At 33.5% G+C, this 71,591-nt stretch overlaps 2 protein-coding genes across 2 annotated transcripts; one reads left to right on the plus strand and one right to left on the minus strand.

Annotated features, from left to right (window-relative positions):
• Nucleotides 1–17,395: 17,395 nt before the first annotated feature.
• On the plus strand, nt 17,396–39,004 carry LOC124353469 (filaggrin-2-like). Its single transcript, XM_046803312.1, has 4 exons — nt 17,396–17,521; nt 25,914–25,988; nt 34,112–34,456; nt 37,366–39,004. The coding sequence occupies exons 2-4, from the start codon at nt 25,914–25,916 to the stop codon at nt 38,815–38,817; spliced, it is 1,872 nt and encodes a 623-aa protein (XP_046659268.1). The 5' UTR covers nt 17,396–17,521; the 3' UTR covers nt 38,818–39,004.
• Nucleotides 39,005–49,702: 10,698 nt separating this feature from the next.
• Nucleotides 49,703–57,289, minus strand: LOC124353470 (uro-adherence factor A-like). The gene is made up of 3 exons (XM_046803313.1): nt 57,109–57,289; nt 54,724–54,897; nt 49,703–53,270 (listed from the first exon to the last, which is right to left on the minus strand). The coding sequence occupies exons 2-3, from the start codon at nt 54,895–54,897 to the stop codon at nt 49,755–49,757; spliced, it is 3,690 nt and encodes a 1,229-aa protein (XP_046659269.1). The 5' UTR covers nt 57,109–57,289; the 3' UTR covers nt 49,703–49,754.
• Between the last annotated feature and the right edge of the window lie 14,302 nt (nt 57,290–71,591).

The following is a 71,591-nucleotide window of genomic DNA, read 5'->3' on the forward strand; positions in this document are numbered from 1 at the left end:
AATGCCACTTATACAAATTTGCACCTAACTATTACAATATAATATGTATACTAAATTGATAAATAGAAAAAACACAAGACAACTATTTATTTATTCTAATAGAAACTGAATTTCCGTTTAGAATATTTCTTGATAAAAGAGAGGAAATATTCCAACAAAATAAGCAGTTGATATAGATGAAATACATGTTGTGTCAACAAAACTGTCTCTACTCTCTCCGAAAATAGCCTCGGCTGTAAGAACGAGTTTAGTGATATCATGAATTAATATACATGTATAATTAAGAATTAAAAAAAACTTAAAAAATATATAATATCACTATTTCTTCAATACATTATTATGATATTGTATATTTTATTAATTACTTATAATGCAACGCAAAGTTATATTTACCACACAATGTTTTTTTTTAACAGAAAATAGGTTTCTTGATTCGGGAAACTTTAAACACTTTCTACTCTGCTCAAGTGTTTATGTATCAAAGTTTGATTTCAGTATTTTTTATCAACTTTTACTAAGGAAATCCTTTTTTATGACATTTTTGAAAGTAGGTATTGTCCATAGTAGTTGCTGATAGCGGAAATGGTACCGGAAGTAGTATTTTCGCGATGTAGCATCTACTACGCGATGTAGCAAAAAAGATTGAGAGAACAGATGAAGATTTTCCCCATACTGTTAGTAGATATACATTCTCGCTAGCAGCATATTACATATTAATTATTAGTGATGTGTAATGTGCTTGAAATACATATTAACTTAGTATACATATACATTAGCAGAAATGTAAAAATTATTATTGGCATTGTTTTCTAACAAATATTTCTTGTAACGAAATAATGACAAAATTCTAATGATCACTGGAATTATACAATTTTAAGTAAAATTAACAACTTACTCTTAACTACTTATAGAAAAATCATAATATACGAAGGCGAAAACAATTAGGTCTTGATTATTAAAACTGGGGGTCTACGTGAAGAGTTAATAAGGTTCTTATGGGAAGCGGTGGTGGCAACGTGATGTATGTAGCCCTTGCATTCAGTTTCAGTGAAGTCTGTTACGGAACGTAGTGTACCGTATAGTACTTCTACCTTTTTTAATGAAGCAGTATAATCTGTCATAAGGGACATATCATGACTTAGTTGGCTTGACTAAACTTTATTATTACTACATTACGCTACACATTACGTAACTATGGTGGGAAGGGTTGATTGAATAGCCGGTTAGTGCTATTGCTGCTAATCAAGTACTGCTATTTCTACAATACTTTCAGTCACAGATGTTTATTGTATGTTACTCTGAGCTATAAAAATGATATCCAATGAAAACATATTTATTAATGTTCAGCTAAATCCCATAAAGTGACATACACCATCATCTAACTCAGTATTCCTAACATAGAAATGAAGCTTCATGCACAATTCCATGTTTATCGGTAATTTCGTTTTCAAGATGTCGTGCGGGCAGACAGACAGAAATTAAATTCTTCCATCTCCACGAATGATATGCTTTACCAGTTATGATTTACAATGTGATGGCACTCGATCGATTTCATATGCAGATAATAAGGTAAGTAAATATTGTGAAAAGTATCCGAATGCTTGCCTTCGTTATTAGGCTCAAGCTAGGTGGCTTCAGAGGCTGCGTTCATTTTAAAGGCGTATATTTTAATAACATACATATCAGTCCCCTCAACTCCTAAATATTTCGGGGGTTTGCTTCCTTCAACCCTTTTTACCACTCTCTTACCAACTTTGCGACTTCATAATAAAAGTAAAAGGTTTCACTACTGTAGTCCGTTACCTAACCAAGTGAGGCTTTTCTCTGTTAAGTAGGGCAAAATGTTGACTTGAAATGCTAATTTAACTGAATTTATACTGTCTTATTTTTTATGATTAAAATTTAGAAAAAATAAACGAGGAATAATGGAGAATGATGAAGAATGATACATATAAAAATAAAAGTATGAATTGTTTTTTATTTATGATACAAAATACATTAATCACTTAATTCTATTTTTACACTTATTTTTAAATATATCTAACTTTATTTCAATACTGGATTTTAATATAATGCACAATACCCCTAAATATAAGTAAATAAAAATCTGTGAACTTGCTTTAAATACATTGTTATTGTACATCATATAAAGACAACCGAAGTTAAATATTGTAATTGGATTTTTTGCATTAACTATATTATTCTCCAGTAATAATATTAACTTAATCGTATTTTGTAAACAAAGTTAAGGGAGTAAAAATCATACGGTTCAGTTGAGTACGAATTGAAGTCAGACAAGTTTTGTGGTGTCAAGCTGAATCAATCAATCACCCACCATCCCGGACCGAAACTGCAACACGATTGCCAACTGCTTGTTGTGCTTTGTTCCAAATAAATTTTTCCCATATGCCGTATTCTAAATCAATATTTATCATTATTTCCAGACAAACCAGATTAATTTTTACGTTGCAAAGTTTTTACGTCAACATTCATACTCCATTAATATTTATTGTAACTCCCAAAGTGCTTTTAGCTTCAACAACCTCTATAACTGATTGGGTTTGCAGTAGGATGTAGTTGAGTAAGTATTTGCATTAATAAGGTAAACAAAACAAAGCCTACAGTCTTAATAACATCACATTGCAAACAAGCTATGTACATATCAGGAAGGACATATTAATTTTATTACGAAGTGTACGAATACAAATGCATGATGGATTTAAAAATACTTCTATTATTGTAGCTATGGTGGGAGAGGTTTATACTGTTTTTCTTCGTCTTAATGTCGGGGGTTCGGTAGGCCCTATCCTTACAATGCTATATTCCTATATTTTATGTACCTTTTTCTCAGGAACAACTGGTTCGATTACAGTAAAATTTTTATGTGTTATTTTTTAGGTCCTTATCATAAAAAAGAGCGCAAAACATTTTGGTTTTTAAGAAAATTTCATTAAAAAATAATTTTTTTTTAAATACATGTTTTTTTTTGAAAAAATTTTGTTATTTATTTTTTTGCGTAATTATTAAAGATTTTTTTACAATTTTACGCGCTTAAAATGCGTATATTGGTGGCATGTACAAGTGGTTTTTTTTTTCATAATGATCCATCTAATACTTCCTGAGATAAAGGTACATAAGTAAGAAAAAAATTAAATTCCGGGAAATCAACGTTAAAGTTAAAATATACATTTGGTCTTACTTGGTAATATGTAACTGAAGACTTAATGGCATCCTGCTCCATAACTGGGATCATCAGGATCCTCCAAATCTTCCCATTCATTTCCAACTTCCTTTTAGCACTTTCACGGGATTGTCTGCTTCTTTTTGCAACTTCCGAGATCATGCGCTGAGCCTTTTTTAGCCGGGATATATCTTTATTTTTCATAATTTCAGTTTCTACTGTCTTCTTACAAAATACTCGTTTCCTTTTCTTGAAAACACTAGTACTCCTAGGCATTTTGAATAATATATTCTTCTAAAACACTAGACACAACACTTTAGAAAAATAATTGTAATGTGTATTTACTTTTGAGTTTTCACAATAAAGAATAAACTCATGAATGTAAACAAACAATGTTTTCTTACTTCTCTTGTCTGCTGTTTATTGGCACAATACTTCAGGTTAGCCAACCATTGAAAGAAAAACAACTGTTTCTGGATGCTAGTTATTATAACAAATAAATAATAGTACTGTCGTTACCATAGATACAATTCTGGTAAAAACTGCAGCTGTGCAGACAATATGTTGTATATATATTTTTTTTAATACTTCCCATTGTCAGAATTAAATAATTTTTATGTCAAAATGTTCAGAAAACAACACAGAAAAATAAATTGAAATAAAAAAAAAATGTATAATTTTTTAATTTTTAACCTACCCCCTTGGGGTGCACAATTCTGTCCAACACGTTGTATTAGATACAGCATCTAAGCACAGTGGAGCAGCCGAGGTTTGCACACATAACAATATTATATTAGGAAGTGTGGTTTTAATGTGATTGATGATTTAGCTCCAGTACACCTTTCTCTTCGACGCTGATGTCGAAATGATGTATAATTAATTCCTTCTTTTTCGCCAACCTTTTTTATCTCTTCAGACGAGCACGACTCCAAATTCCAGGAGTCAAATCTGTGACAGCATTAGGTCCCAGACGATGCTCTAAGAGGAAGGTAAATTGGAGCTAAAATTAACATTTACACTATTACTGTCCTACTCCCATCATAGAGTATATGGAATTTATGACATAGATGGATCTCGTGCTTTGATACAACAGCGCTAGTTCAAATATTGTTGACTCAAAACTTTTGCTAAGTTGCCTCAGTGGTACAAATTACCAGTTAGATATGCGTCAGGATAAAATAGTCTACTCGTTTTGTATACTGCAGAAGCCTTTTCCTATAATTCACTATTCCTCGATAAATTTTCTTTGTAACAATTATATACTTCGAATATTATAGTAAACTTTTACAAATACGTTTGTTAGTTTTTATCTTCATCCTCTGCAGTTACAAGCTGACCAGCACCACCTGGACTTAGGGGGGAAATGAACAAAATTGTGTCTAATGGGGTGAGAATTCAAATATCAAGAATTATGAGTTAATTTAATTCAATCGTTATGAAATAAACAATTTTATATTATGAAATATTTCATTATTTTAATATTAGAAGTTTGATAATGAAAAGTAATGTTTAAAAAATCAAATTTATCACTTATTCAATACAGGCCGTTTAGTAAGAGAATTTAGTTGCGGTTATACTACTTTACACGGATATATAAAGTATTTAGCTAAAAAAATTACACTTTTCATATTATAGTAGGCCTATATAAAACATTATTTTATGTAGAATACTATTTCGAGAACATTGGTTGTAAAACATATTTCTATCGTCAAATTAATTTTAATTGTACTAAAACATATTGGTATAAGCAAGGAGAACTCTTTTCCACGAACATGCTATTACATCTGTCAGGATACAGGAACAGGACGAGCTACGCGTTTGTGTCAGGATGGATTAAGCTTTTGTCAGAAACGGACAACAAAACCATTCTATTTAAACATCTCTCTTTTATTATAGTGACGCTAATTAAAACTATTATATTCTGTTAATATGTATATAAAAATAAATTTCTTTCATTTTTTAACTGTTATAGCTTATTTAAATATACTACAATGCAGCGAATTCCATACTGAATAATTGGAATTTTCCGAAATTAGTGGTATAAGGATACTTAGAGTAAATCCCTAAAGGTATAAATGGTTGCTACGGTGTACATCTATATCCACAGTTTTTCATTAGCATTTACCTAAGTAATCTCCTCGCTAAAGACACGCTGAGCGATAATATGCGAAATTATTTCATGTAAATGAGTTTGTAAGGTTTTAAGGAGAGTAGGCAGTAAAATATATTCATAGTTCAGTCCAATTAGTATGTTAATATAACGTTGCGATTCTGAACATGGTTATATGGTTTATGTACTTGTTAAGTTATTTGGTAGGCCTGGTTCTATTTGATTACAATTGAAAATCATGGTGCTCCGAATTAATTATAAAAATTGACAAGTGTTCTTTTAATAATCAAGCTATAAAGTTACTGCGGAAAATGACGGTTTCCATTTGCCGGAACCGGAACCTCGGCTGCAGGTGATTGAGTTGTGTTAATTACAACGATAAGTTTTAAAGACTGACCTTTCTATAAACCATGTTATCGTACCCGTCATGATAACAGCAAGTACAGGCCATTTTCGACTGAAGTTTGAGTTCGCGCCTGAGCACTGGTTACCCAGGTTTGCAGTATCAGGGGCAAGGTCACGCACAAAAGTTTCTCGTGCAAAATTATCTGCTGGCCAAATATTGAAGCTCCTTCACTTATGAGTACGCTACCTGCTTACAGTTTCGTAATAACATTGCATGTCGAATATTGTGAAGTATTGAAGCTCCTTCACTTATGAGTACGCTACCTGCTTACAGTTTCGTAATAACATTGCATGACGAATATTGTGAAGTATTGAAGCTCCTTCACTTATGAGTACGCTACCTGCTTACAGTTTCGTAATAACATTGCATGTCGAATATTGTGAAGTATTGAAGCTCCTTCACTTATGAGTACGCTACCTGCTTACAGTTTCGTAATAACATTGCATGACGAATATTGTGAAGTATTGAAGCTCCTTCACTTATGAGTACGCTACCTGCTTACAGTTTCGTAATAACATTGCATGACGAATATTGTGAAGGATAACCATAGACACTTTCTTGATACAGAACGGGAGTACGGGACTACGAAAACTATATAACTCGGCGAATACGCAATAATCCCAAGAAAACGACTGAGAATAATCTGAAGGTTATACCAGAGGACTTGGCGCACGATGAAGTGTATGAATCGGCAGTAAACGCTTTATAAATATTTCAACGTTATTTCGAATAAATATACCTCAGACTCTACTATAGATATAATACCAGAAATCGTAGAGCTGCTAAATAGATTGGATGTTACTCTTAAATTGAAGGAAGACGTGACACAACAACTGAAGGATACCAGACAGGAAAATATATGGATAAAAAATTCACTACAAAAAGAAAAGTGCTCTAGACAGGATATTATGGACTTGTCCCTAAACCGTGAACAATACATATCACGTGAGAAGTCTTCTCTCGAAAAAGAGTTGATGTCTATTAAAGCGTTCAACAAAAGGTTGCTAGAAGAAGTGAAAGGTAAAGAGGAAATTCTTTGTTTGAAGTTTATTTTTGTCGATGGAAGATTGTGAAGGAAACATGATTTCTCCGGACATCTGCCATTGTTCAATGAAACAAAATGGCCTTGAAACAAAAAATCAGTAACGTTACGTTTCGAAATCTTCAATCTGATCTCTTTTTCAGGTAAACAACTAACCTAACACATAATTACAAATTAGGCAAAAATAAGGTCAGAATGTTATCTTTTTTTATTTTAAATCCAAATTATATTTTTTTATCTGCATTCGCCGATCAACCACCTACGACTGATGCAATCAGTTCAACATCCAGTTTCCTTCAAAAAGGAAATAATAAGGCTTTTATCGGTAGGAAGGGACGAGCTGACTCTTAAATTAATAAGAAAAGAAGTCAATTTCTCTTCAATAATTTTAGCTATAGAAGAAGCATTTCAGCTTCCGAAGTGTCCCAATAAAAAGTCTGAAAGTCCTTTTAGAGTCCGAATCAAAACTGGAAACCAGCAATAAGCATTCTGCATTACTAAATGATGATGCGATATATCTACCAGGCACTACAGTAACAGTGCAAGCTCTCGTTTATGAAGCTGAGAATAAATCGCAGAAGGAATCATATAAGACAACTGCAGCAAACTGTTTCAGGAGGAAATAAAAGTGAGAAATAAACCAATTAGTCCATCTCAGACAGCCTTGGAAGAGAATTGAGTCGTCAACTTTTAAAAGCCGTGGACGATTTCAGTGTCACGGTCTAAACCGAAACACATCAATAGAGAAGGCGATTATCTCGCAAATCTCCGTTCAAATGACTTTGTTATTATAATGGAGGACACAAATAACACGTAAAGTGTTGAGCCTGGTCAGTTTACTATCCAGCGATGACGGACCTGTTCTCTTGGAACATCGACGCAAATATAATGATCAAAACACTCCTAAACGGTACGATGAACCGTTTCTCCACAGTGATATTTCATATTTAAACGGTAAAAATAAAAAACCTTCCATAGAGACTATACGGGAAATTAGCAAATCTGTAAGGGTGACGTGACGGAATATGAAGTTATTACACGAAGTATGGACTTCATTTCAACAAGGCAGGAAAACACCTAGTCAGCGAGGAGATGGCTCGTCTAATGAAACATACGAATCCTTCTGCACCTCCTAATTTGAAGTCTCAACTAGGACCCTGACACAGCCATGTACAGACTGCTCACCCACCACCATCTGACATTGATAATAATCAGACTGTGTTTGGCACGATGTGTTCGCCGACTCTGAGTCACCAGCAGCAGCCTAATGACATTTCTATCATCGTCAGAGACAGTACCAGTGTGGAGCTGTGCAATATCTCACAGCATGAGTTCCCACCACTGCCTCCGAGCCCAAGAGAACCGACCTGCAACTATCACGTTGGATCTAGGGAAGAACCGATTGTGCTGCCTTTTTTGGGAGAGAAGAGAAACTGCTCGGTGATAGAGTGGGGAGTGTCTGTCTACCGACCTCCAAATAATAATAAAGTTCATATTGAAACTTTCCTTAACAGCTTGGACAGTATCCTGCGTGGGATTATCTTAAAGGTTAAAAATCCTTTACTTCTTATTACTAGTGACTTTAATATTAATATGTTTAAAAGCAATAGTATTAAGAAAGATTTTATTACCGGACTGAGGTTGTATGAATTTATATCAAACGTAAATGAAGCAACCCGTATAGCAGCTGTAAATCTTGTATTGACAATGTATTCACTAACTTTTCTCCAGAGTATGTCAGTATTTCTGAATCAGGCCTCTCAGACTGTCTGTCTCATACTGTAATATTTACTCGTTAAAGCCAACAAAATCACCTGCAAAATGGATGGATCATATAAGAAAATGGAATTTTCAGATGAGTCGATTTCAATGTTTCAATGTGATGTAATAAATAGACACTGGTCAGAGGTCTTCCATGTTGTAAAAATAATAGTAATGTAAATAGTGTGTGCAAAAGTTTTCTTGAAAACGTTAAGCTAGCCTTTTGTAAAGCATTCCCTCGCAAAGCAATAAAAATATCAAACTACAAATATCAAATAACAAACATTTAATTTTGCACAAAACGTAGACATTTTGGGAAGATGCAAATCAATGTAAATATTTGAGATGATCACCAATATTAACCCTCCTCTTAGCCCGCCTTTTCAATCTGAAACTGTCACAGACAATTGCTGCAATCTAATCTCTGCGTTCGTTTTCACAGGTCCAAACGTTTCGGTAACGAAAACGTTCAAAACAACTCTGAATCTCTTCGATATCTAAGACACATGGGTTACAAAGGAACGCAGTCTGATTTCCCAGAATTCATCCAGAAGACGATGACGAGTTATTCTCACTGCCTCAGAAGGTGCACAATTGAGTGCACTACGATGTTAAAGACACGATCCTACAGACCGACGAAACTACTTGTTGTGGGTTTTGTGATACCTAATCTAACTGGGTTTAGTTATTGGTTGTTGATGTTCTAAGCTCTTGTTTGGTGAAGTCCTTATTCCTAACCTTAAAATTATTTTCTTATATTTCAATTGCTTCTTAATTTTTTTTGTTTTCCAAAAAACAAACTATGTTCAGGAATAAATTTTACTGTCACACTTGAAAAATTTCAAGTTAAGTTTGACGTTACAATTTGAGACAGTGGTTTTTTTTCTTCGATTTCTTTTTATTCACTCATATAGTATAAACAAAAACTAAATTAGTTATTAAAACTTACATTTACAAGGATTTATATAAATAGGACCACTTGGTTCTAAAGTACAAAGCTAAAAATAATATAAAACAGAATAGTATTTTGGTGAATCATCAGTAAGGACTGGTTTTGTTTTACCAAACTAGCTCCGGAAGCGTAATTTGCGAAAATAAACTGTTTTGAGCCCTTATATCTTATCTTTATAACTAATAATGGTGGGCTTGAAGGCCCACAGTTGCTTTATAATAACTAGTAATAGTGGGCTTGAAGCCTACAGCTGCTTTATAATAACTAGTCATAGTGGGCTTGAAGGCCTACAGTTGCTTTATAATAACTAGTCATAGTGGGCTTGAAGGCCTACAGCTGCTTTATAATAACTAGTAATGGTGGGCTTGAAGGCCTACAGCTGCTTTATAATAACTAGTAATAGTGGGCTTGAAGGCCTACAGCTGCTTTATAATAACTAGTAATGGTGGGTTTGAAGGCCTACAGCTGCTTTATAATAACTAGTAATGGTGGGTTTGAAGGCCTACAGCTGCTTTATAATTATTAATAATGGTGGGCTTGAAGGCGTACAGCTGCTTTATAATAAACGCCACATCGAAGGAAAGCCACACGCTGAATATACAGGGCTGTTTACAGTTGAATCAGTCATTTGAGAAACACCTCATGTCCATTTTTTAATGTTAGTAAAGTTAAAATCAAAAAGCTCATCAGTGTATTTTGTTACATTAACCTAAGTTGCAAACTCTAGCCATCTTTGAACGGTTGTCATTTTTTGACTCGATTATCCGTTTGAGGTCGGGTTTGCGGCTCTGTACTCTACTAATAAAGACCTTTTATTTGATATGCATATCAACCTATGCTTACATTTAAGATTTTCTTCTGACTCCTAGCGGGCCAGCCCCTGAGGAAGTAGCGGATCGCTGAATATGTGATAAAATAGATTTTTATGTCCAGTACCTTTTTGTAGGGTTTTGCAGCTCTATTTTTAATATTTTGAAAAATATTTAACCGACCCGGGACTTTTTGGACACCCTGTATATAATATATGTCAATATATATATATATATATATATATATATATATATATATATCCATATATCCATATATTTTGACACTTATTCACTGTTACATTCATTGGCTGAGTGTTAGGAAAGCCAATCACTTGAAGGGCTGGACTAAAGTTATTTGTGTCTGGCTGTCGGTGTGTAAACGACATGTAAAGGAAGAGTGTTTGATACACTTAGATTTGTCCATTAAATTTATTTCTATATAGGCAACATCGTGTTCAATGTTGGTGGAGTTCAATATAATATGCAATATATATATATATATATATATATATATATATATATATATATAAAACATGTGAAATAGTAACATATTAAGAGTAAATATCCAAGAAAAGTCTCAAGAAATGTGTTCAATTCCGCATAACTGCGTGTCTGTCAATCTGTACGCAGGACATCTCGATAATGAAATGAGCTATATATTTGAAGTTTTATTTGCAAGCTCATCGAAGCAGTCGAAGAAGAATGTAAATGTCTCGGTAAAGTCTGCTACTTAACACATGTTGTGGCTAAGCACGATTGAAGAATGTAAATATCTCGGCAAAGTCTGCTACTTAACACATTGTGTGGCTAAGCACGATTGAAGAAAGTAAATATCTCGGTAATGTCTGCTACTTAACACATTGTGTGGCTAAGGACGATTGAAGAAAGTAAATGTCTCGGTAATGTCTGCTACTTAACACATGGTGTGGCTAAGCACGATTGAAGAAAGTAAATGTCTCGGTAATGTCTGCTACTTAACACATGGTGTGGCTAAGCACGATTGAAGAAAGTAAATGTCTCGGTAATGTCTGCTACTTAACACATGGTGTGGCTAAGGACGATTGAAGAAAGTAAATGTCTCGGTAATGTCTGCTACTTAACACATGGTGTGGCTAAGCACGATTGAAGAAAGTAAATGTCTCGGTAATGTCTGCTACTTAACACATGGTGTGGCTAAGCACGATTGAAGAAAGTAAATGTCTCGGTAATGTCTGCTACTTAACACATGGTGTGGCTAAGCACGATTGAAGAAAGTAAATGTCTCGGTAATGTCTGCTACTTAACACATTGTGTGGCTAAGGACGATTAAAGAAAGTAAATGTCTCGGTAATGTCTGCTACTTAACACATGGTGTGGCTAAGTACGATTGAAGAATGTAAATGTCTCGGTAATGTCTGCTACTTAACACATTGTGTGGCTAAGGACGATTGAAGAAAGTAAATGTCTCGGTAATGTCTGCTACTTAACACATTGTGTGGCTAAGGACGATTGAAGAAAGTAAATGTCTCGGTAATGTCTGCTACTTAGCACATGGTGTGGCTAAGCACGATTGAAGAATGTAAATGTCTCTGTAATGTCTGCTACTTAACACATTGTGTGGCTAAGCACGATTGAAGAAAGTAAATATCTCGGTAATGTCTGCTACTTAACACATTGTGTGGCTAAGGACGATTGAAGAAAGTAAATGTCTCGGTAATGTCTGCTACTTAACACATTGTGTGGCTAAGGACGATTGAAGAAAGTAAATATCTCGGTAATGTCTGCTACTTAACACATTGTGTGGCTAAGGGCGATTGAAGAATGTAAATGTCATGGTAAATTCTGCTAATTAACACATTTTGTGGCTAAGCACGATTGAAGAAAGTAAATATCTCGGTAAATTCTGCTAATTAACACATTGTGTGGCTAAGCATGATCGTTGAATGTTAATATCTCAGTAAAGTCTTCTACTTAAACATGGTGTGGTTAAGCACGATTTAAGTATGTTAATATCTCGGTATAGTCTGGTACTTAACACAGTGTGTGTGTAAGCACGATTAAAGAATGTAAATATCTCGGTAGAGTCTGCAACTTAACACATTGTGTGGCTAAGCACGATTGAATAATGTATATACTCGTATCTCTTTAAAGCATGCTACGTAACACATGGTGTGGCAAAGCACGATTGAAGATAGTAAATATCTCGGTAAATTCTGCTAATTAACACATTGTGTAGCTAAGCATGATCGTTGAATGTTAATATCTCAGTAAAGTCTTCTACTTAAACATGATGTGGTTAAGCACGATTTAAGAATGTTAATATCTCGGTATAGTCTCGTACTTAACACAGTGTGTGTCTAAGCACGATTGAAGAATGTAAATATCTCGGTAGAGTTTGCAACTTAACACATTGTGTGGCTAAGGACGATTGAATAATGTATATATCTCGGTAAAACATGCTACGTAACACATTGTGTGGCTAAGCACGATTGAAGATAGTAGGCTAAATATCTCGTTAAAGTCTGTTACACATTACTTGGTTTGATATAAACAATCAAAGAAAATATAATCCAACTGTACAGATAACATTTCTTCATACATTATAACTACAACAAGATGTGTTAGTTATAATCAAACCTTATAATTTTAATTCATAAATACTTGTAATCGTATATATATATATATATATATATATATATATATATATGTATAATGTTATATATATATATATGTATATTATTCTATATATATAATGTTATATATATATATATATATATATATGTTCTATAAAATTTAGGTATTCAAATACTTACATAAAATAATAAGTAATTCCCGTATATAATATTTTAAAGGTAAAATCGAACGTTAATCGGAAAGTTACATAAGAGAAGAGTACATAAGACAATTATGAAGACTGTAGGACTCCTTTATCTGATGACTGCTTAAAAGAAAAGTGATTTCTGTGATAAACTCAAGTGTTTATCTTAAAAGTTAAGCTCCCAAACTACTCTGAATATTATTTATTTTGGTTTTGGTATCGTTAAAATTAAAAGGTAATAAGATCCGATAAATACAAGCTTTATCTCGTTTGTATATTGCTTTGTATATCTATCTATCTGTGTATTGCTTCAAAATACAAACTTGTATTTGTTAAAAGCAAATAATTTATATACGTTCAGATACGTGCGATAAGTTCCTATATGCAGATTAATATTTTTAATGAATGCTTTGAGATTTATTCCTTCATTAATGACTTTAATATTGTGTGTTTAATGATCGGCTGATCGGAATATTACAGTTTGACTATATTCTATAACAGAGGGAAACCAAAGAGCCCTTTGTCTAGGTTCCCAAACACCCTTTGATCCTCTGATAACTGACCCATTTCCTCCTCATAGGCTAATTAATATTGAACCAAATTGACTACTATGAACGTTTATTTGAAACAAGTGTGACAATATTGTGTTGTATCGTTGTGTTGTTAATGAAGGGTTCAAAATATCGTGTATAGTTCTTTTGGAGTACCATGTCATAAGGCACGATCTTCAAACATTAACACCACCTAATACTTACTTATGAGCTAGGTTAGTTCTAAAGGTAGAATAGATTGGATCCAAAAATCTTCAAGGCATTTTTTTATAATTCATGAATTAGTACTGTATATCAAATCCTTATAAATCGTAAAGCATATTCTTAACCTGAGACCGTCCGATTAAAACTGTCAGGGGCAAATCTGTTTACCGGTATAGCATGAATATCAAGTATCATGGAATGTATATTATTGGGTATTAAGTGTGTTGTAGTGTTGTAAAACGTTTGTCCTAAGCAAGTTCAGGGGATTGAGATATCCCTGAGATAATTTAACTGTATGGTATGTTTTTCTAGTGACAGTCCATTGCAGCACGTTGTTGGTTTCAATTTGAATTCTCCAAATGTAGTGTTATATATTTTGTAACAAATAATGACAGAACTTAAAATTTCAGTACACAAAACTACAGTCTATAATGATATTTTAAACACTATATTTTTAATAATAAACTTTATATCACATTACTTTTGGCTCTGAATATAGCACTACTTATAGCAACATCTACAATAATGTTTTATTGACTTTAAAACTGTAAATATAAAACACGTTCAAGGAAAAGTTGGCGCCTATATTTTAGAAGCGCGTTATAAAATTAAGAGACATTGTAGACAATTAACAGCCCTCCTAACAGTTTTAAATGATAGAAAAATAAAGAATTATTACGGGGCTCAGGATAAAACATTGATTCAAAATTTCCTACAATTTATGGGGATACCATTAAACATGATTATCCATTGTGTGTGAAGAAGGCATCCTCACAGATTTCATTAAACCAGATTATCCATTGTGTGTAGACAAGACATCCTCATGGATTTCATTAAACCAGATTATCCATTGTGTGTGAAGAAGTAGACAAGACATCCTCATGGATTTCATTAAACCAGATTATCCATTGTGTGTAGACAAGACATCCTCATGGATTTCATTAAACCAGATTATCCATTGTGTGTAGACAAGATATCCTCATGGATTTCATTAAACCAGATTATCCATTGTGTGTAGACAAGACATCCTCATGGATTTCATTAAACCAGATTATCCATTGTGTGTAGACAAGACATCCTCATGGATTTCATTAAACCAGATTATCCATTGTGTGTAGACAAGACATCCTCATGGATTTCATTAAACCAGATTATCCATTGTGTGTAGACAAGACATCCTCATGGATTTCATTAAACCAGATTATCCATTGTGTGTAGACAAGATATCCTCATGGATTTCATTAAACCAGATTATCCATTGTGTGTAGACAAGACATCCTCATGGATTTCATTAAACCAGATTATCCATTGTGTGTAGACAAGACATCCTCATGGATTTCATTAAACTAGATTATCCATTGCGTGTAGACAAGACATCCTCATGGATTTCAATAAACCAATTATCCTTTATTTGTAGACAAGATATCCTCATGGGTTTCATTAAATCATAGTATCGATTGTGTGTAGACAAGACATCCTCATGGAATGTAACAAACCAGATTATCCATTGTGTGTGGATAAGACATCCTCATGGATTTTAATAAACCAATTATCCATTGTGTGTAGGCAAAGACATCCTCATGGATTTCATCAAACTAGATTATCCATTGCGTGTAGACAAGACATCCTCATGGATTTCAATAAACCAATTATCCTTTATTTGTAGACAAGATATCCTCATGGATTTCATTAAATCATAGTATCGATTGTGTGTAGACAAGACATCCTCATGGATTTCATTAAATCATAGTATCGATTGTGTGTAGACAAGATATCCTCATGGATTTCATTAAACCAGATTATCCATTGTGTGTAGACAAGACATCCTCATGGATTTCAATAAACCAATTATCCTTTATTTGTAGACAAGATATCCTCATGGATTTCATTAAATCATAGTATCGATTGTGTGTAGACAAGACATCCTCATGGATTTCAATAAACCAATTATCCTTTATTTGTAGACAAGATATCCTCATGGATTTCATTAAATCATAGTATCGATTGTGTGTAGACAAGACATCCTCATGGATTTCAATAAACCAATTATCCTTTATTTGTAGACAAGATATCCTCATGGATTTCATTAAATCATAGTATCGATTGTGTGTAGACAAGACATCCTCATGGATTTCAATAAACCAATTATCCTTTATTTGTAGACAAGATATCCTCATGGATTTCATTAAATCATAGTATCGATTGTGTGTAGACAAGACATCCTCATGGATTTCAATAAACCAATTATCCTTTATTTGTAGACAAGATATCCTCATGGATTTCATTAAATCATAGTATCGATTGTGTGTAGACAAGACATCCTCATGGATTTCAATAAACCAATTATCCTTTATTTGTAGACAAGATATCCTCATGGATTTCATTAAATCATAGTATCGATTGTGTGTAGACAAGACATCCTCATGGATTTCAATAAACCAATTATCCTTTATTTGTAGACAAGATATCCTCATGGATTTCATTAAATCATAGTATCGATTGTGTGTAGACAAGATATCCTCATGGATTTCATTAAATCATAGTATCGATTGTGTGTAGACAAGATATCCTCATGGATTTCATTAAATCATAGTATCGATTGTGTGTAGACAAGATATCCTCATGGATTTCATTAAATCATAGTATCGATTGTGTGTAGACAAGACATCCTCATGGATTTCATGGGTCCGTCATTCGGTAGTTATAGAGTTGAAAACATTCTATTTCAACAGGAAAGGCAAAATCTTCTATCATCTGACGTGGTGATCAAATAAGCCACAGGTTATTAATACTATGAGCCGGAAAACCCCGTTCTACGATTTTGACGTCTCACAGGATGTGTCAAAAACTTTATGACTCTAGACTCCGAGAATCTATAGTAACTCCGTCTAGTTCCATAATGCTAGTACTTGTGAGACATAGGATTGCCCGTAACTGGGCAGATCTACGGGAATCCTATTCATATACTCATCTTATATGTATTGAGCATTCATGCGTGTTAACTATAACTCTAGATGCTAAGAACCTATAGTATCTGGACTAGTTCCAGAATGCCTGTTCCAGACATAGGATTTGAACTAGACCAAAAATTGCTTATGGAGTTCTAGGGAATGACCTTGTTGTTTGAATTAATAAATGGGACATCTTATTTTCGTTACCTTCATCCTTAGTTCTTTTGCGAGGGTTAGGTCCAGTTGCGGGAATCGTTAGTACATAAAAAAGGAAAACTAGTTTCTTAAGAACGCGTGCTCCATTTTGATAAAAATTCATATGTCTTAAACGATATAATTTATAGCATTTTAAAGGTTTTTTTATGTTATATTTAAGATAGTTATTTCCATTTTAATATTAAGACGTTTGATGGTTTGTTACCTAAGTGGAAATATTTTATGAAGTTTAATTTATGCTCTTTCAATGGAAGTATAATAACGTCATATGTAATTAAGTTAAACAGTTTGTACGTACTCAGAGGTGTGGGATATGAATTTGTGATTTCAAAATTTTATAGTCCATCATTGCCATTCACTACAAAACTAAGACACGTAACAGTTTATGTCTTCCATATGTGGTTATTATCAGAAAGTCATAAAACTGGTTATACAGTGGGAGCAAACAATTGTCATTGAAAACCTGAAATAACACCTAGTTGAAATTAGCGATAAGAAACAAACTGTCATTTAGTCATTTATCTCAGGCACCAACACTACGGTAACGTATTTACATCTATTATAGTGTTATTACATTAATTGTGTTCTACATTATTGGTCTTAAACTAAAGTTAATTTCAGCCAATCTTTTGGAAATATATAATCAGTGATAAGCCAATAATATAAATTAAATTATGTCAGAAATGATTGAATTTTTAAAACATAATCAATGATATGCTGTATATCATGGTACTCTGTACAGCTTTTAAGATGCTTAATAATCGTAAATCATATATAATTGTATATATGTAAGATTTTGAACTGTGAAATAGTATCTATTTGGCTGTTGCAAATTTTTTTAATAATTTTTAATTACCTTATTTCACTCTGTAAATGCCCTCCAATCAGAGAGACAGACAGACATCAGCCAGAAAATATATTGTAAAACCAAACGCAAACAAACAAGTATGTGTCAGTCTACTAAGTGAAGGGCTTTAATGACGTTCAGCCAATCTCCAAGGTCGGACATTAACCACAACATACAGTAGCTCATTCTTGTCTATGTAGAAATGGAGTTTCATGCAAACCCATATATCTAACCATATATAGTTCTAAACCTATGTATATCTTTATCGAGATGTTTTGACGCATGACATTTACACATTTTTGTTTATTGAGCTTCATTGTAGGGTTTAAGTGACCGCCTTTTATAATTGACTCTCACTTAATAGTTTTTTTTTCACTATGTAAATATAGTACTATGCTAGTATATCACACATTAAAATCTCATAAAACGGTGGTTAGCTTGTTCAAAATATGTTTATTCTACAATTTTCTCGTTACCACCATCGTTACCCATAAGACCGAAGTGAAAATATTTGTAACGCTCAGCCAAATCCCATGTATATGAAGGTTCATGCAAAATTTAAAAAATCTGTAGCTCAGTTAATTTAAGAGATATTGTGTGGACACGCAGATACAGATTAGCTTACGCTCAGCCAATAATTATAAGTGAAATTGGCTTCACGGATATTTACTGATGTCAATACTAAAGAAATGTAAGTTAAACAGAGGTTCAGTGAGTTCAGCAGCTGTTTTAGCTCCTGTCATGAGAGCCTGTCAGGTTAAACCTGTTACAACTTTACTGATGTCGATACTAAACAAATGTAAGCTAAACAGAGGTTCAGTGAGTTCAGCAGCTGTTTTAGCCCCTGTCACGAGAGCCTGTCAGGTTAAACCTGTTACAACTTTACTGGTGTCAATACTAAACAAATGTAAGTTAAACAGAGGTTCAGTGAGTTCAGCAGCTGTTTTAGCCCCTGTCACGAGAGCCTGTCAGGTTAAACCTGTTACAACTTTACTGATGTCGATACTAAACAAATGTAAGTTAAACAGAGGTTCAGTGAGTTCAGCAGCTGTTTTAGCCCCTGTCACGAGAGCTTGTCAGGTTAAACCTGTTACAACTTTACTGATGTCGATACTAAACAAATGTAAGCTAAACAGAGGTTCAGTGAGTTCAGCAGCTGTTTTAGCCCCTGTCACGAGAGCCTGTCAGGTTAAACCTGTTACAACTTTACTGATGTCGATACTAAACAAATGTAAGCTAAACAGAGGTTCAGTGAGTTCAGCAGCTGTTTTAGCCCCTGTCACGAGAGCCTGTCAGGTTAAACCTGTTACAACTTTACTGATGTCGATACTAAACAAATGTAAGCTAAACAGAGGTTCAGTGAGTTCAGCAGCTGTTTTAGCCCCTGTCACGAGAGCCTGTCAGGTTAAACCTGTTACAACTTTACTGATGTCAATACTAAACAAATGTAAGATAAACAGAGGTTCAGTGAGTTCAGCAGCTGTTTTAGCTCCTGTCACGAGAGCCTGTCAGGTTAAACCTGTTACAACTTTACTGGTGTCAATACTAAACAAATGTAAGTTAAACAGAGGTTCAGTGAGTTCAGCAGCTGTTTTAGCCCCTGTCACGAGAGCCTGTCAGGTTAAACCTGTTACAACTTTACTGATGTCGATACTAAACAAATGTAAGCTAAACAGAGGTTCAGTGAGTTCAGCAGCTGTTTTAGCCCCTGTCACGAGAGCCTGTCAGGTTAAACCTGTTACAACTTTACTGATGTCGATACTAAACAAATGTAAGCTAAACAGAGGTTCAGTGAGTTCAGCAGCTGTTTTAGCCCCTGTCACGAGAGCCTGTCAGGTTAAACCTGTTACAACTTTACTGATGTCGATACTAAACAAATGTAAGCTAAACAGAGGTTCAGTGAGTTCAGCAGCTGTTTTAGCCCCTGTCACGAGAGCCTGTCAGGTTAAACCTGTTACAACTTTACTGATGTCGATACTAAACAAATGTAAGCTAAACAGAGGTTCAGTGAGTTCAGCAGCTGTTTTAGCCCCTGTCACGAGAGCCTGTCAGGTTAAACCTGTTACAACTTTACTGATGTCGATACTAAACAAATGTAAGCTAAACAGAGGTTCAGTGAGTTCAGCAGCTGTTTTAGCCCCTGTCACGAGAGCCTGTCAGGTTAAACCTGTTACAACTTTACTGATGTCGATACTAAACAAATGTAAGCTAAACAGAGGTTCAGTGAGTTCAGCAGCTGTTTTAGCCCCTGTCACGAGAGCCTGTCAGGTTAAACCTGTTACAACTTTACTGATGTCGATACTAAACAAATGTAAGTTAAACAGAGGTTCAGTGAGTTCAGCAGCTGTTTTAGCCCCTGTCACGAGAGCCTGTCAGGTTAAACCTGTTACAACTTTACTGATGTCGATACTAAACAAATGTAAGCTAAACAGAGGTTCAGTGAGTTCAGCAGCTGTTTTAGCCCCTGTCACGAGAGCCTGTCAGGTTAAACCTGTTACAACTTTACTGATGTCAATACTAAACAAATGTAAGTTAAACAGAGGTTCAGTGAGTTCAGCAGCTGTTTTAGCCCCTGTCACGAGAGCCTGTCAGGTTAAACCTGTTACAACTTTACTGATGTCAATACTAAAGAAATGTAAGTTAAACAGAGGTTCAGTGAGTTCAGCAGCTGTTTTAGCCCATGTCACGAGAGCCTGTCAGGTTAAACCTGTTACAACTTTACTGGTGTCAATAGTAAAGAAATGTAAGTTAAACAGAGGTTCAGTGAGTTCAGCAGCTGTTTTAGCTCCTGTCACGAGAGCCTGTCAGGTTAAACCTGTTACAACTTTACTGATGTCAATACTAAACAAATGTAAGCTAAACAGAGGTTCAGTGAGTTCAGCAGCTGTTTTAGCCCTGTCACGAGAGCCTGTCAGGTTAAACCTGTTACAACTTTACTGATGTCAATACTAAACAAATGTAAGTTAAACAGAGGTTCAGTGAGTTCAGCAGCTGTTTTAGCCCCTGTCACGAGAGCCTGTCAGGTTAAACCTGTTACAACTTTACTGATGTCGATACTAAACAAATGTAAGTTAAACAGAGGTTCAGTGAGTTCAGCAGCTGTTTTAGCCCCTGTCACGAGAGCCTGTCAGGTTAAACCTGTTACAACTTTACTGATGTCGATACTAAACAAATGTAAGTTAAACAGAGGTTCAGTGAGTTCAGCAGCTGTTTTAGCCCCTGTCACGAGAGCCTGTCAGGTTAAACCTGTTACAACTTTACTGATGTCGATACTAAACAAATGTAAGTTAAACAGAGGTTCAGTGAGTTCAGCAGCTGTTTTAGCCCCTGTCACGAGAGCCTGTCAGGTTAAACCTGTTACAACTTTACTGATGTCGATACTAAACAAATGTAAGCTAAACAGAGGTTCAGTGAGTTCAGCAGCTGTTTTAGCCCCTGTCACGAGAGCCTGTCAGGTTAAACCTGTTACAACTTTACTGATGTCGATACTAAACAAATGTAAGTTAAACAGAGGTTCAGTGAGTTCAGCAGCTGTTTTAGCCCCTGTCACGAGAGCCTGTCAGGTTAAACCTGTTACAACTTTACTGATGTCAATACTAAACAAATGTAAGTTAAACAGAGGTTCAGTGAGTTCAGCAGCTGTTTTAGCCCTGTCACGAGAGCCTGTCAGGTTAAACCTGTTACAACTTTACTGATGTCAATACTAAACAAATGTAAGTTAAACAGAGGTTCAGTGAGTTCAGCAGCTGTTTTAGCCCCTGTCACGAGAGCCTGTCAGGTTAAACCTGTTACAACTTTACTGATGTCAATACTAAACAAATGTAAGTTAAACAGAGGTTCAGTGAGTTCAGCAGCTGTTTTAGCCCCTGTCACGAGAGCCTGTCAGGTTAAACCTGTTACAACTTTACTGATGTCAATACTAAACAAATGTAAGTTAAACAGAGGTTCAGTGAGTTCAGCAGCTGTTTTAGCCCCTGTCACGAGAGCCTGTCAGGTTAAACCTGTTACAACTTTACTGATGTCAATACTAAACAAATGTAAGTTAAACAGAGGTTCAGTGAGTTCAGCAGCTGTTTTAGCCCCTGTCACGAGAGCCTGTCAGGTTAAACCTGTTACAACTTTACTGATGTCAATACTAAAGAAATGTAAGTTAAACAGAGGTTCAGTGAGTTCAGCAGCTGTTTTAGCCCCTGTCACGAGAGCCTGTCAGGTTAAACCTGTTACAACTTTCGAGCACTACTTAACTCTGAGTTTCTGAGCCTATTACATGGCAGTTACAAAACAGCCCTGGACAATGATACTCGACAGTGCATTATAATAAGGGGATTTCTAACCTTTCCTAATATTACGTACAGATAAAATTCGTAATTTAAGACTGGAATATTTGGATGAATATAAAATGTAATATATTTTTCTAGATTAGGGACGAAATAAATAATAATCTTAACTGCCCAGAAAGTAATCACATTTAAGTAGCAATTGGTTTGATAAATTGACATCGGTTGCTTATATATTTTGAAGACATAAATCTGAATAATAACTTTCGCTTAAAGCTCAAATTCTTTTCAATTAATTTGTTTGTTATTTATTTATTTTATCGCTGAAAAGGGTGTTGAGTTCATATCATATAATAGTAGTAATTCCTTTTAAGGAAATTTTATATGTAAATAAACTATTTATTAATGGACTAAGTAAGTTGAAGCTGTAATAAAGAACTGAAAAGCTGGGTGGTCACAGCAGCATTTCCACCCACTAAAGACTAAACATGTGTAGAGTAGAGGTAATCAGCAGGTTAGAAGCGCCTCATAGCGATCGGAAAGTAGTGAAGAAGATCAAAGTAATATCGCGCAGGAGAGTTAACCAGTGACGTTGCGAGGATTTCTTGATGGGAGAAGGGTTAAGGGAAGTTTTTACATGTGTTATTTCATAGATTTAGTAGTCTACTTTGTGCAGTAGATTAAATCTTACGACAGAGTTGTAACAGCTACAAAGCCTCCTTGGGTGCGTTACTGCATTATTACACAGTTATTGTAACCAAAGAAGTTTTCACGTGATTTTTAGTTTAAAGTAATCAAGCGCGTTCATACAAGTAGATGGCAGTATATTAGGTACTTTTCTATTGTACGGAGGCCTCTCTCCTTATCTATTGTCTTTTATTATGTGATATTATTAGGTTATATTACGTTACCATAAATATGTAACTAGTAGTACCAAAGTCAACGTTAAAATTTACGAGAGCTCACGTTATCTGAGCTTAAATTAGGGTATTATCTCTGGGGACGTTTTTATTTTAATAGCCAGATGCAAGGGGTGGCGTTTAAGGCCCTACGAAGGGCTAGGGGAACGGGATGGCGCCGACGGCCCTATGGAAGCTCCTACTGATGGCTAGGGGCACGGGGTGGTGCAGAAGGCCCTACGGAAGCTCCTACTGATGGCTAGGGGCACGGGGTGGTGCAGAAGGCCCTACGGAAGCTCCTACTAATGGCTAGGGGTAAAGGTGATGCCGACGGCCCTACGGAAGCTCCTACTGATGGCTAGGGGCACGGGGTGGCGGAGAAGGCCCTACGGAAGCTCCTACTAATGGCTAGGGGTAAAGGTGATGCCGACGGCCCTACGGAAGCTCCTACTGATGGCTAGGGGCACGAGGTGGTGCAGAAGGCCCTACGGAAGCTCCTACTAATGGCTAGGGGTAAAGGTGATGCCGACGGCCCTACGGAAGCTCCTACTGATGGCTAGGGGCACGGGATGGCGCCGACGGCCCTATGGAAGCTCCTACTGATGGCTAGGGGCACGGGGTGGTGCAGAAGGCCCTACGGAAGCTCCTACTAATGGCTAGGAGTAAAGTTGATCCCGACGGCCCTACAGAAGCTCCTACTGATGGCTAGGGGCACGGGGTGGTGCAGAAGGCCCTACGGAAGCTCCTACTAATGGCTAGGGGTAAAGGTGATCCCGACGGCCCTACAGAAGCTCCTACTGATGGCTAGGGGCACGGGGTGGTGCAGAAGGCCCTACGGAAGCTCCTACTAATGGCTAGGGGTAAAGGTGATGCCGACGGCCCTACAGAAGCTCCTACTGATGGCTAGGGGCACGGGGTGGTGCAGAAGGCCCTACGGAAGCTCCTACTAATGGCTAGGGGTAAAGGTGATGCCGACGGCCCTACAGAAGCTCCTACTGATGGCTAGGGGCACGGGGTGGTGCAGAAGGCCCTACGGAAGCTCCTACTAATGGCTAGGGGTAAAGGTGATGCCGACGGCCCTACAGAAGCTCCTACTGATGGCTAGGGCACGGGGTGGCGCAGAAGGCCCATACAGAAGCTCCTACCGATGGCTAGGGACATGGGAATTGCAGCTCAGTACTTTCCCGACCTCAAATCACGTACCAGACTTTCCTACGCGATCTGAGGTCGGAAGAGTAGCGATCGAGAATGCATCTGACCATGAGAGCTGACTTCTGTGGCGCCACCCCGCACTACTAGCGATAAAAAGAAATACATGCCCTGTTTCAAACTTTAAGCTCAAAAAACTTTAACTTTGGTACTAGTTACATATTTAAACATCCCTCGAGATAACACCTAAATTAAAACCCAGTTCACGTAGGCGCTCGTAAAGGTTATCTTTATTCTGCAGAGGAGGGCTCTTGTGATCGTCTGGGGCCTTGGCAGGGGGGGCAGTTGCGGGGAGCGTTATGTCGTATCAATGTTGCCCTCACCACTTATTTATCACACCCTCATATTTGTCTTTCAGCACCAACATCTTTTTCTTACTATAAAACATAATTACGATACTCGAATAGATCCGAGCTTACTAGCTCGGACAATTTATATTATTTTTGTTTAAACAGTCACTATATTTCTTTGGTCCAAAATATTTGACTCTATGCCCGAAGAAACCATACAGTTTTGACGACGCTGCCCCCATCATCGTATGAAATATCTGTAAAGTTAATTTGGTTTAGACTAGAAATATAGTAATTACCTGGCGCGATGTTTTAATGTTATTGTGACGTTTACACAAAACTGTACTGTTATAATTGTGCCAATAGATGATTTGATTTGAATTGGCTGAAACGTGGTAATCGCGTAGGTATCGACCGATACAAATAGTAAAACAGATTTTGCTTTCATCGTGCCGTAAGTTGGTTGAAGGAATTCTCTTCTAATAAACAAAGGATACTCTGCAACAACGTACCACCTTACAAGGCGACTTATTAAAGTAAAGCCGCACGCAAAGTTGTAGCCCTATAAAATACGTAGTTTATTCACTGCCTTTCGTAAGGCTAGGATAGTTAATTGTATAACTTGTAAATATCGAGTGATTGAATAAATGCACCTAATACCGTTAATACCAGTGTATGTGGTCCTAGCATACATATGACAATTTCAGTTATTAGTTTTAATATTTAATACAATATTTTATAATTTATTGTTGTTTAATTATAATTTTATATGCTTATTAATGTCGTAGAAAAGTAACTGAAGTTGAGTGGGAAATCTTCTGTCGTAGTATAAAAACGTATTCTTATGACAAATATTCGTATTTAGCATAACTGTAAACCATGAAAAATACGTAATCATATCCATTAATAATTTTAAAATGTTTAATATCGGTTTTTACTGTTATTTATTTCACGGCGGTTTTTTTATAATTTCTGTATTCCTATTAAGAGGTCAGTAACATAAACAACTGTAAGGCACTACACAACATCGAAGTATGTTTAGAGAAATAAAAAAGTAACATAGTTATAGAATTTTTGCAATATTAAAAATAACGGAATCAATAGGATGATAAAAGGAGATGAAGCATGGCTGGGAAAATCCGATCAGCCATGAGATCAGAATCCTGATATATTGGCAACTAACGTCGTAGCTCAGCCTTCTGCTTCAGATTAATATCTGTTGTACGATAATTTAAAATATTTGGACTGAATCAACATACTTACTAGCCTAACTTCATCAAGATAAAGTATATTCTTAGGGATAACTGAACCATACCCGGGTCAGCGTGAATAAACATCTCTTTATACTGTCTCATAACAAAATGTTAGCACCTGAATACTTGAATAATAAACATTCTTTATTTTCTTACAGATGGTGCAGACGATCAGTGTCCGTGTGGTTTTTCTATTTTTAAGTCTTAACTTGATTGTATCGTCTACAAATCTGGTACGTACACAATTCTAAAAATCACGCATTTTAAAATAAATTAAATGTTTTTTTTAAGTGAAGAGTATAAGTTACCACATCATTTTGGTAAATTTAAACATATACTTTATAGATTGTACGAGTTCTTTCAGGAAGATAAGAACTACTAGTCTTGCTCCATAATAACTTTTTTCTGTATGTAATTTGTGCCCCTGATATGCAGGGAAACATATAATACGTTCTAACCAATTTCAAATAAAGGTTGAGAATCAAGCATAGTGAAATAATGATTCCACTATAAAGTCATATTTTTATATAAATTGCATCAATTTCAAGAAATAAATATAACCCATAATATAACTTATAATATAACATAAACTAAATCCCTTCTTGCACGATGAGGCAAGCCAAAACAGAAAAACTTGACAAAAATAAAATATTTTTAAATAAAGGTTTATGGTAAGTCAAAAATCAACAAATAACACTAAAATACACAAAAACGTTAATATTTTCTTTTAGCAAGTCAAAAAATCTTCCTGACCTTAAACTATAACTTCAACAAGGCATCCTTAAAATATTAATTAACTCTAATAATTGAAAATTATTTTAATGTAAGAAACTAGGAATAGAAATACTTTTTAAATAATTTATATTCAAATTTAAATTTGTTGAAAAGGATTAATAACAAACTATAGGTCAACCGCTATTAAAGAAACCTGCGCAGAAGAAAATTTCTGAGCAGTACCGCGCAGGAGGGGCCCCCCTCCGGCGGGGAGTTGGGGTGGGGAGTGGGACCAGCACCTTCTTGTATCTGTTTATCAGCTGTGTGGATCGTGTCTCGTTCTTACAGTTTTGTTTACACTTCAGCTACTTTACCTGTTCTATAACTATATATTTTTGTGTGTAGGCATATACAAGCTTAAAATATTAATTAAACAGATTAATGTAGCCATAGATGTATCCAGGAAGCATTGTTGTTTTGAGGTTAGCCGTGAAGTGGCAGTGGCCATTAGAGATGTGTCGTTCAATTCGAACGGGTCAGTTAGGTGAACGAGTGATCCGGATCAGAGTGTTTCAAAAGACCGTTCACTTTAAGAATTTGGTTCAATTTTGCCTGACAACTGAATAAATTTGATGCTTTTTTCCAAATCAAGTATATGAAAGGAAATAAAAATGGCTTATTTTCCCAAAAATAGTACAATAAAACACATATACGAGAACATATACACGTAGTGCAACAAACGTATGCATATACATACAATGTCTGAAACCATGTATCAGAGTGTAACAATACGGAACTTATACGTAGTTTGTTATTTCTTAATATATAAACCTTGTAGTAATTATATTTAATTCAATTGAAATTTGAAAAAAAAGAATTGTATTACCTGGGAAGAGCCTACATAGGCCTAGGGCCTGTGCTTGGCTCTGATCGTGAATATTGGAACTCAAAACTAAGAATAGAACAAATGATATTATAAGTAAAAAATATATATATATATATATATATATATATATATATATATATATATATTTGTAATTTTGATATTATTAAATGGTTATAGAATGTATTTTTACTCCGGCTGGATGGCAATGACAACAGTGACCACGCAGGTAATTGATAAGTCACATTGATAATGATACGTAACCCAGTATAAATCTAGTTTTGCTGCACTGTCGTATGAAGTATTAGTTATGGTAATTATAGTGAAGGACAAACCGAATAACAATAAATAGTGAGGAAGGGTTAGAAGTTCAGCGATAATAAGGGACAACAAGTCTATACGAGTATAATTCTTCGCCATCTAACGATAGTAACCAATCCTTCACGCGTTTTTTAAACCAGTAAAGATTAGGTAATTGAAACACATAAGCGAATTTGTAACTCAAACACACGTTACGGCACAAAACATGAGAAATATAATACAAATCTGTTACGCTGAATGTTTTTTAATCTATCTTCATTTAATCTAATATATTAATTAATTGTTACATATCTATCCATTTACTGTAAGATGTGTTGTTTCTTCCTATATTCGAACACTTTTTTGCAAGCGGATCCTTTCGTTCACTTGGTCATTCCGTTCAGTCGTTCATTTTGTTGAACACGATGACCGGTAAAACACGCTCTAGCGGAAAGGCTTAGTAACTCTGTACTGACCGGTTCAACTGAACGGGTCGCAGCAGTGAACGATACCGACCGAGCCGGATTAGTCAGCTGATCAAATAGAGGGGCGGCGGAGGGGTATTTACCCCACCCTGCGTGAACTCAACAAGGTTTTATTGCTAGCGGTTTACCTATAATACATAAGCGCGTCTTTTCCCGCAACTACTATGCAACATGCCGTGTATTTGTTTGGGCAGCTCCCGCGATTTCAGTAACACACTAACTATTTTATATCAATGTAGAGAAAATTCGAAGTGGAAGTTAAGAGCATTCTTAGTGAATTCACCTGTGATGTACTTTGATAGGGTCCTGTGATATTTTTTAAATGAAATTAGCCAAATACCATCCATCAGGTACCCATTACTCAGTGTTGATGATTAAGAGGCCCAGAAGTTAAGCAAAATTGTGAGTAATTCTTATTTCCGGTTTTGCACTCCTAGTTCAAGTTATTTATATTTCCAACGCAAAATTCGAGTAAGTATTTTGCCCCGAGAAACAATATTAATAGATATTTTTGTAATGAGACCCAGTTCAATGCAGTGCAGTTCTATAAATTGTATGGATGTAGGTATTGTTATTGAAAATTGAAACTAAAACCAACTTCAGGAATACTTTCACATTCCAATACTTACATTATGGCAGTCATTCATATGTAAAGGTGATACATGATACAGTAAAGTACATGTTCTTGCTTCTCAATATCATACTATTTCCTCGGTCCAGGGTAGGAATTATATCAGTATTTGTGTATCTAATCAGTATGGTACACCTCATCAGTGAGAAATGGATGCAAAGTTACCTCGACGATTTTCTTTCGTAAAAATTGAATTTAAAACTCAATTATTGCTTTGTGATTCTACTTTATAAACGGATTCACTGCTCCAGATTGTTTCCTTGCATTTTAGTCTTGAGCGAATAGCTTGTTGTATCAAGTTAATGCCCAGTCCCTCTGTTTTTGGTCCTTCAGCTATTGTAAATAGGCCGTCCCATGTTGTCCAGGGTCACAAAATTGAACACTTTACATGAACACATTACAAATTCTGTTCAGTAAATAATACCCAGAATAAATCAATAGGTATGCCTTGTACCCACGATGTTCAAATAAGAAGTGATGTTATTGTCTTATGTTTTTACTCTATAAGTATATACAAACTGAAAATATTGATTGAATTAATTAAACGTATGACATGCTGTCATACTTTCACTATGAATTGTTGCACGTTGATGAGGTTATAAACATAGTTTCATTTTATAAACTTGCTTATTTATTGTAGTTTTTTCGTACCTGTTCAATGTTGTGTTTACGGGTTTTTTTATTTCTTTGTTCGTGTGTTGACTACATCGATTGTCGCTGTCCCAGTACGTGAGGACCCATTTAATTGTGCGGCACGCGAACTTTATTGCTCGTTTAGTATTATTGACTCCCGAAAATGGGTGCACCTAACAACGTTTATGATACTGAGGACTATCCTCAATATGTCCCTCCGGCGAAGAAAAGGAAGGCTGCTATCCCTCTCTCTGACCCTCCTCGCTATTATCCTAGCTCCGTCTCATGATTGAGTTTGTCCGCTGAGATGGACACGATACCGTCTCAACTCGACCCGGGATCCCGCCGCTTTACATTTACCAGATTCCAGACCGGCTTGCCCATCCTTCTGACCATCATCGTCTGACTGGTGGGAATTTACCGTCCGCTTTTCGAAGGCTGGGTCTATTGTCACCACGACAGGCATCCCCGAACGCACTCTTACTTTCGTACAATTCAAGATTACATAACAGAACGGAATGTCAGTTTTTTCACACGTTCTCTGCCCGGCACCCAGCTCACAAAGGTGGTTTTTCTGGAACAGCGTTTCTTTGTGGGCGATGATTTCCAACTCCGCACGACGGGGAAAAGAATACTTTGGGTCTTCTTTAATAAACCTAATAAGCGACCATTTAACCGTGAATTGAAATAACAATACTTTGATCTTTGACAAAACTGAACTAACCTGTAAAATTTCCAAAGTGAAAATATTATAGAACGAAATCAAATGAGACAAAAAGGGATCCAGAATTATTTCGTAGTATCATAAATATGTTACCTGAAAGAGCCAACACCGAGAAATGGTTTCCCATTACAAAGCATCTTCCAGAAGACATCATGAATCCAATGCTCTTAAAACAAGTTTCCAAAGATTTTAATATTTTCCCCCGCCATTGGAATAACCTGGCAAAAGAGATAGACATAGGAGGGGATTCTGACTAGACACTGGACACTGTGTACCGTTTCGGAACAAGATGTACTACGACAGGTGACTGCACTTAGGAAAGGATCTACCCGGGGCTGGATGGGGTCTCAGCTAATCTTCTTAAAAGTAATATTCACTTTATCCTGAACCTTTTGACGCATTTAATTAATACAAGTATTTCAACAGGAATTTTCCCTGATACATTTAAATTGGCAAAAATAATTCCCATATACAAATCTAACGAATTTGCAGATACAATAAAATTCAATGCGATCTCTTTGTCAAGCGTGTTCTCTAAAAAAATAGAACATAATAATTATATCTTACCTAGAAAACGATTAAATTTTAAGTTAGAGTCAGTATGGATTTAGGCGTGAAAATATATAAATGATGCTTTATTTGAATTAAATAACGATTTAAATACCAGTCTATATAAAAACAATAGATGTATGCTCATATTCTTAGACCTGAAAAAGGCGTTCGACTCAATTGGTCACAATATTGTATTGGACAAATTAGTAGCTACATGCGTCTCTGGCACTGCTTTGGCTTGGTTTAGTAATTAATTTAAAGAAAGGCGTCAAGTAGTTTCAATCTGTGGGTGAAATAGTATACAACAAACCGTCGATTACGGGGTAATCCAGGGCAGTACGTTATGACCACTTTTCTTTCTAGGATTAATTTATTTGGGAAGCTTTATCTGTTTGCCGATGACAGTTTCATTTTCATTTCCTGTAAAAACTAGCGATATGTTAAATTAAATGCAATGAGTGACTTAAAAACGTTAAAAAATGGCTTGACTAAAATCTAAATTTATTTGAATCAGGTACTACTGCAAATTCTAAAAATAATGTAACAGAGCTGTTTTTACAAATTGGAGTGCAAGGATCCGAGACTTTCGTTCACTCTGACTGGGGACCAACCTGGCCTTGACCCCTCATATCACGGTCTTATGTATGTGGTTTTACTTCCACCGATGGTTTTGTCTGGTGCAACAATATTATCTCTTAACTCTTTCATCACACAACAAAATATTTCTACATCGGTTTATACCCTAAAACACACCAACATGTAACGGTAACAAAGTTTCTAGTTGTTATCTAGTGTTTCCGACATTTAGACAACACTAAACTTTTTAATACGAATCTAGCCTATGCACAGACTGCTTGCCCGTGTAGGCTAATATAGTTAAATAACTCATATTCAAATTATATCAATAATATTTATCTAACGACTGTACTTAAATTTAAACTGTATTATTTTATCTCCGCTTAGTAAGTATTGTAAAAGGGGAACTTATAATTTTGAACTGTATATGACTGTATTTTTTTCATTTTGAGCATCCTAGAAGCTCATTACTCAATATGCAGATGCAATTTCTTTATGTTTACATGGGGAATGTAAATATATGTTTTCCATCTGTCAATAACGCCATAAGCTACTGACTTGGCATGTAGCATTGGACCTCAACGAGGCCTGTTACCGGGTAATTAAATATATGTTTTTCATCTGTCAATAATGCCATAAGTTACAGACTTGGCATGTAGCATTGGACCTCAACGAGGCCTGTTACCGGGTAATGTAAATATATGTTTTTCATCTGTCAATAATGCCATAAGTTACAGACTTGGCATGTAGCATTGGACCTCAACGAGGCCTGTTACCGGGTAATGTAAATATATGTTTTTCATCTGTCATTAATGCCATAAGTTACAGACTTGGCATGTAGCATTGGACCTCAATGAGGCCTGTTACCGGGTAATGTAAATATATGTTTTTCATCTGTCATTAATGCCATAAGTTACAGACTTGGCATGTAGCATTGGACCTCAATGAGGCCTGTTACCGGGTAATGTAAATATATGTTTTTCATCTGTCATTAATGCCATAAGTTACAGACTTGGCATGTAGCATTGGACCTCAATGAGGCCTGTTACCGGGTAATGTAAATATATGTTTTTCATCTGTCATTAATGCCATAAGTTACAGACTTGGCATGTAGCATTGGACCTCAATGAGGCCTGTTACCGGGTAATGTAAATATATGTTTTTCATCTGTCATTAATGCCATAAGTTACAGACTTGGCATGTAGCATTGGATCTCAACGAGACCTGTTACCGGGTAATGTAAATATATGTTTTTCATCTGTCAATAATGCCATAAGTTACAGACTTGGCATTTAGCATTGGACCTCAGCGAGACCTGTTACGCGACACTTTGTGTGAGGTACTCCTACCATGTATTTAATAAAATCTAAAAGTGGTATAAATATGTATCTTTTAATTCCTTATGATTTGAAGTGAATACTGTAGCTTGTTAAAAATGTATAAAATAGTGTCATATGTCATTCAATGTGACATCAAATATCAATAAATATTATTGTTGATGATAATCTAAACTGGGGACCTCATAATGTCGCTTTGTTACCAAAAATATCCAGAATTGTTTACTTACTAAGAATGAGAAGACTAACTAATTTTTCTTATCTTTGGAATTTGCCATATGTTTTCTGTTTTAGAATATGTTTTGTTTGTTGAAACATTGAGACTTAAAAGGTATGTATAATGTTTAACAGCAAACATTATAACATTATAAACACATAAGTGCCCATAAGATGTTAACTGTTGTAAATAATTTTTATTTGATTTTGCAGTTCAAACTTTTAGTTAGATCAGAGGTACAATCTTGTTGTACAAGAACTAGAACAAATTTTATATACAATTTCATGGACTAAATAAAACAAATAATCATATCTGTTTTAACTCTTTTAACTCTTAAGTTCAAACGTTTCTCTTTTAATATGTAAAATTTCAAATTGTATAACTAAATAATTAACGATAAAATTTAGTCTGTGATTTTTTTTTTTTTGTTCCATCATGTAGCGTAATCTAGTTTAGTAGGGTTTTCTCTTTTACCAAGAATGTTATTTTTCTTCTATTCAATTATTGATATTGTTCGTTGCAGATACATTCTTAACTGCAATACAAAGTTATTCCGATTCTTATTATTTAGTAGTTTCTTATTGTAGTTGATGATATTAAACTTCTAGGATGAGTGGCTAAGCCTTTTAGTTCGAAAATTGTATAATGTTTTACTAAGCAGATATTTAGGACGACTACGCAATATAGGTTAAGTGCTGTTATATGCCTTAAGAATTAACTTTTTATGTAAAGAAAAATAACAGAAAAGTTAAAAATATTTTAATAATAATATTGTACAATCGCGTAAATACGTCAATCTTGTATGTGGGCTAATCTTTTTGGATGATTCTAAATTGGATAAATCTAAAAGAGGCTTAAAGATTTTCTCAAGTAACATCGTAAAAATCATTGTTGACCGAGTTCCCTACCTCTACCCATCTAAACCTGTGTATCTTGAAATCACTAAGAGATATAACGCGTTCATCATGTAACTTATATAAACTTACGGGTTTGGAGCATTGCAATTAGGTTTACTGAAACAAAAGTTACTTGGTTCATTTCACTAAAGCAGTGTTGACAGTTAAATGTTTATGTAGGGATTTTCAAAAACCTGCTTGATCCTTTAGCTTACACCATGTATTTAAAACTGATTAACATTATAGATTACTTCCACTTTTTTCCAATAATTGGGGAGTTAATTTTAAGTATTACAATACATTTAACATAACTATTGTGATTACGAATAATGGGCACAAACACTTGTCTATACTAAGTCAAATTCAATCCTTTATATAAGCTAAAAAAGTCATAAGTATGTGTTTTAGGCTGAAGAAAACTCACTAATAAATGATATATCAAGTGAAATAGCTGAAGCAGCGGCAAACGCCGGGGTCGTTTTGGTGGGAAAATGGAGCAAAAACGAAAATAAAGACGAAAAATCAGTTAATCAGTTTTTGGATGAAGTTGTCAAAGAGTCTTCCATGAAAATAGAGTCCAATGTCAGAAAGCTTGCAGCGACTCGAGAAAAGACAACCAATGCTGAAGGTACTCCGCTGTTCTCGGTTATAATGAAGTTATCTGGCAGTCACTTGAAAAGATTGACTTTACAGCGAGCAAACTCTCTGACAACTGGCACAAAGTTTGTTGGAACTGTCAATTACAGCGATGAGGTAAGTCCAACTCTTAACAGTTTTTTTTATTTGAGCTCTTCAATGTAAATGTTAAAACCCCTCTTTCTGTTATAATTTTTAAACTTGTTGTAAAACTTGCTTACGTTTTCAACTATTTCAGCTAATCGAGTCTAATAATTTGTTAAGTTGCAACTTTTAAACGTGCTTAAGTGAGTTTGGTAGTCTTTTGCCCCTTCGGACAAGAAGCTGAGAAATTATACGGATTGCTAAAGAGGCATTTGCTCTGTTTCCGAAGTGACAAGATTTTCTGGATGCGAAAGGTTATGGCTAGGGCTAACTTCCTGTAGAGATTCCTGAGGAAGGATTTTAGGCATTACAATAAGTTTTCAATGCAGAGTAGACATGTTGATCTACCTTTGCAGACTCATATCTCGAAAACTTGCTCCAGATAAGTAGGTTCGCTAAACCAACACCCTAAAATAGTTACGTGCGTAAGGGTAACACAATAAATTAATTCATTAACACTCCTGTAATGCTTATAACCGATTGCAGCCAGACAAGCTAGAGCCTCAACTAGATAATAGGGTCACTCTTATCTGTACTTCATTATCCATCGTCATTATCACACACTAAAATAGGTACGTGGATAAAAGTAACACTGGATATTAATTAAATAACACTCCTGTAATGTCTATAACCCATTGCAGCCAGACAAGCTAGAGCCTCAACTAGATAATAGGGTCACTCTTATCTGTACTTCATTATCCATCGTCATTATCACACACTAAAATAGGTACGTGGATAAAAGTAACACTGTATATTAATTAAATAACACTCCTGTAATGTCTATAACAGATTGCATCAGGGCAAGCTGGAGCATGACCTTGATAAGTAGACTCGCTCTTATCTATACCTCCTTATCCATCGGCGGTCCAATAGCAACTGATGAAAATTTTTCTTTTTCACCAAAAATAACTTTACGACAGGAAAACTTGATTGAGAGGTATTAAATTATGACTGACAGCAGATGTAACACCCTATATCTTACAAGCAAAAAACTCAACTCTTTCAATAATCCACTAATTAACTCTCCAGCTATCTATATTAACATCTAATGCTATTCCTGCATCTATCTTTGATGTTGTTTATTCAAAGAAACTATTTATTTGTAACATGAAGATTGATTGTAATGGATTACGTGAAACCTGTATTTTTTGGGTAGTAAATTGAAATGATAATATTATACATAATTGGATACATTTTAAGATACATTCTCTGAAAATTATGTGAATATTTGATCCGCTCTCTATAAAATTTAGTGGAATGCTTAACAAACGCGTTATCTTGATAGAAAATTTAATCATTAACATTGTGTTTCATTCAAGGTTTCTAGAAAGGTTACCATAGTAGTAGCGGAGGTTTCCATTACATGTATGAAAACATAGTCTGACAGACTTTTGTTAATTTTTTAAAGAATTCTCAAGTATTATGAGAGATTTTGCACAATTATTATACAGATTTTATTTGTAGCGATACAATCAAGCAAATTCATATATTGAATCAAGTAAGCACTTCTTATTGCTTATAAAAAAGTATGATAGTTTATATTAAATATTTTAAGAATTTAACTTTACGAGTTCATGTTAAAATTAAATATAAACTGCCAACAGAAGTATATTACAGATTCAGTTTAGGTTTAATCGAATATAATTGTTTCACTAGTAAAGGCGGAACACTGTTTATAACAATAATTGAGTCCGTATTGCTTATATTTTATATTTCGTTAAGTTGATTGAGAAAGGAAACCTTACTTTATAACATTGCGTTAAAGTTCGATAAGTGCGAAACATAAAGTAGAATAATAAAATAAAAATACAGGTACAATAATTGATTTTTTTTACTCAACGATTTGTATTTTTAATTTTATGTACTAAGCATTGTTTTCTAAATTCATTCAAAATCATAAAATATACAGTTTTTTACATTTTTAATACAAAAATAATTAGTTTATTTAATTTATTAAAAAACTTAAATAAGTTATAGTTTTTTAGTTTTTAGTTTTTTAGTTTTAGTTTTTTTTTCATATACTTCACATAATAAATGGAATCCGACTTAAACTGTACTTGTAAATTAAATTTTACTCTATAAATTTATACTTTATGGATTATAACCTTTTAATTTTGCCTCACTGATCAGTATTTTTAAATATACTTGCATTAAAAATCATAATTAATTAAAAGATAATGAAAATGATGGTCATGAAAATGGCTAAGATACGTCAATAACCTTTGCAGCTACAAATCAAATCATTTTGAGTCAGCATGTTTTTAATTTTCAACACTTCAACACTATATCTACGTCATTAGCTAGTCTTCAAGTTAGCTTGCATTCTTAAGAAGACAGATTAACCCTAATAAAAGATATTAGTGATAGTAATAGTAGACGAAATGCGGCACTGAGTAGCTTCAAGTTATTTTCTCATCATTTAGAAGCCAGATTATGTGTTACATTTCCAATTATTTAATTGGAATCATTTTGTATTTACATTAAATGATTGTGGACTAACTAATATCATAGATTCTCTTGATTCCCTCCCTCAAAATTTCTAACGAAAGAGCTGATGTAATATTGGACTGAATGACGTAATTTAATTGTAATCAGTTACATCTTGTCCTTTTTACCAGCCAGAGTAATCGGTACATTTCTAAAAAAAGCTTAAGTGATAGTGGACTAAAGACGTTATTGTGGCTTTAAGTTCTCGTGCATCCTTCTAAAAGCCAGTTTGATCTTTACATTTATGGTTATAGTGCACGTAATTATTAACTATTAAGGATAACGCAGAAGAAATTGAAGTTCACTTTATATTATTACAACCAAAGGTCTTAGCATTAAAAGCGTTTGAATCTCGTTAATAATTTTCGAGTTACTCATACACCCTTATGTTACAGATGAAAGAGAACAATCTTCTGGAAGCCATTTCAAACTCTTTAACAAACGAGTATGAAAAGGAACCACCGAATAAGACCGATAAAGTAGAATCTCTCGACTCGGCCAAGACCGAGGGGAAAAGTTTCGACGTGAATCTCGCTAACCTGGTGGCCTTCGAAGACAATATTAAAGGTCGTGGAGGAAACTTGAGTGACTTAGCGACCAGATCTATCGAGCGAGATGCCTTTGTAGTGGCAAAAAAAATGACTCGGCAAGTTCACAAAAAATACACTCACACAACTACAAAAACCTTTACTTCTAGTTCTGGGGAGTCGACAAGTGTCTCTGATAGCAAATCGATCACGGTGCCAGATGCATCAGAGATCGGTTCGGACCTACAGGGAAGGTCTTTTTTTGGAAACGACCAAGGCATTCTAGATCACAGAGATTATCAGATCGTGTCAAATAGCGATATGCAAAATCGTGAAATCGGTAAATACGGTAGTCACTCGACCGATGGTTTTGGAACCAATATAAAAAGTCCCATCCAAACCGTGTCCCTCAACGGAAACGCGGGTGTAAGTGGTCAGTTCGGTCAGAAGAGCCAATACGCTCTCGGTTATAACAGTGCCTACGAGAAAGCTCATAGTAGTGGATTCAGTACAGGATCGAGTTCTTCTAATTACAATGCTAACGGTAACTCTCATATTGGATATCCGTGTGTTCACTGCGGGAGAGACGATTCGGAACTTGGAAATGAGAATCCCATTTATGTATTCCATAGCAACGTGAATCGTGGTGTAGTCGACTTAAATACCGGTTCAGGCAGAGGTGGTTACTTCCGGAGTTCCAACCGACAGCAAAGTTCCTCCAGCAAGGCTCGAGTCAGTGATTCCAGTAGTTCTCAAAGTAGTAGTAGTGGTTACAACAGTTACGGCAATTCCGGAAATGTAAATGGATTGGATTCCGTCGTTATGGGTACTTCAAACCTTCCTTTGCAATCCAATATTCACCGTACAATCCAATATGGTCCATACGAAAGCTCTGTTATCGGTTCTCACGGAAACCAGTACAGAAATATGGAATTTGGAGAAAATGGTGGAAACAACATATACAGCAGTAGCAGCTACCAGAGCGCCATGAGTAACAAAAAGAGCAGCGGGGATTCTAAGAGTTCTCTGAGTAGTAGCAGTAGTAGTTACAATTACGGCACTGGAGGCATGAATAACTTATATGACAGTAAACACATGCTGAATGGCAACAATCAAGAAGGAACTTTGAGCTACGGAGGTATTGGCAACATTGGCTTCAATGGTTACAGCTCCGGTGCTGGGAGCCAATACAGTAAGATTGCCAGCAGCAGCAGTAAGAAAGCAGCTAGAAGCAGCAGTAGTAGTAGCAGCAGCAGCAGTAGCGGTTCTTTAAACGGTTATAATAGTAACTCTTTCAATGGGATGAGGCCTTTATACTAATTTAAAGTATTGCAACTAAAATTATTACATTATAAACATAATGTTTTATATTTCAATCTCTTAAAATGTTTAAAAGGAATAGTGTTACATTATTTGCAATGAGACTAGTTTTCATCTAGAATTCTCTCCTGTTTATATTGATACATGTGCTTTAAATAAGTCTATTAAAATATATGAATTTAAAGTTGTCCATCCCACCTTATTTAACCTTATAAGTAGTCAGTTGAACATTATATAGTCCGTAATTCAACATACAGGTAAGGTCTTGTTCAATGTACCATAAATGAATCCGATAAATAACACAGCAAATCTCAATGAAAAAATAACCGAATCTATAGATGTTTTACTGTAGGCTTCTACTTTCTTGAGCTATCTATTGTAAACTTAGGCAAATCTGCTTTGAATCAATCGATTGGAAATGTTGTCAAATCTGCTACAAATAAACGAAAATCTTCGAATTCTTTTGAAAAATGTATAATGAAAAAAAGATTTTCTAACAATCACTCGAGAAGTCAGGCGAATGTGAGTAAACCTCATTCTTTCACGAGGTTCTTCATTTACTTTCTTCAAATGTACTATGAAATCATCAAAACTTTCTGGTTCAAACTCATAATCAAACTTTAAGTCTAAATAATAAAATATCAGAGGTAATATCTGTTCATAGTAAATATGCTTATTGAGACCAACAAATCTAACATATTCTACAAATAATATCTTGATTTTTCAATTTCTTCAAGAGATAGGCTAATTCAAAATTTTTATTCTTTGATCGAAATTCTGAGACAAATTTTATTTTCTTCTTGTCTCCATATTGCAACTTTATAACGAGATTATTCAAATGTGTTAATTTATTTTGATGTTTCTGTGGTTTAGGTCTTTCATACAAAATTAAATTACAATATCTACAAAATTGTATCAATTATTACTCCTCTATTATCGCACTGGTAGCAGTTGAGACTATACAGTTCTATATTTATTTATATAGAACGAATTTTGTTATAAATGGAAATTATAGAACTAAATCTACCAAGATATAAGTTTTTCAGCGCAAATTTTTGTGTATATATTTCTACAACTGTGATAAATAGATACGATTTTATTGTATTATACAGCTAATGAGGATATTATGTTTACGAAGAGTATATTTTTGAAGTTTTAAAAAGAATGCAAGAGAATAACGTGAATTTAATCAATTATTGAAGCTTTTTAAAGTTTTTGAAGCATTTTTTGGTCAACCTTTTCTCCTCCCTCTTTCTCTTTCTCTCTCTCTTTTATGCCTATGACATGATCACTTTTACCGTTTATAGGCTAGGATTCAGGCGAGAGAGAGAGAGAGAGAGAGAGAGAGAGAGAGAGAGAGAGAGAGAGAGAGAGAGAGAGAGAGAGAGAGAGAGAGAGAGAGAATAGCGAGATATGGATAGAAAAATGTTTCCGGAGTGCGTACTGGATACTTCTGAACTTTGTGTTTCTCCGCTATGGCCACTCGCATTGAAACAGTTCAGAAGTAAACTTCCTAACCGACCAAACCGAATTCGTTGGTATATATACTGAGCAAAACAATACAACATCCAATCGAGAAGTAAAATTTAAGAAAATAATTTAAAAAATCATTTGAAAATTACAAGTAACTAAATGTATGCATATTTAAAATAGGTAAAATTATCTTTAATTTTAATAATAAACAGTTTTTAAATGAACTTAAACACAATTTTTATCCTTAAAAGCTATGATTAAGAATCTACATTACCGAAATTTTAGTTCATAACAGTTCCGAAAGATAGCAATACATAAATACAAAAAACCGATGATCAATATCGAAGCTTCTTCATTCGATAGTAAAACAACTAAAATTCAACTTAATTCAATTTAATTTTAATCCAATGTATAAGATTTATTATGGTCTTCCAAGTGAACCTGTGTCTTAAAAACTTAATATGTCTAAAGTTGTATCTCAAAAACTACTTAACCGATTTCATGAAATTTGGTACACATATGGCAAAGACTTAAACTCTTTGAACTTAACTCATCCATAAGGGTGAAATCATCCCCTATTTCTTAATATTCATAGAAAAATAAAAACAATTATCTGAAAAATCTGAAACTTCAAAAACAAGCGAGTTCTACTCAAAATTTCATGAAAATAACAACATTTTCTAAATCAACTCCATTCTACCCTTATCTTTAAACTCTTACACCTCGAGAAATATTTAGAATTTCTTTGATGAAATTTGGTATATAGGATCAGTAACTATTAAAGTATTTTTGAAAATCATCACTTCCGGTCCATGATCTTGGAATAGTTTTTCCTTAATATCACCCCTATTTTTCAAATTTTTTTATATAATTTTAATTCAATACTTTTATCAATGTCTTTATTAATTCTGTAAAGTTTTAAAATTTTATTATCTGATGAATAATATAGAGAATAGAAATTTTTTTGAAACAATTTACTGAATTTCTCTAATATCGCTCTTTATTTACATCATATGATAAACATTTCTCAGAAACCACAACTACATAACAAATCGCATTTGTAACAGCATTTTTAAAATCCATATTTATGATTATATCGTTCTGTGAACCAGAAATATTTGTCAAACTCTTTGTTGTATCAATGACATAAATGGGTCTATTTGCTATAAATTCTTTGGGATTGTAATACATTTCCATATTTTGTTGTAAACTACCTTAAGATCTTGATACATCTGATACATAATTCTGAAAAGACCTCAGGAAGTGTTTAAATTTTTTAATTCATCTGTATAATAATAACCATTCAATTTTACTCTGATAATGTTACAGTCAAACTATCAAACTCTGAAGGATTGTTTTCTTGATTATTCTGTATATCTGTTTGAAAACAAATATTTTATCCAGTAAACCCCAGATCATTATTTATATTAGAAAATGTATTCAAATATTTACCATTTTTAGGCTTTAGAGACAGATTAATTGTTAAAAATCCAGTCTTCTTTCCAAATTTTATCGCATGACTCGTTAAATGGATCAAAACGCATATCAGATCCAACATAATTGTTGTAAATTTTTCTAGTACAGTGATCATTTTGTTTAAAGACACACAACATATTCAAATTACTTCTTATAACTTGTTTATCAACCTTTGAAAAGCATTGAGAAACAAGAGATATTTTTGTGGCGAGACATTACGAAATACCCTTTAATAACGTCATGATTTTCAAAAATACAGTCATCAAATGAAACTATATTCTCAGAAGCATTATAAAAATGTGATTTTTTCCTAACTTTTCTCAATGTTTTTAAATCTTTCTTGCAATTTTTGTACGCGTCTTGTTCCAAAGATTTACTAAAAACAAACAAATTTAAATAAGGAATCAACCTATTGTAGATGAAATTTAATAATAAAGTTGTTTTTACACATCCAATTGAACGAACAATTAACAATCTAATAGATTTATCTTTCTTGTTTTCTTCAAAAGTTTGTAGTTTCATCTGATCTTTTTGTTTTTCCATTTTAATAGCGAAAATGAAACTGTCCAAGTTGACTTCAGAAAGCTCTAAATTAGTTTTCAACTTAGAACATCCTATTCATTTAGAGGAAAACTCTAATTATTTTATCGGTTTAAGTGGTGTTTATTCTAATAATTTTATAACAAATATTAGCGAAAATTCTCCTTATTGTATAGGATTTATGGAAGAAAACATGACAAAATATAATGGTTTTAAAAAAGGATATTACAATTTCGATCAAATAAAAATTCCTATAAAATTTCATGAAAACATGTCAAATAACTCTTTAAAATTTGACGAAAACAAATTTGAAATGCAAACAGTCTTTAAACAAATTAAAATAAAATCACCAGTAAGAATAATTTTTTCAGCAATTATAGTAAATTTGTTAAGGCAAAAATTTGTTCAAGCAAAAATAGAACCGAATGAGATATATTTAGGCGATAGAACACCAAAATTTAGACCATTCGATATAATTGAAGTACATTGTAATCTTGTTAAACCAAGTTTTGAAAGTCATTCCGAACTTCTTCACAAAGAATCTGAAATATTGTAAACTTTTTTCCAAAATGTTGCTTATGGATCAAAAAATAGTGAAAAACCGAATGAAATCGATTATATTCCAATTAGAAGAAATATTGAATGAAGTCAAAAAATCGCCTTAACTATTCAAGTCTCTGAAGGAAATGTGAAAAATGAAAGTAAAACAAGAATTTATTTATGATTACAAATTACTAGTTAAATTTTTTCTATCTAAATGGGGTCTCAATTATATTAATATAATTATAATATAGTTATAAAAAATATATTAAGTTTGGGAATAGATTTTTAGCAGGTTAAAACCAATGAGTCGTTACCAAACAGAATATCGTTATATCCTCTGAAAAATCCGATAAGTAAAGGGTTAGCATTCAATTGTGAGTGAAAATGCAAAAAGAATTTAAATATACTGCAAATGGGTGTCTACAATGTCTAATCCATATAAATAAGTTGTTGTACAGTATTGGACTCATACAAAACCTTACACAATATACAGAATGTTTTAGAGTGTAGAATAAGCGAAAGGCAGTTTTCTTACTTAACAGTCCACTATTTTATAATATTTAAGAATATTACTTTTTGTCACATTTTAAAGTTAAATTCACAGTATAAGTGTATTTAAATACAAATACACTTATACTGTGAATTTCTTCACTGCAAGTATGTTTAAGAATCATGTCGTTGTTTTATATGTACTTTGTTCTTCAATAGTGAGATGCGGATCCACAGCATATCATTGAAAAATAAAATATTTATATTATATTACATTCCATGGTGGTGATTTATTTGTCTACTGTGGCAAAAGTTTCCAAGTAACTAAATCAGGTTTAACTGATTCGGTCTTGAAGCTAATTTAGAATTCTACAGGCGACACCTTACTAGAGCCTTTACCTTAAAAGGTTTCTTGAGTCACACTTTCCTTGTTCTAGACGAATATCGGGTCACATCGCTATTATCCTGTCGTGTACGTGAGGCGTATAGTAAACAGAGAACAAAGAATGTCTCTACGCAAAGTAAGTCAACGATCACTTTAGGACATGGATGAAATAACTAATTTGTCTTTGTATCACAGACGATTTACTGAACATTGCTTTGTCATGTATACGCTAGTAACAAACAGAAACACAAAATTAATTTTTACTATCAATAGAAAATTGATGAATAACTTTGAAATAGCTACAATTCTTTCGTATGTTAAGAATTATTTGTATAAACATCTATTTAACGTACATAAACATGTATCGTCAATCTATTTAAATCCATTAAATATAGTTTTTCATTTCCTTCTTTGTCTAATAATCTACTATTACAATAATATAAAGCTGTATACATTATTAACTCAACTATTACTAACTTTCAATAGTTTTTACGCTGGAAAACCACAAATATCCGAGTAACTTCTTTCGTGGTACTGTATTTATGATTAAGTCAATACCCAAAAAACAATATCCTTACTTGCTTCCTGCGATCGTCTTGTACGGTTGTTTGTAACTGAGGAAGTAGTAGTTTATGTCCGTACTTTCCGAACTCTGTTCATTGCATTTCGCTGTGTTCTTGGTTTTCAGATGTTAAAACGATACCAATGTACATTTGGTTACTAGTGTACCCCATAATTAAAACACAAGCTCGCTGCACCCAGTACTATCCATGCCTCTCGATAATGCACTTTAGCCTGTGACGTTATCCCATATGCCCTTTGAAATTGTAATATGATCTGTTCACTGTACAGCAGATCCACAGATACACCACCGTCAGTAACATGCAATGTGTTGATAGTGGTCAATGAGTTTTGCGTTTCCTAGTACACACTTTAACAGTTCTGTTATGTTGTGTTGTGTAATGTTTTGTTAGGGACAGGCCGATCCCCATTATGGTGCCCAGTCTCCTCTGATAGGGCACTGGCGTATGCGAGGATACGATAAGGGGGAGAATCGATCCAGTAACGGTCACAGCTATCTCTAGCTCAGATTCATAGTCCAATTCTTAGACCGCTCTTTCCACAATGCATTAAATTATTCAAACACCCCATAGGTGTCATTTCAATACTAATGTTAGGCAAAAATAATTTGGTCATATAATTTTTTTCTAAACATGCTTAGTATAGATTTAAACTGCATTTAAATTATTTTTCAAGAATACTCAGTTAAAGAATCTGAAAATAAAATATCGAGCTGAAAGAAGAAGTAATTCTACATCCAAAGCTTGAACTGGTAACATATATTTCAACCTTACAACAGTGGAGCCAATAAGGGTCTATCATAATAATTTAGATAATTGCATGGACATCTCATACATTATTTCAAGGATAACACTAAAACAATATAACATTTAACTCAATACATTTTAAACGATGGAAAATACATGTCCACATTTTTATTCTAGTAGCGAGATTTCCGTAGCAAAACGACATATATAGTGTAGAGAAAGAATTACAGGTCTGTCAACTTGTGTAAGTTTAGGAAACAAAGTCTCAAATATTAGACCAACAACTATAGTTCTAAATACAAGCATTATGGAAGATTGGAAATGAAATATCGTTTTAGATATAGATTTACATATATTCACTAGTTTTCTTTAGGTGTAAACTTTTATCTATAAACCAGGAGAGTTGACCTCAACGTGCTGGTGAGCTCAAACAGTATCAGTTACGTAACAATCTGCGTGTATTTGGTGTAGAAGTGAAGCAAGGGGTGGTTTAAAATGTGTATCTCCCAGGTATCGGAGATAGTGTCTGCCACACGTAATTCGCTGGCAAAGATTGAGTCTCTGAAAGCTGAAGGGGGAGCTTGAAGAACAGCGAACAGTTGTGAACAGGAGTTGACCTCAACTGCTGGTGAGTTTAAACAGTATCAGTTACGTAACAATATGCGTGTATTTGGTGTAGAACAGAAGTTAGTGCTGGTTGGTGGTAGAGTTGTTCAGAGCTAAGCTTTATTGAATAGCTAAATTCCACGTAACTTAAGGACGTACATGGACCTCCCTTCCAGCTTCTACAAATTTTTGGGAGAGCAGCGATCGGTTTTCTTCGGCTGTCAGGCCTTACTTCTTGCAGCGGATGGCGGGGCTTTAGGAGATTAGGAGTAGGCTTGGTTAGTAACAGAACAAATAAATATTTGATTACGGCTTCTCTAATTAAAGTTTTTTTTCTACAAATGTCAGTAATACCATTTATAATATAAACAATATGAGATATGTGTTAAAAATTAAAACGAAATTAAAGTAAATATTGAGAAAGAAGCCTATATATATATATATATATATATATATATATATATATATATATATATATATATATATATATACAACCACCACCCACCCACCCACCCACACACACACACACACACACACACACACACACACACACACACACACACACACACACACACACACACACACACACACACACACACACACACACACACACACACACACACACACACACACACACACACACACACACACACACACACACACACACACACACACACACACACACACACATAATTTCTATATATTTTTCGGCTATAAAGTTATAATAATTTAACGTTTAAGTTTTATTTTAATTAAGTCAATTTCTCTTTTTTACTTGTTTATGGTCTTTAATATCAATAGTTTATTTTGTTACAAATTGTTTTGTATTTGTACTTATTGACACAGGTTAAGTGTAAGAAAGGATTTAATTGTCCTAACTTTGGCCGTCGTAATAAAGAGTTTAATCAATCAATCAATTCCTCCGAGAATAGAATTCGCACAACTCATAATCAAACTAGCTCACGGCGTTTACAACTTTTACTGTTTCCACTGAATTTGTGAATAATACAACATTCGAGCTACTCAAGTATTGGACCAAATAGAAGAACGAGTATAATACAATTATTTGTAAAGAAGCTACTTTGTGGAGAGTGACGGTGACTTCTTGCAAGGAAAAGAAAGAATTTTAAATAAACTTCTTTATACTAGATTGAATATTTTGAAGATATATAATTGTATATAAATCAAAATAATGAAAAATATTCCTATAGTGTTACAAAATATTATTTTGATTCTTCCACATAAAAAATACTTCATATGAAATATGGCTTATTAATGATTTAATTTTTAATTTGCATTCACTGGGCAAATGTGATTTTATGCATTCTAAAATTGACCCTCCTGTCACGTTTACTGATTTATCACGTTTTTGGTTAGTTGATTTACATACACAAAAAAGATACAAAGGTCATTCTTAATTATGTTTGAAACAATTTATTTTACCACATATACTATACCCATGAACGTGTTTCTCAGTTTAGCAGATTTATACCCAAAATCTTTTATCTTTCAGTTAGAAAAGCCACTTTTTTGACAAACAATAATCATATATTAAACATAATAATGATACATTTATCTATAATAATGACAAATATATTGGATATGGCATCTGGTATTGTATATATTTTTTTACAGTAAATTTCCGAGATGGTTGATAGAGTTGGAAGCTATATCCCTTATAGTGTGAACCACAGAAACTTTTGAAATTTGTCTTCATTTATCCTTATAAATTCTTAACCTATTCGGATTTTGAAATATCGATCAGCTGGTAGACTATCCGTATGTTTTAATTTGTACATAAATAAGGTAAGATCTGGTGAGTGAGATAACTGAGGAACCAGAGGGATTTGATTACAGTCCCAAACAAAACTTATTGAAATTGATGTGTGTGGAAGGCAACGACACTTATTGATAAATATATATTATGACATCGAACTCAATAATTATCGCGACTCGATGAAAACAAAATGTTGCACATCGGTGCTATTTACTATTTAAGTAAATACGTTTTTATAACTCTTCGCCAACTGGACACCAGGCCACGATGAATTGCTGGAAAATGTTTAGGAATTTTATACCAAGATGAAAAGTAGTTGATACCAGACGCTGCAACAAAAGGAAGGTGAACTGGAACTAAACTGAAAGTTTAATTGAATCAACCCTTCCCATACCTACGTTTTGGGTGGAAAACTCGGTTGCTCCACCGAGCTTAGAGATCAAGTCTATCACATCGTAGTGAACTTAATTCGGTACCAGATGAGACCATGAGACTACCACTTTACCTATTTATAGATGTCTCTGATGTCGAAACATAAAAATGTTTCGTTTTGAGCTTCTTTGTTGTTAAATTTCTTTCGCTCTCTGCAGACGAACATGATTCCAGAATCCAGGAGTCAAGTCTAAGACAGCGTCTGATACCGGACAATGCAATAAAAGGAAGGTTAACTTGTTCTAAACTCAAAATTGAAAATAACGGTCATTTAAATATTGGGACATCGCATCTAGTCATCAGTTTTTCTTCTAGTTTTTGTAATTTTTTTACTATATTTAAAATTGTAACATGTTAAATACTATAAACATTTCTTTACTTCAGAACTCTCACCACCAAAGGTGAGGTTATACCAAAGGGCTGCACGTAACGTATTTACCTCGCAATATACTAATTTAATTTTTCATTTCTTTTATTGGTACCTCTTTTAAATAAGGTTTAGGGAATATTTAGTTTTTAATATTGAATGATCGGTAATACCTGCTGTACATAGACAATCTACATATCATATTTATTTTATTGTCTTATGGGAATCCTTAATATTGCATGCAAGATGGATGCAATAATCTCCTGTAGGAGGTCAACAAACTTTAATAATGAGATTACGTGCTGCATTTATGTACAATATTTTGACATTTAGTTAAATGTATCTGTGTATATTTTATGTTGACTAAACCATTGCATTTGAAATAATGTATCAAACCACCCTTGGACTTTTGCCAACCCCTATATACTATAAACCTTAGGTCATTATAGACTTTACAGATACTTAAATACACTTTACAGTCATGTACGCAATAATGACGATTGCACTAAGCGTATAGTGAATAAAGTAGATGAATAGAAACAAAATGAGAGTGCGAAAGGTGGTATTCAAGCTGATGCAATACCTTACCTTAGAGTTGATCGGTCCCACCACTACATCCAAATGATGAAGAATTACTACAGATAATGGGGTTGGAGAGTGGTATCCACACCATTATTATCGCCATTTTATAATATTTTGAGGTTTCAACTTCATGGATTGCCAAAAAATTGTGTCTCGTGTAACGACGTACCATGGAGGATAGTAATTGGGATTTGTATGCTTATTTATGATGAGAGTTGGAGGGTTAAGTTATTCATCTAGTGTATATTTATGAACCAATCTTACGTGAAGTAAGACCTTCAGACCTTTTTATAACATTTCATGCTGGTTTTAGCAGTACAGTAGTATTAATCATATGCGTAAAATGGAGACGACAATTTGTGTTATTGCCTTATAAGGTACTGAAATTACTTTGCAATTATATTTTTAATAACGGTTTCCTATAAGTATGAATAATTGATTATTCCTTCGTTTCTCAATCAATTTAGGGTTACTAGAATTATTTGATACAAAATAAATTCGTCTACTTTTATAACTTCATAAATTACATATAAATACAAAGAAATGTAATAGCAAAATAAGGTATGATAATGGGCTATCAGTATTTATATTTTTTAATGATAGTACACACGGGGTCATCTAACATATTATTCTTTAGTGACATCGTTTTAGTAGTAAATACGACATATGAAGTAAGTTTCATTTCTTATAAAAAATTATTAAACAAAACTATCACAGTTATTCGGACATCAATCAAGCATTAGAACTGGTTTTACTGCAGCTTTTCTTTTACAAAAAAAAGTTACAATCATAGAATATTAATTATTTCATAGAGAAAATATATCTTTCTAACACTTAGTAACAAATTTGTAACACTTTGTATGGATGGAATTAAAATTACATTTCTCTTTCTTTTTTAAAAATGTTTTAATATTGAAATAAGTGAGGTTCAAATTTATTTTATGCTACAATTTCAACGTTGATAATATTTTTAGGCAACCGGTTTATTCTAACTGTTTTTGTATTCTTAGTAATGGATTTTGTTTCTATAACAGTTTCAAAAACGCTACTATCATTTTCTGTAGCTTTTAAACCTTGTGATAAATCAGGTTCCACAGTAATAGCTTCATAATCCATCCATTCTTTTGAATTTTCTTTCGATTGCCCCTTGTCTAGTAAATAATTGACTAAATTTGAGTCAGCATGCACACGAATTTGTGGCTCATCACGTTTATCATTAGAAGGCTTACTTACAAAATTACTCATTGAGATTTTAGTATACATTTTAGATGGATCAGATTTTGCATCTTTTATTTCTTTCTTAAACGTGACTATTTTTCTAGCATTATCAGCAGAGGATGTAGTGTAATATTTAATATTGTCCTTCAGAGCTCCAGACCTTCTGTTCGTATCTATAATTTTATTATTTGGATTCAAACCCAGAAAGGGTGAATAATCATGAAGTTCACACATGTCTGTAACATTTGGTTCCGTTGTAACATATGCATCTTTAAATTCATCTGTGTTGTCCATATTCTCATTTGTATTGCCCTCCGAATAATCTTGAGTTTTTTCCCTTTCGGGTTTGATATGAATACGTTTTTCTACAAGTTTGTCTTGTACGTGATCTGTAGTATTGGTAGTAAGGAATGTGTGTATGACTGGACTATCTGTTTTGCTCTCCTTTGAACTATTTAATATTAGTTCTTTTAAACTGTCTTCATAATTTTGTAGCGTAACTATATGCTGTGTACTCTGGTTGAGGGGCGTCTCTCTAGTGACAGTACTTTGATCTTTTGTTAATAATGTACTATTATCATTTCTATTATTATTGGTTGGAATGAAAGTTGTTTCATTTTTTATTGTTTCCGCAGATATTTCGTTAACATCAAGTGTAGTTGTATTTTCTAAAACTGGCAGTGTAATAATTTCCTCATGAGAAGAGTCAGATGTATTTGGTTTCATGTGGTCCGCTAAAGCTTTTCGCCTCGGTTTCTTAACTCTTCTCTTCCTTATTATTTTTGTAGTAATCATTTTTACGCGCGGTGGAAGTTTGTATAGCGCAAGGGGGAATGAAACATTAAGCTTCCTCAGTATTTCAAAGCCTGAAGAGTTTCTAGGTAGTGGAATATATTTTTCCTTGACGGTATAGTTCAAAGGATATGAAATATGTTCATAACTATGAAGCACTTCACCATCCATGGGTTCAATTTCTAGCCTTCTTTTTGTGTCACTCTTATTTTTACTCGGTAGTGTTAATTCAACAGTTTTATTCATCTCATCCAAAGATATTTTATTGTGTGGATAGATTGATGTTTTAGGATATATGAAGGAAGCATTCGTAGTTTCTGCAATGTTTTTCGAATAATTACTTGTCGTAGGTTTAACACGAGGTTGGTGAGTATCACGTAACACCACAGGAGTACGAGTATATGTTTTAAAATTATAGGTGATATTGTGAATTTCTAAGTTACTACTATTATGTTGTGCAGTTCCAATATTTAACGAGTTGTTACTATTCGTTTCATTATATTGTAAAAAAGGAGTTGGGCCATATTTAATAGCATCTGGAAGCAAACTTGAATTAACATTTTCTGCAGTTTGCAAATCTTCTGTTAAATTATATATCGATTCCGTCGTTGCATGATCAACAGTCTTAGGAGATCTATCACGAGTGTTTAAATGTAGAACTGGAGTTGAACTGTTATTTCGTTTCGAACTATCCAGGATTTTAGCCTCATGTTTATCGGATAACAAATGACCTGATTCAAAATCTTCATCGTGATATGTTCCATTAGAAGCTGGCATTATGTTGTTTAATATTAAATAGTGAGTAATATTTATTGATTCTGCGGAAGTGGATTCGTCTGATACAAGAGTCACAGGTAATGATGCAGTATCTAATGATACATCCATAGGTAATGATGTAGTATGTGATAATACATAAACTGGTAATGACGTAGTATCCGATGAAAAGTCCACAGGTAATGATGTGGTATCCGATACAAAATCCATAGGTAATAATATAGTATCCGATGAAACATCCTCAGGTAATGATCTAGTATCTGATAAAACGTCCATAGGTAATGATGTAGTATCCGATAAAATATCCACAGGTAATGATGTAGTATCCAATGAAAAATCCACAGGTAATGATGTAGTATCCGATAAAACATCCACAGGTAATGATGTAGTATCTGGTAAAACGTCCATAGGTAATGATGTAGTACCCGATGAAAAATACACAGGTAATGATGTAGTATCTGATAAAAGATCCTCAGGTGGTGATTTAGTTTCTGATTTAGTACTTGATGATTGTCCTGGGTAATTAGAACTTGATGTAGATATATCTGCAGAAAGTGGTGCTTCATCTGTACTGTCTAATAAGCTTGGGTTAATTCGATTATCTTTAATGATTGTGGAAATAGGAATACTCAATGCAAGTAAACCATTGTTCTCAGCATATCTGTCTGTATCTGGAGAAGTATAATTTTGTAATTTTCTACTTGAGATCGTTTTTGAATTGATTTTTGGGTTTATTAATACGGTATCTCCACCATAATCGATGATATCAAATCCTAATCTCTTATTCCTATACTTTATCGCAGGTAGCTCAGTAACTTTATCTTGGTTTACTATATCCTGTAATACATTACCGCCGATTAGAACTTCATTATGAGAACGACCTGAATTTAAGAGTTTTGCTTCTTCTGCAACGTAGTATGAATCTTCTTTTCTGTTAGAATTTGAATTATCAGATTCCTTACTCTCTTTATGTAAGTGCAAAGGTTTTTTTATTAGGAAGGTCTTTTTATTACTGGGGTTTCCTTTGCCATACAAGATTTTATTTTTAGTTAAAATGTCTGCTAGATGAACAACTGCAGTTTCTCCAAATGGATGCATGACTTTAGGTTTGTTGTTATAAGAAGATCTTCTGTAGATTTTGTGTTTCTCTAACCCATGGAAAGACTGACTAGACTTGAGACCGGTCTCAAATGACTCATTTTTATTTTTTAATTCCACAACTGATGATATTGGTACGTTGTTATTATTTATTGAGTTAAACGTATAATTGTGAATACGGTTTGTTGGTATAGCATCATGAGTATTTTCTTGCCTCAAGAGTTTATGATTACTTTTTAGAGGCAATGAAGATTTTATTAAGATTTTTTCATTAGTTTCTTCGGTTTTATTTGTACCACTTTTCCTTGACAAAGGAACTGTGGGGAATCCATGAGCTGGTTTGTTTTTAAATTGTTTTTTAATGTTTTGACGAGAGGAATTACTATGTGAAGCTTCTTTATTTGATAATGTTTGAGAATTATGATTACTAATATTATTCCTTGGCACAGGTCCTAACTGAGGGCTTTTGCTTGCGTCGTTTGTTACGTGTGTGACGTTATTATTAGAGATTATTTCTTTCTGTATTGAAGGAAGTCCTAGTTCTTCATCTGTTGTGTCTATTGGAATGACTACCTGAAAAAATTCACAGTTTAGTTGATGGTTGTATTTACTTTTTATATGAGTTTTGTTGAGCCATTTTGATGTTAAGCTACACATACAAAAGTGACTAAAATTCTTCAATACGTTATTGTTTATGAACAGGTTAATCAATTTGGGACATAATCCTATACATGAGAATTACCCACAGCATTAATATTATGCATTTACTTAAATATTCGTACGACACTATAAAAAATCAGAAAAATTACTTATGCTAATGGGTAAGTATCCATTTTTAATTAAAAAAACGCAACCGCTTTAAACATTACTAATTTAATAAATTATGGACTTTTGATAGTTTTTTATTGATTGTTCATAATATCTTGCTGTACACAAAGTTACGGTTTGTATTGCATTTGAGCCCAATTAGTGTTTAACACATGATAAGTTGTATGAGTCTGTTAAAAAAAACGATAGCTGCAGCAAATGAGGTTGATCTTAGATCATATATAAAATGAAGAATATGCACGAAAGTTACGGAGTGTTGAAATGAAACATGTGATGAAAAGTACATGATTGAAGCAAATAACAGCGTACCTTGATTGATAAAATTACACGGAACTAGATCGTTTCAATGTGCACAATTATTACTACAGTTCTAAATTCTAAGTGTACACTGAATTACGCACAATGAGTAGTAAAACAAAACATAATAAATATTTCACATATATAAAAAAAATATTCAACCATAAAGTGCGGAGTGATTTAACAGCATCTTTTACGACAATATTGCGGTGGTTTGTGTTATTATTATTATTATTATTATTATTGAATTTACCACAAATTATTGAAATTAATCTCTATAGCAGGTGTCCATAAAGTGAATACCATTTTTACTGTATGAGAATAAATAAAGTTTTTATGAAAGAGATGTGTCTTAAAAATTTGTTTTAAAGCTATTTGGCAGAGCACTCTATAATCATTTGAATTTTAACATGTGCCATTTGTGAATTTGTCTGTCATAGGATTTAATAATTTCATTCACAACGTATGATGTGTGATTGTCTGTTGGTCCACCTGTCCATAGAACATTTTGAGGATAAAATGAGCTATAGATCTGAAATTTTGCAACCAGCCTCCACGATGACTGTTGGTGTTACGTGCTCGTACCTTGTTTTATTAAATATGAGATCCTGGTATTCTAAGGCAAGAAGCTTGGCAAACATAAACTGCACCTCAACCTAATTGTTCAAACCCACCTTCCAAGGGAATCGGAATGTAAAAACACCACTAGAAAAATAGTTAGTACTCTCCCCGTCATGCTACAGTATGAAACATTTTAACTTTGTTTCCGTGAGGTCATCTCCAGTCAGTTAGATTACCTGATTAACCCTAAATCTTGACATTTCTGGTAATGTGATCCTCCTGGACCACCTCTCTATTGTCAAAACAAATGTTTTATAATATAGGTTTTATATATTCATACCTTGGACGCTGGAGGAATGGTGTTCTCTACAGTAGAACTTGAGTTCTCTGGGTCCTCGAGCATGTAGTGGTGTTTCTCATCCTCGTAATACTCAAAATACTCGTCAGACTGTAGGGACGAATGTGCGGCAGTTAGAAACACAAGAGAGGATACCATGACAGCCCACGTGATCATCTGGAAGTATTAAAACATCAGGAATCGTCTAATAATCCCTTTAGTGTTATGGCGTATACATTTTAATCTAAACAATATATTTCATTGCCAAATGATGTGTTTAAATGGTCGTTCCTGCAAACCGTTGATCTTTGAGCTATAGATATTATAATTTTAAATAATCGACCACAACTAATAGACTTTAGATATAAAACTGAAACTTATCATTGATCGCGCTATTTTTTTTTCTTTTTTTTTGACATACCCACTTAATACTTGCCTATGGTTATAAATTAGATATGGCAGTAAAATTTAAACCAGATATTCATGTTTTTGTAATAAAGATATTTTGCTGAAATATTCTAGGTGAAAGTCCACTTTGGGCTAGAAGCAGCAAACACACACACACACACACACACACACACACATTATATCATTAATAGAGAGTGTTTTTTAAGTAATCCGACTAAAGACACATGTAAAACCAATCATAAAAACAACAGTAATATAATTATTTAAACATAAAATCGTTGTTTTAATTGGTTATTATAATATAATTTGAGTATTTAAATTCTCGTTATAATTGAGTGGTTAGGTCATCAGCCAATTATCACAGTTAAAATCTAGCCAAAGCCTGAGACAGCATGATACATGATTAGAAGCTAGTGCATCATATCATTCACCATACAAACACAATAGTGTAGTACATTATGTAAATTACTATACGATTATAATAATTTATTGAACTAACCGTTAATAAAGAGATTGAATTTTTATCTATGAGGAAAGAATTTTTATAACAACTAATTATTGTGCGTAAATCAGAATGACATTTAATTGACGTAACTATGGTAAATTGAAAATAAAAAAATCATTGTTTTGAATATAAAATAAATATCTAAATATGTTCACAAAAGGATGACACAAACTTCTGTGGGGGGTATTATTTAGCATTTTAAGCAAAAATGTCCTACAAATTATAGGTGAAGAAATGTGTCGTTTAGCCACTAGCTGCTATTTTGTAATTTTTATTAAAGTATATCATTAGAACTATTTAAACTAAGGAATCCAAAGTTTTCAGATAGGGTTGAACAGATAAGAAGAAAGCGTAGACCAATAATTCTGTTATTTATTGAGTATTAACAAAGTGGCGTCTGTTAGAAATATTCCAAGTAAGATACTTTTAATACTTTCAACAGACGTCAATTAATAAATAATTTTTAAAACGCAATTTAATCTCTTACCTTTTTAAACCTACGTGACAAATTTGGTTTCCTTAACTTAAATAGTTCAAGATATATATATTTGTGTTATAAAAAAATACAAAATAGCTAAACGACGCATCTTTCGACCTTTGTTTATAGAAAATGTTTTGCTTGATATGATGGATACTATCAGCCACAGAAGTTGGTGACACCCTTGTGTGAACATATATACATATTTATTTTATATTCCAAACGTTCTGATAAGAATTCATTTCTTAGTTTAAATTTTTTTTTTATAATCGCTTTTTGTAAAATAGTATTTGCCATTTATTGTAATGTAAAATGAAAACCGTATCACTACATTTCGATCTCTTACTCTTGTGATTAACTAAGCTAAGGAGGAGATTGGTGGTACGTAAAAACAATCTCTTCCACTTTTATAGAGTTTTACGTGTTATTGTAATTATATACCTTAGGAGGAGATCAGGTTGTATATCTCCAAATTTAGTGAAACTGCTTTGTATGATACAATGGAAAATGCTCTGTTACCTTAACAAAAACCATTTACTTGAAAAACAATGGAACATTTCAGTAGTGCGTTCACGAAACGTTCGCAGTTATGAAGCAATACAAAATAGTTTTCTTCCAATATAACTTTCTACAATTATTAAATAAAAACTCCCAATATAGTAAAGTATGTCCTGTCAAAATATTCCTGTGTTTTCTAAATATTCAAAACTTGTTTTTATGATCTAATTGAAAATTCTATGGAAAGCAAATTTAGAATCACTGTGCAAAATAAAGTGTAGTATTAAGAAAAATATACGCATTGATATTTCAATTTTATTTATAATTTTACCTACAATCCTTTAAAATGGTGCATTCAAATTTAGTGGCAACTAATTTAGAGAAATTTTGTTTTATTAACAAATCAATTAAAAACTAAAACCCTAAAGTGACACGTCTTATAATACTTATGAGTAATCAATTCAAAATGAAATCAATAAAACGGGAATATTAAACTTACCTTTTTCTTTATACTTAGGCTTGATCTTATTGGATAATATGTGAGAAAATAGCAGAGAGAACTAGATATCCAATTAGTTCATCATGACCTTTAAATAATTATCAGTTTTTCATTGAAGCTGTAAGAAAAGCAACGTATTAAGCAGATCCACTTGGAACGTTTTCTAATGGAATGATATGGTAATCAACTTAACCAATGAACTATAACAATCCTATCACCGGTTTCGTCGATAAATAAGCCGTTGTAGAATTCGATCTGTCGATATTGAAATTAATTTTCCTCTCAAGAGCAAAACCATCTTTAATTTTACAACGTTAACCAATAAAGGAAGTGAATCGTATGATTGCTTGAGTTTTAACTCTAATTTTCTGGTAATAATGATGCAGTCGTTTAACTTAATATTCTCCTTGGTGAATGGAATATAAGGACAGTTTGATGTTAAAATATAGTTCCTTATGTCATGATTTCTAGAATATTCCACTAGATGGCATACTGAACATAGTGAGTATCGTCTGATTTCATTAGAGTGGTAAAATTATGTAACAGCTTTACAAATTAGATTTCGTATGTTTATACACAGGGCGAGTAATTCTGCATTGTGATCTTATTTACGTTTGATACTTATCAATATCGTGGTATAAAAATAAATGTAAGCCGTTTTAATTTTTTTGAATTTCTACCGGTTTTGGAATAACTATAAGAACGATTATGTCATGATATTGCAGCATTATTTATATTTGGAAAACTAATTTATTAACTGATTGATTTTGTTTATATCACATCTCGCACTGATATATTAAAATTAATATACAGCACCACATAATATTAAAATTTTTACACAAAGTCATGTAACAATTTTGTTGTTTATAGCCACTCTATTAAATAGATGTATACTAAAACAGCTTTCTACAAAGTTTAGAATTGATTAATTGAGTTACACATTGCTGTCACCCAGTAATGTGTGGCTGATGTTTTTACGAAAACAGTTATCAATGTTACTTGCTAAGAAAAGTTCAGTGTATTTTTTGGCTATAATACTTTAATTCTGTAATTTTAATGCAAGGTGAGTATCATCAAGTGTTGTATAAACATCTCCCGAAGAGACGCAGAATTCATTTATAAAATAATTTGGATGAAACTGGAAGCTTAATAGACAAAAAGCTGATAGTTAGGCCAAAACAAAGGTGTAGAGAGCGAAAATTTTGTCATGAATTGATATTCCCACATGTATAGACTAAGGGTTTTTCATGAAAAACTTTTATTAATGGTTTTAAACTTTTCTACTCAAGTTTCCAAGCCTGATGACAAATTAGAGGAATGAAAGGTGATGATGTTCTGTATGAAAATAAACTGGATCGATTGAGGTGGGTAGAATAGTTGTTCATGTTTCACCGACCTCGCCCTTTAAAATTTGTATTTTTTAGCTGTTTCAAAAGTAAAGTTTATAGTGAGCATATGTACCGAATGGACAATACACATGGGGATGGATACTGCTGAGGTCGCAGTAATGAATACTCGAAATTCGAAATTTACGTATATGTTTAATATTGGCAAATAAACATAAAAGCACCACTTCTAGTTGGTAAAATAAAATAAAGTATTACCACGTAGCTGCCAAATAGAGTATGAATGAACCGTTTATGAATAGAGTATGATACCGTGGGATGAGCCTAAATATTACAATGTTATGTGGATTGTACCTTCGAAATTAATAAAAACTTTAAATCATCATTAAAACTGTATCATTAAAACTTTAAAAATTGCATCCCTTTACAATGAACTTGACTCACAAACGCGGGCGTCAGCATTCTTGGCTCGACAATGCAGCTGTAGTCAGAAAAGTGGAAGATTAGTAGACTGGAAATCTAAAACATGAACTTATTGGGATTGAGCTCAAGAAGTGAGCTCGAAGAGCGAACTGCAACTCGCCTAAAACAAAATCGTGACTGCATTATCCATTTATCGAGACAAATTTTAATCACGACAACGGGGTCTCCTTAGAAGGACATCGCCACAAATATTATCCAAGTTGATCTGGGAAATAAACCACCTTCAAGATAAGTTACTTTACAAGTTATAATTTAACTTCATATTACATTCAAACTAGATGATTCACATGAAAAGAATAAATTATGATACGAATATATAATTTTTTACTTACGAACAAGGCGCGCGATATGTGGCTTCGGTAACAACGTTCAGTAGCTACAAAGTTCCCGAGAGAAAAAAATTAATACGCGTGCAAATTAGGTTATCAATCCGCCAAGAATTTAGTTTGAAAACTATCGGAAGTAACTTATATTAACCAGTAACAGGTATCTTGGTTGGGAAAATAGGTACTATATCAAGTACAATTAAATAAAGGTACACATGAAAGAAATATGGAACAATAATATCAATCAATGATAGCTGCGATGGAATCGGCTACCCGAGACGAACTGATCAACATATGAAAGGAGATACAAGTTCGCTTGAACGTCTTCAGGGTGCATCATGATGTTCATGGCGAGATCAGATACGCTGACATTAATCGTTTTAATTAATCTTTAATACTTTGTTAATCTCATCATTGCGCTGTATATGCTTGAAAATAAATGTATGTAAAGACCTAACATGACTTTATAGGAGGAGATAAAAGTTCGCTTGAACGTCTACAGGATGCTTCATGATGTTCACGTCGAGCTCAGATACACTGACATGAAACGTTTTTTATTTACTGTTATATCCTATGTTAATATCATTCTTTAGCTGTATATGCTTGCAAATAAATGTATGCAAAGGTCTGACAAGACCAAATGGAAGAAGATACAAGTTCGCTTGAACGTCTTCAGGATGCTTCATGATGTTCACGTCGAGCTCAGATACACTGACATAAAACGTTTTAAAACTACTCTTTAATCCTACGTTAATATCATCCTTGAGCTGTATATGCTTGCAAATAAATTTATGGAAAAGCGTGCCAAGCCTTTATAGGGGGAGAACAAAGTTCGCTTGAACGTTTACAGGATGCGTCATGATGTTCACGTCGAGCTCAGATACACAGACATGAAACGTTTTTAATTACTTTTTAATCTACGTTAATATCATCCTTGAACTATAGATGCTTGCAAATAAATTTATGGAAACGCGTGCCAAGACTTTACGTTGTTGCTCTGTAGGTCTTTAGTCCATTTTGCTGACTGTTAATTTATACTACAATAAGACCATTTATACTAAATATCTGGAAGAGTTTACAGCATTCTCAGGAGTTTTCAGCTTGTTATGTTATACCCATAAAAGTTTATGTTTGTACTGGAGCCAATTTTTAACTTATTTACATTCAAACACATAAACCAATGTTTAAAACTTTTATATTTGTGAGGCCTTTCGATAACTAGGCTATCTTCTAAAACTTTTATGATGTGTCTTACGAAGATAGCCTTGCTATCGAAAGGCCTCACAAAAATGAAAGTTTTAAATATGGGTTTATGTGTTTGAATGTAAATAAGTATTTTATGTTGTTTAGTTTATGTTGTTAATTTATCAACATTTGAACAAAACTTACTTAATAGATTCAAACATGCAGTAATACATTTTTAATTCTACCTGACAATCAATTTAAAGCACTGTTATCATCTAAATCCAGTATGAAAGTGTATTTGTTAACTTTTGTCTTTCATTCAATGGAACTTAATAATTTGTTATAAAAGTATCTTTAAGGCCTTTAATGGCATAAAAAATCAATGAAATAGTTGATGCCTCAACAACTAAAATAACGAATCGTTTTTGTAGAATATAAATGTTTTCAGAGTACCCGAGGTTGAATACAGAGTGATTTTTTTATTTATTGTGAAAAATGCATAGAAACTGTTGGATAAATACTTAACTAAAAGCACTTATTGCATTTTAAATATTAGCAATTTGTAGTTCACATCTGTAATAAATTATTTCGTAATAGTTTTCCCCGGAATTAATACTGCCAATATTTTCACAAGTAATGACTCATGACATGCGGTCAACCCGCAATAGCTGCACTTTCGGTGTTAATACAGCGAACTTGTCGTAATAGAAAACATTTATGGACCATGCAACAAAACATATTATCTGTCTGTCGGAGGACTACAGCAAACTTGTAGATACAAAAACTCATGACATGGTCAACAACACGCAATAGCCGTCTATTTCGGTGTTAATACAGAAAACTTGTCGTAAATGTAAAAAACACTTTCATGACTTGCAACAAAACATATTATTGTCTGTTCGAAACGACTACAGCGAACTTGTAGGAATTCAAAAAACTCAATTTGGTACATGCATTCAAACCCGCAAATGCCGTCTATTTGTGTTAATTCAGCGAACTTGACGTAATGTAAACATTCATGACATGCAACAAAAATACCCCCCTTATTTGTACCGTAAATTGTTAATTAAATTTCATAACAATGTAAATTTCGGCAACCTAATCAGCAGTATAATATAATATTATTTTACATCCAATGTGTTCCGGCAACTAAATTATTGGGTCGGAGTAAAGTAACTACCTAATTGGCTCGGCGTATGAATTTTTTCTATCTAACCCTTTGTAGCAGCCCAACTACGTAACCGATCTGGACCTTCGCGCGCTTTGTCCGTAAGTAAAATTTATCTTTTCCGTATTATAATTAATTTGCCTTTGATGCCAAACGTATTATTATAAATATGAATGTAACGTAAAGTTAAGATGTGGATATGTAAAGTAACTTACCCCTTGAAGATCTTTCATTTGCTTGATTGAGATAGATAAAAGATTGTGCGTCGTCCTTAATGGCGTCCGAGCACGTTGTTATAAATAGTAAGTTGTTATCATTAAATGGCTAATACTCGTTTCACGCGAATTTGTTTTTGGCGGGTTGTACGTAGCTGATTGTATCTCACAGTGTTGTTTGAATAGATGGCTACCACTTCCCCAACTTCTACTCCTCTTCTAGAAATAACCGTTCTTAGACTACAGCTTCAATGTCTCGTGCCAAGGACCGCCGATTATCCGGGTTGTGAGTCCTCTATTTGTGAATGGAAGTGAAATATTATTGTTTTGTAAAGTAAAACGTCGTACGCTAATTCCAATTATTGAACATTGATATTTTAGGCCCACCTAGAGATATACTTTTAGTTATTACATTCTAATTGGCAGCAAATCGTGGCATTACATACTTTTCCTTTACCCCATCTAAAAGTGTTGCTTTTTAAGTTTTGTAATTAAACTGAAACTTCTAAGTAAACTTTGTATTTCTAGTATTTTTTACTACGTACCTCAGAATCACACCCCCATGTGTTATCGTTCATACGGTACACAATTTTATTGCGCCAAATCTGCTATTGTTGTGCCTACTCTGCCTATCAACTGGGTGAAAACTGAGTGAAAAACGCACTAGCCTGCATTTAAAATAGAATATTTTGTCTCAATTAGATGAGTTGGTATTTGAACTGATATCTAGAGGTTTAAATTAAATAGTGGACAGTACAGTAAATGAAACTCAGAAAGTCCTTAAAGCAGTGTTTGAGAAACAATATTTTACCTTCTCCTTAGTAGCCTATAAAAAATAGTCCACCGCCAATCAGGACAGTAAAACCTTCTCAGTGAAAAAGTGGATAATTTATTAGAACATGGGTGCAGTGGAACTTGAACAGTGCTAGTTCACCTTTAGAAATCAACCAAATTCCAAGAAAGTTTAAACATTTAAATAAACCGTTTATTTTTAGACAAACCAGCTTAGAACTAGTTCTGTTACATAGTGAACTTTATCAGCTTTAAAGTGTAGGCTAGTAAATGTTGAACAACAGTTTGCTAAAAACTTGCTTCACTACAGTGAACCTAGAAACAGCTTAAAGTGTTAGAAGCCAATTTAATGAATCTTTAGAAACAAGATGAGGTATGGAACAGGCCAGTTGAAAGAACCAAATAGGGCCCCTATTTATGTACACCACCAACAATATCACAGCCCTACTGCCAGTACCCCCACTTTGCCTTATAATGCCTATTTGATTAATGCAAACAAAATGAATCTGTATTAGACTACAACTATGTCTGGTTTTAAATAGTGTTTAATAAGTTAAACAACCCTTTTAGAATGTTATTTTTACAAAATTTTACTAGTAACAAAATGGCTTAGTAGTACCTGAGGGGCTTAAAAAATAAACTTTTTGAAAACTTTGTTAAAACTAAAATGTGAAACTAGCCTATCAGAAAATGAAATTTTAGCATTGTTACCTATGTTATGCAAAAAGGTCCACTTTTTAGCTCAAAATAATACAGGTGTAAGTCTGTCATGCCCAATGTAAACTATCTACAACAGGGAATTAATTAGTAGCTTTTATAACCTGTAGGCCTAATTGAAAAGACTTTGGGACTAGATTAGTTTATAGGCACAAAGGTTTGATGAGCCACTATTTGAATACATCTATGACATCAAAGAGCTCAGTCAAAGTTTTATTGTGTAACACTAAGTGAACAGGACTTTGTAACTTGTATACAAAAGAGTATTAAGCTACAGATATAAAAAAGTTGATTTTTGAAAACAATCCCATTTGCTTTTCCAGATTGGAAAAATTGCTGTATAGCTAGTAACAATTAATATACCTTTAATGATAACTTAGGGACAATTTAAGTAAGACATATGTTAACAAATGTATCCACACATGTTGAAACCTGGAATAGTTTGCCTACTATCAAAAACCCAATGTTATGTTTCAATTGTAATAGGCCTGGTCATTTAGCAAAAAATTGTTGTAGGGAATTCAAAAAACTAGTTGAAAGGGGAGTGGTGGTATAACACACAACACCTAAAAATATCTCTCCCGGTTTCATAAGTTTTAAGAATTAATCATTTTATAAATAGTATTACAGTAAGAATAGGAAAAACACTATTTGTGAGAGTCTATGGTTAAGGTAATTAAAAAATCTTGGAATGTAATTAAACTATAGAAAACTAATTTAAGACTAAATGTTAGGACGTGTAACAATATGCTTTATAGGAAAGCTATATATGAATCCCCTGTACTTCCAGTTAGCGGATTTTTTCCAAGAGCAAATTTATTGTAATGACAGATGCTAGTGGGAATAGCCGCAGGTGGTTGTTTGTTACAGGAAAAACGACCAAAATGAATTAATGCCAATAGCCTATTACTCTAGGAAATTTACTGATGCCCGAATTAAAATATACTGTTTATGAAAAAGAAGCTTTGTGTGCACTAATTTGCATAGAAAAAATGGCACGAATTTTGTAGAAGTAGAACTTAAAATTAATAACTGAAAAAACCAAGCTTATCCTATGTCCACAATCACAAAAGGAAGGTAGGAAGACTTGCCCGGTGGATCGAGAGGATTTTGAATTTGCCATTTGAGGTAGAATTTAAAAGTTCCACCGATAATGACATGGCAGATGCCGTGACAGTATGTTTGTGGGGCGAAGCCGACGGGAACAAGCTGATCCGAGCCCCAGTGACTGCCGGAACGGGTCCAGCCAGGATAAAAGTGATTATCGATTTCCTTCTGCTTTCAAACTCCTCACGAAGGCAAAAAATGTAACCCAAACATCTAATTGTAAAGCCTAAAATGCAGATAATTATTTAAGTGCAATTTGAAGGATAATTGTGGTTGTTAATTAATGGATTTGCCATTAGCGTTTAAAGATTTAGGAAAAAATATCAAACCTTCAAGATAAAGAAACTCAGCCAAATCATTCATTCTGTAAAAAGCGAATAGTAACTAATTTATGTTATTTTTTTAAAAATACAATTTTTGAATGTACAAAAGGAATGTAAATAAGTATGAGTAAGATATTTTTGACTGTAAAAGTTAATGATTTTGTATACTGATTTCTTCCACAGTTCTTTTATAGGAGGTCATTTAGGCATTGCTAGAACGCAAAGAAAAATTAATCAGTATTTTTATAGACCTTGATTTAGACGGAAATGTAAAGCAAAGTGAAAACATGTAATGTTTGTAAAATGAGTAATGTGTGCCAAAAGAAATATGAAGGCGTATTAGTATCTGTTCCATTTAATAACAATATGGATTGATTTTCATAGATCTTTTAGGATCCCTTTAGTGAGAACTAGAAACAGCAATTGTATATTTACTTGTAGTTGTAGATGCTCGCAGTAAATTTTATGGCTACTAATCCTCTTGAGGGAATGTAAGAGTGCTGAATTATGTAATATATTAGACCGCATATTTTTTAAAAAACTTTTCTGTACCTTAAATAATTGTGTCAAGACAATGCCGCATATTTTACATCACTGTATTTTAAGAAGTTTTATTTAAAGAATTTTATTGAAACACCGTTGGGGGGACTAGCGCCTTACAGGGCTAATGGAAAATCACATCAGAAAGGCATGATTAGAAACATATGTACATTCATTACGTAGTTTCTATCATAACTGTCATAGTAATTGGGATTAATGGACTAGGCTATATAAATTAAGGGTCTTAAACACCGCCATAATGAAAGCACTGTTTTGCTGCCTTTGAGTTTAATGTTTAATTCATTCTGTAATAATGCTTTATCTAATTTATGGAAGCTAAATGATTCTAATTGGTGAGAATTGGTTCCAAAGAAAAACTGTTGTAAACAATTTATAAGTGAGCTGTGGTCAATGTAAAAAGGATTATAGTCACATACCAGTAATAGCCAAAAGTATCAGTGCTAAAATGTAAAACATCCCTTTAAGTTGCTTTCCTTAGTATGGATAAGAAACTCACTATTTAAGCATTAAGGTAGAAAAGTTTTGTTGCAAAATTAGCACCAAAATAGTAAGGAATTTTATAGAATTTCTATATTTTTTAAGCCTGTAACTTGTATTGGTTATAACTCTCTGAAAATGTTTAGAATCGTAAAAAAGGTTCATATTGTAGTTTTAAATTTAAATTAAGACCTGTTCTGTATAAAAAAAAAAAACTTTGTAGGCATCCCTAGCGTTAAGGAACCACTTGCTGCAAATTTAAAAAGATACGATATAAATCCAGGAAGTTAATTGTTTAGTGGAATTTCTTAACGAATGTTTCAATGGAAATAAAAAATATAGAAAAAGAGAATTTGTAGGTAGACCTTGTATAAAGAAATGAGACAGAGTTGATCCTGTTTGTAATATAGGAAACAAATATGAAAAGTTGTGTCTGTCTTTTGTATGTATGTCAAAATATTGAAGTTTGAATTTTGTGGATATATTTGAAGTGGTTAAAATTCATGTAGATGTAAGATGTTTAGGATGTTGTATGTAAATATGTATATTAAGAGTGATGAGTAGTAATAAGAAATTGTGGAGACTTAGCTTATCGTGAGGGACGTTTCATTCCAAAGTATTCGATCCATATTGTAACTTGTCCGCAAGTCTCAGGTAATTTAATGGGCAAAACATATTACACAAAAAACACTGGTATGTAATGCAAAAAAGAAGCATAAGAATGTGGCGCCTAATATAACAATACATACACTACACTTGTTTCACGATTTAATCGCCTTAAATGTCCTTATTCTTGCAACGACCCGCAAATTCTAAAACGCTCTGACAATACTTGCACTGCATGAAAATAGTTTGCCTAAATTGATTTCTATTTTTGGTCCCTTAAGCGAGCCCAGTCTTGGAACTGCATTGGATGCGATCTAGTGGATTTGATAGGAAACTTTTGAAACCCGCGCTATCGTATTGTTTATGGTTGAATTTGAATTTATGTATTTAATAAAGGTGGTTGAATTAAGTTTGTTATTTAGTATATGTTTAAAGTAAAGCGCCTAATTAGGTTGCGATAATCAATAACAGGGGGGATATTCTGTAACCGTAAATTAGTTAATTTAAATTTCTATACAATGTAAATTTCGCAACCTAATCTGCGTATAAATATAATATTATTTTACATCCAATGTTCCGGAACTAAATTATTGGGCGGAGTAACTACACTAATTGGCTACGCGTATGAATTTTTTCTTATAACACTTGTAGCAAGCCCAATACGTAACGATGTGACCTCGCGCGCTTTGTCGTCAAGTAAAAATTTATCTTTTCGTATTATTAAATTAGCCCTTTGATGGCAAAACGTTCCCCTAAAATGTAGAGTAACGTATAAGTAAAGATGTGAATAGTAAAGTAATCTTACCCATGAAGATCTTTCATTGCTTGATTGAGAAAGATAAAGATTTGTGGCAGTCGTCCTTAATGGCGACGGAGCCCGTTGTTATAAATTGTAATTTGTATCATTTAATGACTATACCGTCGCGAATTTGTTTTGGCGGTGTTTTACGTAGCTGATGTGATATCACGTGTTGTTTGAATAGATGGCTACCACTCACCACACTTCTACTTCTCTTCTGAAATAACCGTTCATTTAGGACTACAGCTTCAATGTCTCGTGACCAAGGACGCCGATATCGGGTTGTGAGTTCTTACCTATTTTGTGAAGGAAGTGAAATATTATTGTTTTTGTTAAAGTAAAAGTCGTTACGCAATAATTCCAATTAGAACTATTGGATATTTTAGGCCACCTATGAAGATATACCTTTTAGTTATTTACATTCTAAATTGGCAGCCAAGTGGGCAATTACATAACTTTTTCCTGTACCATCTTAAAAGTCGGTGCTTATTAAGTTTTCGTTAATAATTAAATGAACTATAAGTAAACTTTGTTATTTCTTGTATTTATTACTACGACCTCAGAAGTCACACCCCCATGTGTTATCGTCATACGGTTACACCAATTTTATTTGCGCCAATCTGCTATGATGTGCCTTCTCTGCCATTCAACTGGGTGAAAATGAGTGGAAACACGCTCCACAATGCCTGCCATTTAAAATAGAATATTTTGTCTCAAAGATGAGTTGGTATCTGAACTGGATATCTAGAGGTTTTAAATTAAATTGTGACCAGTACAGTAAAATGAAACTCTGAGTCCTTTAAGGACATTGGTTTGAGAAACAATATTTTTACCTACTCCTAGTAGCCTATTAAAAATAGACCACAATCAAGGAAGTAAAATTCTCAGTGAAAAAAGTGTTATATAGCACATGGGTGCAGTTGAATTGAACAGTGCTAGTTCACCTTTAGAAATCACAAAATTCCAAGAAAAGTGTAAACCTTTAAAAACCGTTTATTTTTAGACAACCAGCTAGAAACTAAAGTTCTGTACTTAGTGAAACTTGTATCAGCTTTAAAGTGTAGGCTAGTAAATGTTGAACAACAGTTAGCTAAAAAATCTTGCTACTACAGTGAACTAGAACAGCTTTAAAGGTTGTTAGAAGCATTTAAATGAATCATTAGAAACAAGATGAGGCCTATGGAAAAGGCAGTGTGAAAAGAAAAAATAGGCCGTATTTCTGTACAACACAACAATTTCACAGCTTACTGCCGGAGTACCCCTCTTTGCATAATTAATGCCTATTTTTTCTAATGCCAAAACAATGATTGTAATTAGTCAACCTTATGTCTGGTTTAAATCTGTATAATAAGTTAACAACCTGTAGAATGTTTATTTACAAAATTTTACAGTATACAAATGGCTTAGTTGTACCTGAGCTAATAACACCTTTTTTGAAAAAACTTTGTTTAAAAACTAAAATGTGAAACTAGCCTATCAGAAAATGAGAATTTTTTAGCATTGTTTACATGTTTTGCAAAAAAGGGTCCTACTTTTAGCCCAAAAAATAATACAGTGTAAGTCGGTCATGCCAGATGTCACAAACCATCTACACAGGGAATTTAATTAGTGCTTTTATCTCCTGTAGGCTAATGAAATGACTTAGACTAGATTTAGTTTATAAGGCCACAATCGGTTTGATGAGCCACTATATGAATACATCTATGACATCAAAGCAGCTCAGTCAAGTTTTAATGTGTAACTTAAGGGTGTACACAGCAGGACTTGGTAACTGTGTATAAAAAGAGGTATTAGCCTACAGATAGAAATAAGTTGATTTTTGAAAACATCCAGCTTGTTTACAGATTTTGGAAAAACATTGTTTCATAGCTAAGTAAACAATATAACCTTTATGATAACTTAAGGGACAATTTAAAGTAAGGGGACATATGTAAACAACATGTATCCACCACATGTTGAAACCTAGGAAATATAGGCCTTCTATCAAAAACCCAAAAGTTTATGTCTTCAATTGTAATAGGCTGGTCATTTAGCAAAAAATTGTTTTAGGAATTCAAAAAACTAGGTTGACAGGGGGGAGTGGTATTTACACACAAACTCCTAAAAAATATCTCTCCCCGGTTTCATTAGTTTAAGAAAAAATATTTTATAAATAGTAATTACAGTAGAAAAGAAAAACACTATTTTGTGAGAGTCTATGGTAAGGTAATTAAAATTTGGAAGAGTAAATTAAAATATAGAAACAATCCTAATTTAAGACTAAATGTTAGACAGTGTTATACAATATGCCTTTAATAGATGCTATAATGAATCTCCCTGTACTCAGTTAGCCGATTTTTCAAAGCATTTATAGTAAATGACAGATGCTAGTGAATAGCCGCAGGTGGTTGTTTGTTACAGGAAAACGACCAAAATGATTAATGCCAAATATGCCTATTTACTCTAGGAAATATACTGATTGCGAATTAAAATATACTGTTTATGAAAAGAAGCTTTGAGGCACTAATTTGCATAGAAAAATGGCACGATTTTTTAGAAGTAAGAACCTTTAAATTTAATTAAATAGATAACAAAGCTCCTTATTTCTATGTCCTCAATCACTAAAGGAAGGTAGGAAACTTGGCCCGGGTGGATCGAAGAGGATTTTGAATTTGCAATTGAGGTTGATTTAAAAGTTCCACCGATAATGCACTGGCCAGATGCCCTATCACGTTTGTTTGAGGGCCGAACGTCGACGGGGAACAGCTGATCTCGAGGCACCCAGTGACTGCCGCGGAACGGTCCAGACCAGGATTAAAAATGAATTATCGATTACACTTCTGTCCATTCCAAACTCCTCGAAGGCAAAAATGTAAACCAACATCTAATGTAAAGCCTAAATGCAGATAAAATAAATAAGTGCTATAAGATAGGATAATTTGTGGTTGTTATTAATGATTTGCCATTCAGCGTTTAATAGATTAGAAAAAATATCTACTTTAGATAAGAAAATAAGCAAATCATTCATCTGTAAAAAGCAATATTAACAATTTATGTTATTTTATATAAAATAAAACGAAAAAATAAAAAAAACAATTTACTGATGTACAAAAGGATGTAATAAGTAAGAGTAAGAGATTTTTGCCTGTACAGTTAATTTGATTAGTATATGAATTCTTCCACAGTTCTTTAATAGGAGGTTCATTTAGGCACTTGCTTAGAACGCAAAGAAAAAATTAATCAGTATTTTTCTATATGACCTTGATTTAGACGAATATTATATAAAGGCAAAAAGTGGAAAACATGTAATGTTTGTAAAATTGAGTAAAGTGACGGCCAAAGAAAATATGAAGGCGATTAGTATCTGTGCCATTTAAGAACAATATGGATTGTTTGTATTCATAGATCTTTTAGGTCCCTTAGTGAGATCTAGAAACAGCAATGTATATTTACTTGTTAGTTGTAGAATGCTGCCAGTAAATTTCTATGGCCTAAGCCCTTTGAGGGAATGTAAGAGTTCTGAATAATGTAATAAATTAGACCGCATAATTTTTAACAACTTTTCTGTACCTAAAATAATAGTTGTCAGACAATGCCGCTTATTTTTACATTCACTGTATTTTTAAGATCATTCTTATTAAGAATTTTATTGAACACCGTAGGACTAGCGACATTACAGGGCTATGGAACTCAATCAGAAAGGCATGATTAGAAACATATCTACATGTATTACGTAGTTTCTATATACTGCATAGTTAATTGGGATAATATGTCCATAGGCTATATAACAATTAAGTTTAACACCGCCCTTAATGAAAGCACTGGTTTTGCTGCCTTTGATTTAATGTTTAATCCATTCCTGTATATAAGGCTTTATCTAATTATGGAAGCTAAATGATCTAATTGGTGAGCAATTGTCCAAGGAAAACTGTTGTAAAACTATTTTAAAGAGAGCTTGGTCAATGTAAAAAGGAGTATAGCACATAAAGTAATAGACAAAAGTACTCAGAGCAAAATCGTAAAACATCCCTTTAAGTTGCCATTCCTTAGTATGGTAAGAAAGCCTCACTATTTAAGCAATAAGGTTTAGACAAGTTTTGTTGCAAAATTAGCACCAAAATTATGTAGGAATTTTATAGGAATTCTATATTTTTTAGCCCTGTACTTGTATTGTTAAACACAATGTAAAATGTTTTGAATGTAAAAAAAGGTTCATATTGTAGATTTTTAAATTAATTTAAGACGTGTTTGTATAAAAAAAAAAACTTTGTAGCATAACCTAGCTATAAGGAACCACTTGCTGCCAATTTAAAAGTTACGATAAATTCAGGAAGGTAATTGTTAGTGAATTCTTAACGAATGTTTCAATGGAAATAAAATATAGAAAAAGAGTTTAGTA

The sequence above is a fragment of the Homalodisca vitripennis genome, chromosome 2 (assembly GCF_021130785.1).
Source record: "Homalodisca vitripennis isolate AUS2020 chromosome 2, UT_GWSS_2.1, whole genome shotgun sequence".
NCBI lineage: Eukaryota > Metazoa > Arthropoda > Insecta > Hemiptera > Cicadellidae > Homalodisca > Homalodisca vitripennis.

What these genes read in the sequence shown, in the direction of transcription:
- LOC124353469 (XM_046803312.1), top strand. Translation starts at nt 25,914, where the DNA reads ATGGTGCAGACGATCAGTGTCCGTGTGGTTTTTCTATTTTTAAGTCTT. An exon ending in TTGTATCGTCTACAAATCTG is followed by an intron (nt 25,989 to 34,111) that starts GTACGTACACAA and finishes TATGTGTTTTAG; the next exon opens with GCTGAAGAAAACTCACTAAT. An exon ending in CTGTCAATTACAGCGATGAG is followed by an intron (nt 34,457 to 37,365) that starts GTAAGTCCAACT and finishes CTTATGTTACAG; the next exon opens with ATGAAAGAGAACAATCTTCT.
- LOC124353470 (XM_046803313.1), bottom strand. Translation starts at nt 54,897, where the DNA reads ATGATCACGTGGGCTGTCATGGTATCCTCTCTTGTGTTTCTAACTGCC. An exon ending in CCATTCCTCCAGCGTCCAAG is followed by an intron (nt 53,271 to 54,723) that starts GTATGAATATAT and finishes GAATTTTTTCAG; the next exon opens with GTAGTCATTCCAATAGACAC.